The sequence below is a fragment of the Neltuma alba genome, unplaced genomic scaffold (genome assembly GCF_004799145.2).
Source record: "Neltuma alba isolate B1F8T4 unplaced genomic scaffold, ASM479914v2 tig00000413_pilon, whole genome shotgun sequence".
Taxonomy (NCBI): Eukaryota; Viridiplantae; Streptophyta; class Magnoliopsida; order Fabales; family Fabaceae; genus Neltuma; species Neltuma alba.
In genome coordinates, this window is record NW_021632040.1 from 2,331 (window position 1) to 74,419 (window position 72,089).

The following is a 72,089-nucleotide window of genomic DNA, read 5'->3' on the forward strand; positions in this document are numbered from 1 at the left end:
TCTTTACAAGAAAATCTAGAGCAGCCAAGGCATGGAGACACAACCGAGATCATCTCTGGATCAAGTCATCGGTAAAGTCAATGAAGGGGTCAAAACCGGAGACAAATTGTCAATGAAGTTCTTTTCTCTGCTTTCATTTCTCACATTGAGCCCTCTAATATTGACGAAGCACTATCAGATGAATTCTGGATAGCTGCGATGCAGGAAGAACTTAATCAATTTGAGAGAAATCAAGTTGGGAACTGGTACCCAGACCAGAAGACCATCCGGTCATTGGCACCAAATGGGTATTCAAAAACAAGCTCGATGAATCAGCTCAGATTGTCAGAAACAAAGCCAGATTAGTAGCAAAAGGCTATAATCAAGAAGAGGGAATCGATTATGAAGAAACGTATGCTCCTGTAGCTAGATTGGAAGCCATACGAGTTCTTTGGCTTTTGCTTGCATCAAAGATTTTCAAACTATTTCAAATGGATGTGTTAAAAGTGCATTTCTGAACGGTTATATATCCGAAGAGGTGTTTATCGAACAACCTCCCGGTTTTGAAAATTCAAATTTTCCAAATCATGTTTACAAACTTAAAAAGGCTTTGTATGGTTTGAAACAAGCGCCCAGAGCCTGGTATGAACGACTTAGCCACTTCCTTATAGAAAAAGGATTCGAAAGAGGTAAAGTGGATGCCACACTTTTCATTAAAAGAAATAGGAAAGATCTTTTGATTGTTCAAATATATGTAGATGATATTATTTTCGGTGCTACTAACGAAGATCTCTGTCAGAGAATTTGCTAAGTTATGCAGGGAGAATTCGAGATGTCTATGATGGGAGAATTAAACTTCTTTCTGGGATTACAAATCAAACAAAGAAGAACGGTATATTTATCTCCCAGACGAAATATGTAAAGGAGTTGCTGAAGAAAATTCGGAATGGAGAATGAAAAGTGTAAAGACTCCAATGAGCTCAACCTGTTCGCTTGATATAGACGAGGACGGGAAAGACATAAATCTAACAAGATATAGAGGGATGATCGGTTCCTTACTATACCTTACTGCAAGTAGACCAGATATCAGTTCAGTGTTGGAATGTGTGCGAGATATCAGTCAGCTCCAAAGGAGTCGCATGAAGAAGCCGTGAAACGGATACTCAGATATCTTGTAGGAACTCAAAATTTAGGAATCTGGTATCCAAAAAGAGGAACCGAATATTTAATGGGATACTCAGACGCCGATCACGGTGGATATAAAACAGACAGAAAAAGCACCAGTGGACAATGTCAATTCTTCGGAGGATGCCTTGTCTCATGGTCAAGCAAAAAGCAAAACACCGTGGCAATCTCCTCTACTGAATCAGAATATGTAGCCACTGCCTGCTGTTGTGCTCAGATCTTATGGCTAAAACAACAAATACAAGATCTAGGAATCAACTTACGTGAGATTCCAATCTTATGTGATAATACGAGCACGATAAGTCTGTCCAAGAATCCAGTTCATCATGCTCGAACCAAACACATTGATGTCCGACATCACTTTATTCGTGATCATGTTCAAAAGAAAGATGTAAAAGTTGAATTCATCCCCACTGAATATCAGATAGCCGACATCTTCACAAAACCACTAGACCAACAGAAGTTCAGCTACTTCAGAGGAGAATTGGGAATGGTAAATCCCAATGAATTGTAAGAAATTTCATACTATCTCTCAAGATTAAATGTTTAAATTTATTGTTTTGATGATAAAATAACTAACTTAAGCATCGGAGTATGTAGAAATTTGTTTTGCAGGAAGCTCTGTTTCGATGAAGAAAAACAGAGGTAAACAGAGTATGAGATTATCGATCAATTGATCGATAATCATGAAGGCAAGTGGGAGATAATTTATCGAACAACTGATCGATAAATTCACTTTGTAAAGAAAGGGAATTGCTCCAACACTACAATTATCGATAACGTGATCGATAAAATAAATATCGATCAGAACATCGATCAAGAGCCTCAAGGTTCCGACACTCATCCGTCAAATTTGGTAAGCATTGATCGATAAGCTGACCGATAATCTTAATTATCGAACAAATATTCGAAAAATTACATCAGGTACGCATTTCTTTTACTTATTTTATCGATAATATGTTCGATAAATGCATGATCGATAACGTAATCGATAAAACTGATCTTTGTTCAAGTGCGTTCTTCATAATTATCGAACACGTGATCGATCAAGTGTTGATCGATAACTTAATCGATAATTTCAAGAACTATAACGGTACTGTTCTGAAATCCATCCGTCAGTTTTTCGAACCCTAACTCGAAAATTTCCCGTCCCCTGCTCTTCGCAACGGTCGATTTTCACCACTATCTTAAATTCTTCCACCGTTACACCGATCGAATCCTTCTCTGCTGCATTCCCAACCTTCACCCACCTCAAACTCACCGATTAATCTGTCAAAAACTCGCTCAGCACCTCCGAAATGGCTCGGGTGAAGCAACCGAACGTGGAAAAGGGAGAAGCACCGGAGAATCAGCCTCAATCGAGCGACACCACTGCCTCAGGAACTCGAAAGCGCTACAGACCGAAGGTGAGGGAGGAATCAACGAAGAAGAGAGCTACTCTGAAAATCCGGGAAAGTCGGACCGAAGAACAACCGGCCTCTCTCAGAAAGTCTCCCCGGTCCAAATCAAAGCTACCGATTGTGACTGAGGAATCGGAGACCGAGTCAGATGATGGGGTCTCAGTTCAGAAAGCCGTGGAATCAGCCTTGAATATCTCTGTCCCCAAGCAACCGAGAAAGAAGAAACAGAGGGCAAGTGAAGGAGTCGCTCGGGAAATCCCTTCTGTAGGTATACCCACTGAATTTTCTGAGTTATTATCTGGCAATCTCGATAATGAAGTTAATATAGCAAAGTATAAGGCCGATTTTGCCAATAGAAAATTCTGTCCTGTGGTATCTGTTGATTTAGAGGGTCTGAGGAAAAGTAAACAGATTGAGCTTGATTTAAGTGACCCACTGCAGCATTATTCGAATTGGTTAATTATTGGTGGTGAATACTGTCCCGAAGTGGTTAAAAGATTCTACTGTAATATGGAATCAGTAGAAAAATATGATGATAAAGACAATCTCATAGAAAATTGTCTGAAAGTTACACTGAGAGGCAGAGCTTTTAAAATAACCAGTGCCAAAATAAATGAACTGCTAGGGACTCAAGATTTTGTGCGAGGTGGTGACATGAATGAAGTAAAGGCCTATAGAATCTTAATGCAGAACAGTGATTATCCCGGTGAGCTGAATTTCCCACCTAAGCAGATGTGTGACTTCTATAGGATCATCCATTACATCTATTCTAGGTGTATGGTAAACAAATCCGGTAGCTTCTCACATCTCACTCAGGATGATTATCTTCTACTAGCCCGGATTATTAGTGGGGAAAAGATTAACATTGGGGATCTTATTTACTCTGAGATGAAGGACTTTGTTCTTAACAAGTCCAGATCAACCCCAATTCCCTATCCTCAGCTGGCCACTTATTTCCTTCAGGCACATAACATTGCTCCTTTTGAGCCTGGGGAAATCAAGACTAAGGTTCCTAGTTTTGGCCTCACTCAACTCCACAAAATGAGGATTTCTGTTCCCTTTACACCATCACAGAAAGTATCTCAAAAGGATAAGGGAAAGCAACCTGCTGCTAGTACATCTCGGACCCAGGATGAAGCTGAATCCACTGCTGCCCCATCTCATACCCCTGGTCCATCTTTTATGGAGAGATCCCTCAGGGAAATGTTTCAGGCTGAGCTTCGGGCATTTGAGACCAGAGTCTACTCCACTGCCAGAGATTATGGGGAAGTTTCTGACCGGAAGTTTGATGGCATCTCTAAGATTCTGGATCTTCACCAACAAGCTATGGTGGTTTTGGAAAGAGAAGTCACCGAGAGGTTTAATTCAATGGACAAGGAACTCCAAGAGCTTAAAGGCTTAGTTACCTCTCTCTGCCAGCACTTCACTCCACCTAGCACAAGCTTCAGCTATGAGGATCTCCTCTTCCATCCTCCCTCTCCACCACACCCTGAGCCTGCACCTCCTTCCTCTCCTTTACCCACTTCTCCTATTTCCACCACTTCTCCTTCTGTTCCATCTACTTCTACTTCTGTCCCTACGACTCTTGCTCTTATCACTGTACCCCAACCTGTTCACTCCCTCCATTTTCCATCTATTTCTCCACTTTTTCCTCTTCCTCCTCTCCCTATTTCCCTAACCTTTCCCTCGGTTCCTACCCCTTCTGATGCTGACAAAAAGGGGGAGAAGAAAACTGATGATACTTCGTAGATTATATGGCTTTATGAGTTGCTTTTTGTTATCTGACTTTATATGGCTTTGGTTCTATGTCATGACTTTATATTATCTTTTTTTGTTATCTCCTTTATGTATCTGGATAGTGTTTTTATCGATAATGTGTTCTTAATATTTATCTGTCCCTTTTTCATGCTTTTTGAGAATATGAAACTGGTTGATGTTCTCTCTGATAAATAATTCATAACCTGTGTTTTGTCATCATCAAAAAGGGGGAGAATGTTAGGATTATAGTTTTGATGATAACAAGTCAGAATTTCAGGGTTAAGTATTTTGATCGATCACGTGATCGAGCAATCAGTTATCGCTAAGGTTTCAGATAAATGATCAAGTATAAATCGGGTCTATAGTAGTCTTTTTGATCCAAGAACTATTCGATGAATAATTTATCGATAAAATGATCGATAATCGCTAGCGTAAATATCACATAAGACTTTGGGAAATTATCGATAAGCTGATCGATAATATCAGGTAAACAATCGAGTTACTGATAAGAGACCCAAATCTGAAGTGTATTTATCGATCAAGTTATCGATAAATCAGTCATCAATAACGACTTCGATAAAAGGTAACACTCTCTACATGTTCTGCACATTAGTTCTGTTACAAGTTTATCGATCATATTTTCGATCATTTGTTTATCGATTACGTGCTCGAACTTTATGCTCTAACTCTCTGAATGCAGGTGATCAAATTCACTGATAGATCGATAACTTTATTGATCACAAAATTATCGATCACATGATCGATAATCAATGTCCTTATCTACTCTTACTCAGTTCTGCTACAGCTAAATTATCGATAACATTATCGATAACTTTAACTTATTTGCTTAACAAAAGTTTTCACATAACGTGATCGATAAAGAGTCTAAGAATTGACATATTCGCATTAAGTTATGGTGAACGAATGTTCGATCAAGTTATCGATCACTGGTTTTTCGATAATATGATCGATCATCCAATTCCATGAAAATCATGTTTTTCACAAAAGGTGATCGATAACCAGTTTCCTTGCCTTACAGGATTAATCTTCTCTTCATAATTTATTCGATCATTTGTTCGAATATTCATTGTTCGATTAAATGTTCGATCTTTTCAGATAGCCTGTGTTCTTCATTGAATATATATACCCATGGCTTATCGATAACATTATGCATTATATATTTATCGATAAGATGTTCGATCATCAATGACTGAAACTTCATTTCAATAACATTTAAATTATCGATAATCTGTTCGATCAATTATGTGATCGATCACTTTTTCGATCATGCAATGATTTCCTATTTCTATGATAATTCTTAAAGTCAATGATCCAACACTTGATCGATAATTTTAGTGATCTACTTCGAAAAGTCTTCATTCTGGTTATCGATAACTTGATCTATCATCAAGTAATCGATCACTTTTTCGATCAAACTAAACCAGAATGACATTTTGTTCTTCTTACTGATAAATGATTTCGGCACAAATCCTTGAATGATAGATTAGCTTTCTGTCTGTATTCAAGATTTAAGCACTCACCACAAAACTCTCATATGTTCTAAGTTTGAAATATGCAGATTAATGAAAAAACGAGTGCAACGGCTCTTCAACGGGATTACGTAGACTACGACCTACAGTGTCAGAAACTCAGACGCATTAATGGCGGAGCCGTTAAAACCAGTGAAACACGCAAACGAAGTCACAACGGCTAGAAGCCTTCCGTCTAACGGCTATTTAACGAGATCAACTATAAAAGGCGCGAAGAGGCATTAATGAAGAGATTGAATACCCGAACTACCACCTGCGATTATTTAGTTACGCATTCAATACTCTGTTCTTACGATACTATTGAGCATCAGTGATTATCATTGAATTCACTCTGTAAGAGAGCCATTCACTACTTTCTTTAAAAACTTGAGAGACACTCAAGAGTATGGACTCTTGAGAGGGGTTGTATCCTTACGGGAGTAAGGGGGAGTGATTGAGCGATTCAATTACTGTACCGAGGCACCAAGAGCCCTGTCGATCTTGGAAGATAGTGAAATACTCAGAGGTGTTCTGGGGACTGGAAGTAGGTCACGTGGATTAGACCGAACCAGTATAAATCTTGTGCCTCCTCTCTGCGGTTAAAATTCTCCTTACTCTGACTCTCTGTTTTTATTTAATACTTGCACGCTTTTAGTTTTAAGTTTTTGTAACTCACCCAATTCACCCCCCTCTTGGGTGAGATTGTTTCTAACAATTAAAAGTTTACATAATAGCAGTTACATGTGGTCAAAGGTGAAAAACCTCAAAAGTCTATTCTAGAAAAATTGTTTAACAAAAGCACGATGTCCTTCCACACTATTGATGAATGTGATGACCGTGCATAACTAGAGGACAGAAACTTGGCCCTCATGCTATACACACCAATGGGCAAATGTCTTTTATGCAGATTGGTGTGCACAATGCATATTAACCAAGCTCTTACACATGAAAGAAACAGTGCTGGTTTAGAACAATTTTTGATCCAGTAGAACTTCTGAATTGGCTGACCATTAAAAAGTATGACTTCTTTGCAAGTTACTCTTCTATTCCCTCGAGTCTTTGAAAAAAAAAAAAAGAATGTCCAACTATTGTGTAGATTGCAAAGATCCATTTCAAAATCTCTTGAAATCTGTGGCTTTGGAGGACTTTCGGTGCACTTGAAGAAGGCCATATCAAAATATTGAAGCTTATCTCTTAGTTCCTTAATGACAGCCTGTGGTGACTTGTCCTTCCTTCATGCAGAGCCATGTTTCTTCTATCCTATATTATATTCAGTAGAATAATGAATCCTTTTATGAGCTCAATTAAGCCACCCTCATTCAAATCTAGCAATGTTCGCTTTAGCCAAAGATAGAAGTCTGAAAAGGATGAATAATTAATTCAGATATCTCAGCCACCAAACCACAAAGTCCTACCATATGCACATAAGAAGAAAACATGCTCTAATCATTGCAAAAAAAAAAAAGAGAATAATTTGTAACGGTTAAAATGTGTGATTTGTAGCGGTTTTAGCCGCTACTAATGCCAATTGTAGCAGTTATACCAACCACTACAAAAACCACTGATGCAAACAGTTTTGTAGCGATTTATTGGAACCGTTACGCAAGATAATAAACCACTACAGATCTTTGTCGTGGTTATATGACCACTAGTAATGACGCGATGAATGAGATAACTTTGAGACAATTTGTAACGGTCAAAAAACTGCTACAAATGCATTTGCAAAGCTGGGAAATGAAATTTGAAAATTTGTCGTGGTTTAGAAAACTGCTACTAATAATGGGCACAAAATTTTTGTCTGGCAGGAAAAAAATTCAATTTGGCACTAAAATTTGTAACGATTAAAAAACCACCACAAATGGGAAAATTTTCAAAAAAATGGCGCTAGCCAGTTGAAATTTGTGGTGGTTAACAACCACTATAAATGAAAAAATATGAGGAAAGCAGTGGTAGTTTGTCCTTTGTAGTAGTTTAAGAACCTCTACAAATGTTACGTTGCAATTAAAAATAAATAAATTTGTTATTAGATTTGCAATTAAATTTTGAAGATAAAATATAATAAATTAAATATGATTTACATATATAATTGTGAATGACATTTTATTAAATTTTATGTTATAAAATAAAATTTACTAACATTTTAAATATTAAATAAAAATACTTATTAGAAGATCTACAATTTCATAATTATAAAAGTTAAAAAAGTTTTTGAAATGTTATTTATGAAGGTAAGAAATAAATTAGAAAGAGTAGAAGATAAAGGTAAATAAGGCCTGCATAAAAAAATAAAAAAATATTAACAAATAAAAATTAAATAATATGAGAAAATAAAAATAAATTGAAAACTGAAAAAACTTACAATTTGATAAAATTGTAACAGAGGAGAGAAGGAAAGGAGGAAGAGAAGTGAGAAAAAAAATGAGAGAGAGGGTGAGGGTATTTATAGAGGGCAGGTGAAATTTGTAGTGGTTTTAATTCAATTTGTAGCAGTTATTACCTTTGTTGTGGTTTTTGTATTGTAGCGGTTTTTAATATTGAAATTTTTTAAAAATGATTTGGAATGAACTGTTAGAAATTTAGTCTTTATCACCTTATCTAAGAGGAGATACTCCTCCGGTCCTTAATATAGGATTCAATTATTGAGTTGGTGTTGATCAATTTTCTTTAAATTATCCCTATGGATACTCCCTCAATTATAATCAAGTAGAAGAGGGAGAGGGGGTATTAAGAAAGATGGTTATGGTGTTTTAGGAAAAACGTGTCACATTTTTTATAATTAACTAACTTACCTAACTTTCTTAATCTAATCAAATTTGTTAAATGGGTCTTATATTATAGGTCAGAGGAGTATATAAAGTCAAATAATTAGAAATAATTATAACACATATGTATTAAAATTAAAATATCTATTGTTAATTAATGTAACAAAAATGAACCAAAATTATATGTAAAAAAGAAATGCCTAACAATTGGTAAATTGTTATTTCCTTTGGAGAAGTAATCTTCCTCACTAATCATGGGCCCTCATCCTCCTCTGGCTTCTCAGATGGCCCAAGCTGGTCAAGATACTGGGGGGTCTTGTAGGCTCAATAGGGTCTTTACCGTGTTGACGAGCCATATTATTTAAACGACAAATAATTAATTAAATAATACAAAATAAAAAATTATTTAAATATGACTTTAATAAATTCTAAACATTTTATCACTACTAATGTAATTAAAATAATTACAAAATGTAATTAAAATAATATCACTTCTAATGTCTAATAAAATTAATTACTAAATAAACAAATTTTATAAGTAAACAATTAAAAATAACATGCAAACTAAAAAACATTGAAGACAATAAGATATATAATCATCATAATTAACTAATTGAATAATCTAAATCACATATAACTAATTAAACAAAATTGAAAATACAAAATTGTTTAAATATGAATTTAATAAATTCTAAACATTTTATAATTATTTTCCAAACCATAATTAATAATTAAAAAAAACCACCAAATTCAAGTTTATCGAATTAAATAAAATACTAAAAATTGTAATTAAAATAATATCACTCCTAATGTCTAATAAAATTAATTACTAAATAAAAAAATTCTATCATTAAACAATTAAAAATAACATGCAAGCTAAAAAAATTAAAGACAATAAGATATATAATCATCACAATTAACTAATTGAACAATTTAAATCACATATAACTAATTAAACAAAATACAAAATACAAAATTATTTAAATATGAATTTAATAAATTCTAAACATTTTATAATTATTTTTCAAACCATAATTAATAATTAAAAAACCACCAAATTCAAGTCTCACGAATTAAATAAAATACAAAAAAATGTAATTAAAATAATATCATTCCTAATGTCTAATTAAATTAGTTACTAAATAAGTATATATTGTTATTAAATAATTAAAACTAACATGCAAGTTACAAAAATTAAAAACAATACAGTATATAATCATGAAGTCAAACAATATCAATGTCAATTAAATCAGCAAACCAAAATAATTTTTAAATTAATACAACACTAATTAAATATTTAAATGCTGCAACTATTAAATAAATTAACTAATAAATGAACTTACATTCGCACCTGAGCAACTAGAACTAGATCTGGAGCTGGATCTAGAGTTATAGTGGAATTTTGAAAAAATTTCAGCAGAACCTCCCTACATACACGCGCCAAAAGTGGAAAAATTTGTAGCGCCTTGTGACAAACCACGACAAAATGAAGACACATGTCATGTTTGCATTGAATAACGTAACACTTTCTTGCAGTTGTTTAATGAACCGCTACAAATTGTGTGACTGTTGTAGTGGTTCGTCGACAACCGTGACAAATTTACGCACTTTGTTACGGCTAAATATCAACCATTACAAACATTACAAACGGTCCACCTTCTACTTTTTGATGAACCACTACAAAGGAACTACTACAAATAATTTGTAGTGGTTATTATTGTCGAATTGCAACTACCAAACTGTTACAATTGTGGTGCCAATCTCCTACCAATTGGTGAGACCATGGTGCCAATTAATGTTAGTCAACCCCCTTAGACCAAAATGAAATTAAAATTTAAGGGCAAAGTTACAATATTACCCCTTCTTTTTATTTTTTTTAAAAATAAATATTAATGGTCATCAGAACTCTAGCCATTGGAGCTCAGAGGTCCAGCCACAGACACTTAGGTGGCTAGCGCCGGAGGTTGGAGCTTCAGTGGTAGGAGGATTGTTTTTTTTCCCCCAAAAAAAGGTAGCTAGGGGGGTTTGAACCCATGATCCCTTGGCATGCCAAAAATAATGTGATCACCAATCTAACCATGCCATTTAGTTATGTAATGCAAAGAAAAATATATATAACAAAACAAATGCAAGCATCCAAATGTCAATGAACAAGTGAAGTTTGCAAGTGAAATTTAACAATTCACAACAAAACTTTGATGATTTACAAGTAATATAATGAAATTCAGAACCCCAAATGTAAGTGTTTATACACAAATGAGCAAGTGAAATTCGAAGATTTACAACAAAAATTCATGGATTTATAACCCAAATTTCGCGATTCATGAGAAACATAAGGGAATTCATAACTCCAAATGTAAGTGTTTGAGTGTGAATGAACAAGTAAAATTCAGCGATTTGCAACTCAAATTCAAAGATTTACAGGAAACATAAATATTACAAAATTTATAAGAAAATTAACAACTTTAAAAGTTTTGCTAATTAAGACACCGAAGCTTATATTTAGGGAGGCTTCATTTGGGTTATGAATTTCATTATGCTCCTTAGACGCATTGTGCATTAATTTAAATTATGCTTCAAATATCTTGGTTTATTTCTTTTTAATTTGTGAATTTATTCATTATGATCTGTTAAATATATAGAAGTTATGAGCTAATTATCAAAGGCTTCGATATATGTGTGTGTGTTGAGCTAGAAGAAATGAAGACAGTACGTGAAGAATTGTATTATTAACAATATGTCGTCCACGTAACATTTATTTATATTGCAGACCATATTTTAATATCTTATTCGTTGTCGAAAATTATAATATAATTACATTACAATGTATCTGATGAACACAAAATAGGTAAAAGAGCTAGCTTGAGATTATTAGCATTATGAAGAAACAAAAATTAAATACTAGCAATATGTAGTTAATTCTAATACATTACATACACTTTTTTATTCGATCGAGCCTTAATTAGCAAAACGAAGAAGATGCCGATCTTCATTTAATGTCACATGAAGTAGTGAAGCCTCCCAGAACAGAAGCGCCGGCGCCTTAATTAGCAAAACTTTTGAAGTTGTAAATTCTCTTTTAAGTTTTGTAATGCTTATGTTTTCTGTGAATATCTGAATTTTGAGTTGTAAATCACTGAATTTTTGCTGTAAATTGCTAAATTTTACTTGTTCATTCACATTCAAATACTTACATTTGTGGTTGCTAATTTCCTTATGTTTCTCGTGAATCGTCAAATTTGGGTTGTAAATCTATAAATTTTTGTTATAAATCTTCGAATTTTACTTGCTTATTCACACCTAAACACTTACATTTAGGGTTGTGAATTCTATTATGTTACTTGTAAATCACCGAATTTTTGTTGTGAATGACTGAATTTCACTTGTTTATTTACATTTAGACACTTACATTTGTTTTATTATATATATATATATATTCTTTGCATTACATTACTAAATGGTTTGATTGGCTTGATGGTCATATTATTTTTGGTGTGCCAAGAAGTTATGGGTTCAAACCCCCCATTAGCCACCTTATTTAAAAAAAAAAAAACCCTTCTTGCCACCGGAGCTCCGACCTCGGTGGCCAGAACTCTGGTGACCATTAATATTTATGTTTTTTTAAAAAAAGAAGGGGTAGTATTGTAATTCTATCCTTAAATTTTAAATTCATTTTGGTCTAAGGGGATTGACTCTAATTTTTCGAATGTTTTGCGGGTTAATTAGCATTAATTGGCTACAGAGAGGTCCTTAAATAAAATTTTCCCAGCTAAATATGTAATATTTCTCTTCACAGATATAAATATAAATATATTATTTTTACATCATACAAACACGTACATTAATAAATATATATAATTTAATATATTATTAAATAATCCATTTAAAATTTTCATTTTATTAATATATTTATTTATGATTAATATTTCTTTCTTATAAAATAATATATTTGTTACAATAATATTTATATGATATATTTTATTTGCAATTATAATATTTGTATTTTTTATATATAATATATTGTGTTACAATTTCGATTATAAATAAGATATAATGATTTTACTATATTTATAAAAAAAATCTAATTATCAAAAAATTAATTATTATAAAATTTAATTATTCTATATATCAAAATCAAATGACTTGAAGAGATTATAATAAAATCGAATTTTTCTACATCCTTATTTATTTGCTTATGTTTATATAAGTTCATAACATGATCCAATTGATTGTTTCGAATCACACCGCAAAATTTCAGCGCAGTAGGACCACAACTTAATGTATGATTGTCTATTTGGTCAAGATTGCTCAAAATAAACTGTAGCAAACTTAAATAGTTTTGCGTGAAAATTCCGAGAGAATTTAAGAACTCCAATGGCTAATGAGACCGTCCAAAAATAAAGATAATTATTTCTATAACCTTCATGAAAGTTTTAGCAAGATCAAATAAGCAATTGCTTTCTGATCATTGCTTTGATCCAAGGATATGGTATTGCATCTCGAGGGAGGCAATCAAATTCAGGTTTCTATCTTGTATTGCATCTTTCATTAGATGGTATAGATAAATAAAATTATATCATTATTATATTAATTTTCATAGAAAATTTGTTAATATTCTTCTCTCATGTGTTTAACTGTTATTAAGCTACCACATCAATTGATTTTAAGAAAGCATAAATGAGTATTGTGAGAATTCATCTTTAATGAGTGTTTAATTTATGATGGCACCAACCTCGCAGATATATAAATTTATTTCACAATTGAATACATATATAAATAATTGTATTATTATATATTACATAAATTATTATAGGATTATAATCTAAATAATAAATTTAAAAAATTTGACATTAGCAACAGATTTACAATGGAATTTAGTGACAGAAAAAGTTTGTTACTAATATTTTTTTATGATAGAATTTAGAGATAAAAAAATTTCGTCTCCAAATTCCATCACTAATTTTTTTACAAAGGAATTAGTGACATAATATACTGATAGAAAAATTTTGTCAGAATTAGTGGCAAAATTTTTTTGTTGGTAATTCTTTTTGTGACAAAATTAGGACCAATTAGTGATGAAATTTTTTCATAACCAGAAGAATTAACGACAGAGTAGTGTTGAAAATTAGCGAGGAATGGCTACTTAACTACTCAAAAATTTGATAAAAAAATCCTAAGACTAATTCATAAGTTAATATACAAAGTAGCCTACTCCATATCAAAAGATCATATAAAAAGAAGGTGACCTTCATATATTATTTATAATATAAGTTCAAGTAAGCAAGATAATTCATATCTTGCTCCAAAAATTCAGCAAAATATTCCATGTCTAAAACAAAATGTTCACGAAAGGAATTCATCAAAATATCCAAGTACGATCGCACAAATATCAAAATATTCATCAACATATTCATAAAGATATTTGACAAATCACAACAGCTTCCCCCTCTTGAGGCATGGCATAAAGTCCTTTTTTTTTTTTTTAACCAGCAAGGCATGGCATAAAATCTAATCAATATGCTTTCATCAAAAATAATTTTGACATAAGCTGCAAGACATTCTTGGTGTGAAAATCCTTCGACCTTCATAAGATCACCACAGAGAGACTTTTTCATCCCATCCAAACGCTTCTCATGTTTAGCCATGTCTATATGCATTCCCAGATAGTCACCTGCCTCCTTTAATCCTTTAGATAATGAATGAGCAAGCGTCTCAGGACCTTTGTGTATGATGTCATCACATTCAGTTTTGTTTGCTTTCAGTTTTTTACCTTGAACTTGTATCAGATGGAAGATGCTCAATTTGAGTATTTTATAGTAGTGTTGTTAGGATGTGAAGTATTGACATGTGATATATTCATGCTAGCATCAGGGCTAGCCTTAAATACTGAGTTGTCCAAATCAGTTTGACCTTGAAGCTCTTCAAGAACATCTTACATGCTTGAGCATGCCGGTCTTCTTTACCAAAGATATCATAAAGCTCGTCGTGAAAAGGGAAAGGCTTAGAACTTAATAGCCTGCTTGTGTGCTTGCAAACATAAGTTACATGAATTTATGTATAGAGAAGTAGACAATGAAAAAAAAAAAAGAAGGAAAAGAACTCAGCCTATAGCCATCAAGCTTCAAATTCAAATAAAGAGACAAGTTAAACCACAACATTATGGATGTGAAGACGCAACTTTGACCCAGAAAGACCCACTTTCAAGATCATAGAACAAAATAGGTGTTTGCCATGACATTAAAATACAGGATGTAACAACAGAACTTCTAAACCTTTAGACTAAATAATAGTTTAAAAATCTTAACCACGGTAGAGAAGAAACTTTGTAAAAAATTTAAAAATGTTGCCATGATTATAAAATAACCTTGAATCGCAAGGAAAGTCAACCATGCATGATAAAAGAAAATTACACCCCCATGAAGATGTCTATCATAGTTAAAATAGATTTTCTAAATCTCCTGCATGCAAATCAAGATTCACAAATATTTCATAACAATTGGGCTTTAGGCATTTTGAAACCTAGAATGTTACATTTAATCATAAGCCTATAACACAACATTACTGAATAATACCTTTCATAACTTTCTAAAACCAAAAGTCATCAAGTATCTCAAAAGTCATGGTGGATCCACAATTCAGAATCACAATTGCAATCACATGTAAATACCTAGAGGTTCCTAACCTTCTACCAGCACATAATCTAGTAATAGTTATTCAAAAGTGCAAAGTCAATACAACTAGTCTCCAAACAAATCAGTGTACGCAGAATATGCCCTAGTATAGCAATGTACACCTATCCAACACAAATCAAAAGAGTGGAAGCACTACAATTTGTTATAGTAGCTCAAACTTTTGGAGCCTTTCCTGATAGATCCGTATAGAAATTATCACTTAGAAAAGTGTTAAATCAACGAGGTGAGATAAATGTCTCTGTAACTGTAATGTCTCTCCTTTTAACCATATAAGTTATCAAACAGAAGTAAAAGGAAACATATTTCATGGCTTCAAGAATAGAAAATTAAGTTTTTAAAAATTTTCTTCTCAGGTTACTGTTCACAAAGTAACTTAAAACTTGTGACCAATTTTGAAAATTCATAACTAATTTTTAAAAAAATCAAAATGAAGTGGTTCTAATTTCTATTTGAAGCTATTTCAATTCTACACAGAAAAAATATAAATCTAGACTTAAGTTGTCTCAACTAGCACAGTTAATTCACTAAAATTTACTGTTTATTTAGTCAAAACTATACTTTGTATATTTCTATTATAACTTCAAAAATTCATAACTTTTCGTACATAACTCTAAATTAGGTGATTTGCCACTCTATTTAAAGCTTAGGATGAGCACTCTTATCCTGTCAAATCTCAAGGCTAGATTGATTCACTTGCTAAAAAAGTTAGGCTCACCATATTATGGCATTTCAAGTTAATTGTACTATCCCTTTTAATACCGTTTCTTAGATATTTTGAGCCATAAGCAAATCATGTAACCTTATTCATCATATATTATCCATCCATATCATAATAGGGAAATAAGTTACATTTAGTAAGGTTACTACTTCATATATTCATCCATAATTATTTCAAACATACATAAACTAAGGCAAAGGTTCACAACTCTATAGCATAGCATAAATTTCTTCATGATATCTCAATTTCTTTGCCTTTGCTTCTTGGTGAGCCAACCCCTAAGTTGTGTCATTTTAAATATGGAAGGGGTGAGATTTCATAGAAATCTTAGTAGTAATGAACCACTACGAAAATACTAACAATGCAATATTATGTCATCCTATACATATATCAATCATCATTCTCATGCATATTCTTATCCATCATCATTTTCATCATTATGCCATGAAAGGGAGTATATTATCATATCATTTTATAATTCAACTATGCATATTGCCTAGGCATCAAATGCAAAAAGTTCAATGTATCACATCATATCTAGCTCAACCACCTCATAGCATACACACATATAGCAAACCAACAAACAATGCAAGTTAACATTAAAATTATAAGTTCTTGCTATCTCTTTCAAACTTGACTCTTGCTTCCTTTTCTTTGTCCTTGGGGTTTTTCTTACCAATGGACAATGCCTATCAAATATACAATAGGGGCATTCTAAGTTTTAGCACAAGTTTCCAACCTTTTTTTATCCTTTAATCCCTAAAGCACCCTTTAATCATTCATATCAAGTTACATGGCATTTTAAGCAGCAAGATATCATAGGGTTTTTAGCTATTTTTTTTCCATCCAAATTAAATTCAAATCAATCAGTAATCAAAGCAATTAAACCCTCAAAAGAGTTCTTAACTTATCTTATATGTTACCTTGAAGTTGGCTTGGTTTCCTTCAGAACAAGACCTTCCCTCCCTATGTCTCCTGATGTTGGCCAAATTATGCATGTGCGTGGGGTATCTATATGCAAATTTTTGCCCTTAATTTTTCTTGTTTTGCCCTAAGAAAATATTAGAATTCCAATGGTCATTTGTTCCCTTCATCAAGCCACCTTTTACATGATCATCCCAAGTGTTATGGGAGAATAAGATCACTAGCCATGTGTTCCTTTGCATCATCTTCCTTACATCATTTCTCTTATGTCATCAAGTTATGTGGCACAATCTTGGAAAAAGAAGGAAGAAGGGAAAACCAAATTGAAAAAGTGAACTCATGAATAACTTTTTTTCTTGCAAATATCTTTAGCATATTTAACATGTGATGGAAGAAAATTAACTTAATTCTTTTTCCAATTATCTCCCTTAGCAAATGGCACAATTTCATCTATGCCCCCCTTATTAGTTTTGGTGCCATATATAGCAAAACATTTGGGAGAAAAATTGTTCCACTAAACTTTAGGTTATTTCACTATGTAATCTCCTTGTATCGGTTAAATTTTTTCTGGATCTTGTCCAATCCAGTAGCTTTAAAAATTTAGTTCTCTGCACCAATAATTCCCTTTTATTGAGAAGAAGTTCACCAATTTTTCTCAGGTCAAAATTCGACTTGTAACTCCTTCTATTCAATTTTTTTCGAAATCAGCCTTTTACTAACATAATTCAACTTGAAATATTTTTAAAGCCAACCTTCTCACTTTCAAGAGTTGGAAATAATTTTACAATCTGTAACAAACTCCTAACTTACTTTTTTTCATTTTTGTCTGAAAAATTGAGGTCTCTATACATTCAAAATAATTCATTTTAGCTAATTTTTCTTGTATAGTCAAAAATACCCATAATTATGAAAAATTCTCTTATAAATAATTCTCATTTTTTCCCTACCTTTGAGGCCTCAAATACTTTTCTATACACTCTACTTTATTTTTCATGAATTTTTAGGAATTTTGAGCATAATTTTCAATACTGCATTTCCTTGATCAAAACTTTTCAAAATGACAATTCAGTTCCTGTTTGGATTTCACTTCAAAAGTTGTTCTATCTCTGTTTCTACTATTTTATCTGCCCCATAGTCAATTCTGAATTCCTGATCCCCTAGATTAAAATTTACAAGATGTGATAGTAACCAACAATCCTACTTATCAAGCATACAAGTAAGTGCTTGTGAACTATCAAGTGGAACAATTACAAATTCATAGTATTCAAACAATTTTCAAATTGTTAGAGCATATAACAAAGTATAATAGATAATCCTTTCAGCTCCCTTATATTTGCCCATCTTATATCCTCTGATTGAATCGATGGGCCAAATTCTAATCCGTGTGACTGGTGATTAACAAGCTCACCAATCAAATGATATGAACCAGGAAAAATTCATAAAGCACAAGATTTGACCATGGGTTTCTCCTCTAGTCTATTAATGGGGTGGCAATGCCCTAAATGAGTAATTGGGCCAAAGCACCAACTACTATATACTTAGTGGCCCTACCACCTTATATCCTCAAATCTACATGATTTATACCCTTATATTTTTTTAGTGTATTTTTCCTCATCAACTTTCACCACCCCTGTCATATCCATACTCAAAATATTATATTTATAATAAATCCTCAACATGCCAAAATCAATTCAAAAGTTGCAAAGATTAAACTTCCAATTCCAATCATCCATAAATCCCAATCATACAAATCATTCTTCAATAAAAACAAGTCCCCATGACAAATTCAATAACAACAAAGTTTAACAGTTCATATCATAGTCCAATAGCATTCCGTAAAGTTCACACAATTTAAAATCATTTACAAACAACATGTGTCACACTTTAATTATATAATACCCTAGCATTCCTTTAGAGCCATTTCAGACCACTTTGGATGGTCTAAAACTTAAAAATTTCAATTTGGACGTTAATTTTCAGAAAATTACTGTTCACTGTTCAGTTTTCAGATTACAGGTCCAACTTTGAAAAATTATAACTAATTCTAGAAAAATCGTATGGAGGTGTTCCAAAATTCTATGAAAAGCTATTTCAATAATCTTTAAGGAAAAAATATTCAATTGAACTCATCATCACTGAAAATGTACAGTTTATTGGATTAAGATTACTATTCATTTGGTAAAATCTGGACTTTCCAGATTCTGCGCCTTAACTTTGAAAATTCATATCTTTTCGTATACACATCTAAATGAGGTGATTTACCACTCATTTTAAACCTTGGGATGTGCATTTTAAGTATACCAAATTCCGTAGCTTAACTCATTCATATGATAGGTCAAACTGAAGCTCAAATCTAACTGCTCCATGACCTACGTTTTATCCCTTAACATCTCTTTACTTTAATTCTTTTTATTTCTTTACCATACCTAACATGGGCTTACTTTTTCCCATTCATGCTCATACATTCCTATGCATACCATAAGCTTTATAATTAAATACATGGCATTCACAATATAATTATAACATAGGAGAATTATACATTAAATATTAATATCAATCATTAGCATCAATAATTCTCCACTTCTTCTCCTTGCTTCTCATGCCATTAGTGCCCCTCATTGATTGACCTAAATGGTTGGTTAGGGAGGGGGTGAGATTCGGGGGAATCTCAATAGAAAATAATACCATATTAATCATGCTAAATGGATGCTCATGCACTACACGCAACTTGTTTATTCTCTTGTTAATTAGTGACATACTAGCATGCTTAAAGCTAACTTCTTGATGCATGGCCATGAAGACATAATCTACTCATCATGAATAGCAATTACAACAGTTAAAACATGTCACAACAACATGCAAATAACATGTACACGGCAACACACAAGCATACCACGTCAAGCAATGACAATAGGTAAGTTTACTACCTTGCACATCAAGCTTTCCTCTTACTTTTCCTTTGACTCCCTTGACTTTCCAACCATGTGGGCATTGGATGAACATCATCAATCATCCTCTTGGATGTTCCAAAGGTCCTAAATATAACCATAATGACCACACAATCCATTAGGACCACTAGATTACATAAAGTTCAAGACTAGCTTTCTTGAACCTCAACCCCTTCTCTTAGTCTTAGGGTTTTCTTTCTAACTTCTCTAACATAAATCTCATCATTTCCCATTCTTATGATCCATTTCCTATCAATTAAGACCACTTTAGATGGCTTTAGATTCAAGAATATCAAATCTGGAAATTTTGGTTCGCGGGTATTGTTCACATAGATTCTCCAGAATTTTTGCTCAACTTTGAAAATTCATAATTAAATCTAGAAAAATTGAAACTGAGTGATTTCAAGTCTCACTGAAAGATCCTTAAGTTAAATTTAAAGGAAAAATATTTTCAGGAACCAATTCTATGTTGAACAGAACCGGAATTGTACGGAACCCGACACTCTTCTAAAAGTTCAACACTGGTTCCAGATTTCAATCTCTAACTTTGAAAAATCACCATAAATCGTACACATATCCAAATGGAGTGTTCTACCCATGGATTTAAAGCTCACAGAGTGTACTTTAAGCATACCAAATTTCAAAATCAGATATGAAGAGTAAATAATTCGAAATAGGCATCAAATCAGCACGTAATTCTTTCAATTTCCACATAAATCCACTTGAAACAACCTCTAATCAATGTGTTCTAACTAGATCTAACATCAAAACTTCCTCCCCTTAACATCATACATTTTGGCCAGCACCAAACCCTAAGGGAACCCATACTTTTCAACCGTAAAACCAAAGATTCAAAGCAATAAACAAGAGGAAACAACTTACTAACTTCAGATCCAAACTCGGTTGATCAAAGTAGGTGTCTTCCTCTTGATTTAAGCTTCAAGAATCAAAATTGCAAGAGTTTCCCCTTATGTTCATCAGCCAAAATTGGGGGGGGGGGAGAGTGCCTATTTATAGCCAAAAGGTTAGCTTGAATGGACCAAAATGCCCTTGGTACTAGAAGAAGGGGTAAGGGCAATTTTGAAAGTTGAAGTGAACTTTTGTATCATCCTTACATCATTCTCTTGCATCATCCTTGCATCATCCTTCTAGAACATGCCACGTGTCACTAAAGAGGTGGAGGAGAAGGAAGATTAGATCACAACCGTCGGATCTAAACTTAGCCCTTAAGTTTCCTCCTATTTTACCTGGCCTAGATTTCTCTGACTTTCTTTATGGCCTTCTGGAGTTCAGAAAATTCTTCTGTCTACTCCATAAATTCTCCTTCATTCTAGAGAATATTTATGAATTTTCTCAGGTCATAACACTTCCTTTAAGCCTTATATAAAAATTGTTTACTAAAATACCCTTTTATTGGCATAATCGGCTCTTTAATTTATTAAAGCCATTCTACTGGCCTTTTGGTTGCAGGACTAACTTTATAAATTAGTGCTTTAATGCCCAAAATATTCCAACCACCATAATTAATGATATACCAAGTGTCACTTGTGTATTCCTTCTTATAACCTCTCTTTTAATTAACTTAATGTCAAATGAAATTAATTTCAAAAATCAAAATCCTCTCCATTTAAGGTGTGACACTTGGCAACTTTAAATCCTCTCCAACAGTGGCTTGACAAGTGGCAAATTGTGGGCTAAGTAAAGTGCAAGACTCTACTTCTTGCTTTATCGGTACACTTTTGCTCCGGGTTTAATTTCTTTTCTATAATTACAGTACTCTAGCCCCTGTAAATATTTTTGTCAGATCCTCAATTTATTCTCCTCATTTTTCTCTTTCTAAAATACCCTCTTTAACTCAACCTCTACTTTCCATTAATTAAATAAAAAGAAAAACTATTTTCCTTCTCTTTAATGGTTTTTCCACTTGTCAAAAGAATTAGGAAAAATCATGGATATTTAAGGGTCTCTTTTTAATCCCATAATCTCTTATAATTCCTTAGGACATCATAGAAATTTTTTTGAGATTTTATTCTCTTAAAAATATTTATTTGGAATTTTCCAAATAAAAGGCCTCAAATTACCCTAAATCACCCTTAAATTCCTTTGTAATTTTTCTAAGGGTAATTTGGTCATAAAACCAATTATACATCCTCATATAATTCTCAAGGAATATTATCCTTATTATTCCTTAATTTTTCAAGACATGAAAATATTTTTCCCTAATTATTTTTTTACCAATTTTCCTTAATTAGTCAAACTTTCATAATTGACTTGGAAAATCATAATAACTATTTTTTACCAAAATTCTTCTATTTCTCCTTACTATTTTTGGCCTTTAAATGTTTAGGAATATTCTTATTCATGACTGCCATATTACTAGATGTGACATTTCTCCCCCTAAATAAATTTCGTCCTTGAAATTTAAAGCGTACCTTAATGAAAAAGTTTAAGATACTTTTCCTTTATTTCAGTCTCCATCTCCCATGTAGCTTCTTCGAGTAAAAGACCTTTTCAGACTACTTTGACCAGTGAAATCTGCTTGTTCCTCAATTGTTTGACCTTTTGATCATTGATTCACTTTGGTCTGACCTCAAAAGATAGGTTGTCTCGGAGCACAATATCATCATAACTTATGACATGTGTTGGGTCTAGATGATACTTCTTCAATTGGGAGACATAGAAGACATCATGAATTTGACTCAAATTCAAGGAAGGGCCAACTTGTAAGCTACTAGTCCAGCCTTAGACAAAATTTGAAACAGTCTAACGTACTTCAGACTTAACTTTTTGGTCTTTAGGGATCGACTGGCTCCCGTCATTGGTGACACTTTGAGAAAAATGTGATCACCAACCTCAACTCTAACAGTCTCCTTCTAGTATCTGCATAGCTCTTTTATCTACTTTGCGCCGTTAGGAGTCTTTGCTCAATGGCCTTGATTTGCTGGGAGGTCTGATCCACCATATCAGGACTAAACATACTTCTTTCACTAAGCTTTGTCCATCATAAGGGACATCTACTTTTGCTTCCATAAAATGCTTTGTATGGTGCCATTCAGATACTTGAATGGAAACTATTATTGTAGCCGAATTCGGCTAACGTTAAGTACATATCCCAACTACCGCAAAAAACAAGCTCACAAGCACGTAGCATCTCCTCTAACATTTAAGTCATTCTTTTTGTCTGCCTATCTGTCTGTGGATGGTAGGTTGTACTGAATATGAGATTAGTGTCCATTTCTTTCTACAAGGACCTCCAAAACTTTAAAGTAAATCTCAGGTCTCGGTCCGAAACAATACTGCTTGGGACACCATATAGCCTAACAATTTTCTTAACTTTATTTTCCATTTTGCTAGACTTAGTGCATTGTTGCCAAAAATGGCTAACATTTCTGGCTTTTGCACACTCTTTACATTACTTCCCAGGGTCACCTATTATTGGGCTACTTTTGCTCGAGCACGCTTAACTGAACAATGCTGACAGGAATTTGAGGCACTGATTTTGATAAGTTTAAACCCTGGTACTTTACTGTCTTAGATCCTTCTTGTTCTATCTTTGGTTGAAACGTCCTTCCTTTAACCCCTCAGAGTATGCATTCATAAGCGTTATGGTTCAAGCAGACCATGACACAAGCCCGTGGATTTAAAATTTCAACATAATTACTCGGGTTACTATTTACTTTTTAAATTCCAAATTACAGGCCCAACTTCAAAAATTCATAAGTAATTCCTTAAAAGTCATATTGAGGTGTTCTAAAATTCTACAAAAAGCTCTTTCAATGATATTTAAGGAAAAAAAATATCAAACTGGACTTATCCATGACCAAGTCGTATAGTTTAATCAATAAAGATTACTATTCATTTGGTAAAATCTGGGACTTCCAAATTCTGCGCCTCAGCTTTCAAAATTCGTATCTCTTGAGGTGATATACCTCTCATTTTAAAGCTTCATATGTGTACTATAAGTCTGCCAAATCTTGTAGCTTAACTCATTTATTTGATTGGTCAAACTAGAGCTATAAAATCAGTGCCCTAGGACCTACGTTTTATCCCTTAACCACTTCTTACCTTAATTCCTTTTATTAATTTGGCATACATAACTTGGGTTTACTCTTTTTCATTCATTCTCATATATTTCCATACATGCCATAAGCATTATAATTAAATACATGGCATCTTTGGCATCCATACACATAATTTACAAAATAAGAGAATTACACATTAAGCATTAACCTTATTCATTAACATCAATAATTCTCCACTTTCTTCTCCTTCCTTCTTGTGCCATTATTGCCCATCATTGATTGACCTAAATGGTTGGTTAGGGAGGGGGTAAGATTCGGGAGACTCTCAGTAGCAAACATTTCCACATACATGCACAAGATGGATGCTAGTGTATAGTATGTAGTTTTCCATAAACTTAAGTTAACTAGTGACATGCTATCATGCTTTATGCTTGGTATAAAAAATACATGGCCATGGAAACATATTAAAAACAGAATTTCCAGCAACAATTATGATGTCACAACATCATACAATCAATAAATACAAACTAACACATAAGCATACCACATCAAGCACATAAAGAGTAAGTTCACTACCTTGTACTTCAAGTTTTCCTCTTACTTTTCCTTTGACTCCCTTGACTTCCCAGCCATTTGAACCTTTGGTCAACATCAATCAAACATCCTCTTAGATGTTCCAAGGTCCTAAACATAGCCATATTGATCATACAATCTATTAGGACCAACATATTACATAATGTTCAAGACTAGCTCTCTTGAACCTCAACTTTTTCTCTTAGTTTTAGGGTTTTCTTTTTAACTTTTCTAACATAAATCTCATCATTTCCCATCCTTAAAATCCATTTCTTGTCAATTAGGACTACTTTAGATGGCCTTAGATTCGAGAAGATCAAATCTGAAAATTTTGCTTCGTGGGTACTGTTCACACAGAAATTCCAGAATTTTTGCTTAACTTTGAGAATTCATAATTAATTCTAGAAAAATCAAAATTGAGTGGTTCTAGGTCCTACTAAAAGCTCCTTAAGTTCTTTTTAAAAGAAAAATAGTTTTAGGAACCCAATTCTACATGAAATAGTACCAAAATTGTACGGAATTCGCTATTCTTCCAAAGGTTAAACTCTATTTCCAGATTTCAAACCCTAATTTTGAAAAATCACCATAAATCATACACATATCCAAATAAAGTGTTCTTCCTAAGGATTTAAAGCTTATAGAGTGTATTTAATCATGCCAAATTTCAAAATCAGATACAAATAGTAACTTATTCGAAATAGGCATTAATGTAGATGCTATAATCATCATATACCTTGATCTTGAAACTTGAATCTTGTTCCTTCTTTTTGGTCCATTCAAGCCAAAGTTTTAGCTATAAATACCCCACCTTGGAAGAGCATTTTGGCAGCCATTTGTAGAGGGAAAACTCTGCTAAAAATTATTTTATAGCTACTTTTGAGATCTAAGCATGTTCTTAAGTGATTATTTTGATCTTTTTAATCATCATCCTATGGGATGCTTTTATGATAAGTGTCCTAATGCCTTGTGACTAATGTATATTGATTGAAACTTCTCATATGAGCAATTGAGATATGAAACCTTTGTTGGATGGATATTCTTGAGCCTTAATTCCTATATTGAGTGATTATTCATGTAATTTACATTCTCTAGAACTTGTTTTAGCTCCTGGTCAAAATTACGTGTTCATTTATGATTTTGAATAGGATAGAGGCATTCTTTTCTACACCTTTTTACCCAAACACAACCCACAAACATCTATCCATTGTTTAACCCTTTTGATCCTGTACTTCCTTCATTTCATCCATCATTTCGAGTGTTTGAACTATGATATTAATTGGGTTGATTTCATCTTGATAAATATGATTTTCTAACCTTCATGGGTTTTTATTAGGAATTTTAGTTTTGTTTTGAAAGAATGAAGAAAGAAAAGTTCTAAAAAAAAAAGAAGAAAAGAAAGAAGGCAAAAAGAACAGATAGAGTAAAGAAATACTTTTTATATACATAAACTATCACAACAAAATAAAGTTGAATAAAGTATTTCCTTGGTGGTAGAAGGTTAGGATCTGAACTTTCTTATTTAAGAATAGATGATATTTGACTCATATTTCTTTAATTCTTGACACTCGATTTTACCGTTTTCTGTTCCATCTAGCCTTTCCATCACTACAACCTTAAAAGTCCTCTTGATTCTTTTTATGAATGCTGAATAGTAGTGGAGATTTTAGAGTTATTGCAAGCATATGGTAGGATGTTTGCTGCTTGAATTTTTGAGAGAAAAGAACCCTAATGAGGAGAGATGAGCGAATCAAACACTTATACCCTGTGAACAAATCTCTGTTGTTTATGCATTTAGAGTCAATTACACTTTGTATCTAATTACTTGACATTACTCATGTTAGTAAACACACAAAACAAATAACCCTACAAAGGAAACTAAAGCCTACACTAGGCCCAGAAACCAAGCACTCCCTTATACTAAGCCTACAGTTACCCTTTGTCAGACTCACTTTAGCAAAATTTTAAAATTTGAATTGGGACATTTACAGTTTAAAACCATTGGAAAAATCATGAGAAAACCCAAACTTATAATTTTCAATAACCTAAAACCAATTTCTTGCAAAGCCTTAACAAGTGGAGTCAAAATCCTTTGAGAAATTTTAGTTTAGAAACAACAAGGTGAATCATATGTTTAGAGTCTCCTCTGTGAGCTCAGGTCACGACTTCAAAGACAGAGGGAAAATTTTGAGTTCAGAAAGGCTCGAGGTCATGACCTAAAAATAGCGAGGTTGCAACCTGGTTTCAGGAATTTCAAAAAACACAAAATGAACCAATTCATTCAGAAACCAAATCTTTTGCAGAAAATGTAATCCCAAGCAGTTCCAAAACCAATTAAACAGCATTTTAAACATCCAACCCAAATTCCACTTAATCGAAATCAAAAGTTTAGAAAGAAAAACCCTAGAAAGAAAACATAGAATCTAAACTAAAAACCAGAAAGAGCAAAAAGAAAATAGAGCAGACCTTGAAATAATGGCAGGACAAACGGATTGCACACAAGAGTGGGCTTGGTTTCGAACTGCAAGAGAGAAACTCAGAGGTAGTAGGGCAAAGCTCTGGCAAAAAGGGAGAGTTTGAGTTTAGGATATGAGGGAGTAGAGGAGAGGAAAGTTTTAAAGAGGAAAAGGGCAGTTTCACTTCAAGAGAAACTGAAAAAGGACGGTTACAGAGGAAGATAGGGAGTCACGACCTGAAGAGGAAGTTAAGACGTGGGGAGAAAGAGTAATCGTGTGTGAAAGGATGATCTGAAGGAGGGATTGTGTCGGGGTGTGATTTTACAAAAAAAATTAGGGTTTTAAGTCCTGGGAATGTATAAAGCTCGAATTCAGGGTAGGTTCAAAGGGAAAAATGGTAATTAGGGTGGAAATAAATAAGGGTAGAGGGGTAAACTCACAGGAAAAAACCTGACTTTTATGTCAGGTCGTGACCTGAGGGATTTCAGTTGGTGATTTCACTAGACAAGGGGGTTTAGGTTTCAAAAAGGCTCTAGGTCGTGACCTAAAAACAGCGAAGTCATGACCTCAACTCACAAAGAGCCTTTACCCAGTTTCTTCCCCAAGTCGTGACCTGAGACAGTGATGTCATGACTTCAGTACACTGAGAGCTCCCCTTCTCAGACTAACCTTTAGGTAATGACCTGAGAATATCGAGGTCATGACCTGGAGTCACAGAGAGCTGTTTGACTCTCTAGACCCTGAAAAACCTCAAAATAAAGACCCTATACCAAAAACCTCTCATAACAATCCAACTCAACAATCCATCACCAAATTCTCAAGAATTCAATAAAAACTCAAAAACAAGTGATGGAAGATTGGGAAAAACTTTCAAAAGTTTCAAAATTTTTGGAAAATTTTGGCAAGTTTCAGCAAAAACCACCTATAATAAGGAACAACCTAACAAACAAATTACAAAACTACTTTTAAACCTGCCTCCCCCACACACTTAAAGTAATGTTCTCATTGCAGCACGCAGTCACAAACCAAAACACAAAGGTCGAAAACCAAAACAATGAAGATGGAAGTTATGAGGTTCAATTTAGGATTGAAGCACAACACCCGCCTAGAGAGAAGAAAAGAGCTAAGTGCAAGGATGGGAAAACTCAAGAATGCAATTAAGTGTATGGTGGTGATAGAAAAGAAGCATAATCACAATCACATCAAACTCAATGCTAGGGGAGATTATTCAAAACAAACAAAACAACAAAATTTAAAACTACTTTTAATAAGAACATCCCTTTCACAATCTCAAACAGTCACAACAAGAATAATTTAAGCACAAGTAAATTCATATGAAAAGTAAGAGATAAAGGAAAGGGACGACCTGGCCTTAAAAAGGCGGCGAGGGCTCTTTATAGAGCTTGAGGAAATTATCGATATACTGGAACATTTTTCCTATGGCCTCCTCCTTTAGCTCTATCATCACAAAGTCGTGCACTTTCATGATAGTAGAGGGTCCCTCCCAGCTCGTCTGGAATTTCCCCTTCTTGAATTTGAATTGAACTTGGTATCTTAACACTTTGTCACCCTCCTTGAACTTCTTCCTTAAGATGTTGGCGTCATGGATAAGCTTGGTTTTTCTGCTTGTAGATGTCAGAGCTGTGGTAGGTGTCTAACTGTATTTCTTCCAGTTCCTGAATTTGAAGGAGTTAGTTCAAGCCAGCTTCCTCCAAATCAGCATTGCAGCTCTTAACTGCCCAGTATGATCTATGCTCCAGCTCCATCGAAATATGATAGGACTTCCTATAGATGATCTGATACGGAGACATTCCTATTGGCGTCTTGTAAGTGGTGTGGTAGGCCCATAGTGCATCATCTAGTCTCAAGCTCTAGTCTCTGTTGGAGGGCTTGACAATACGTTTTAGGATGTATTTAATCTCTCGATTTGACACCTCAGCTAAGCCATTGGTTTGAGGGTGGTATGGGGTGGACACTCTGTGGGAAATCCCATATTTAGCTAACAAGTTATTGAGCAACTTGTTGCAGAAGTGGGTTCCCTGATGACTGATTAACACCTTGGGTACTCCAAATCTACTGAAGATAGTAGACTTCATAAATTTGGGAACTATAGGTGCATCATCCTTTCGTGTGGGGATGGCTTCTACCCACCTAGAGAGGTAATCTACAGCTAGAAGGATGTAGCTGTAACCATGAAAAGGTAGAAAGGGGCCCATAAAATCTATTCCCTAAGCATTGAAGATCTCACAGAACAAGATAGGTTGCTATGGCATTTCATTCCTTCTACTAACCCCCCAAATTGAGTGAGTGTATCTCTAAACAGGAGTAAAAACCTGCATCTAATACCTTCCTAGTTGCTTTTCTAGCACTGAAGTGCCCCCCACATAAGGTATCATGGCAAGCTTCCAGAATGACTAGAGCCTCTACTTCAAGGATGTATCGTCTAATCACTTGGTCAGCACATAATCTCTATAGGTACGGTGGATCCCAAATATAGCAGGAGACTTCACTCTTAAGCTTTTGAGCCTAAAAAGTAGTTAGGTGAGAAGGAATTAGACTAGTAGCAAGATAGTTAACTAGGTGAGTAAACCATGGTTAAGAAACAGACAATGCACATAAAGACTGGTGATAGAACCCTATCTTTATATGGTTTTCTCAAGTATTTTCTGATGTTTTGCAACACTTTTACCCTCATTATGTATGCAATTATAGCTTTTTGATTACATTGATTTATGCATTGCATTTTGCTGTTTAAGGGGTAAAAAGGGTCAATTTTCCTTCCTTAATTGTAATTGCCTTGACGTGTAATTAGTTGGTCTCCACAAAGCTCTTTGTTGTGATTTTCAGGCTATTAGAGAAGGACCTAAGATCCAAGACAAAGCATTGATGGAGCCACAATATTACAAGGAACAAAATATAGGAGTTGGAGTGTTCTGACTCCCCAGGTCGCGACATGGATTGCTAAAGTCGCGACCTCGATGCCCTTTTAATGAAACTATGCATTTTAGAGCTAAGTTAAGACTGAATGCTCTGTCTTCCCAAGTCGTGACATGACACTTCTAAGGTCGCGACCTGGACCCCCAAGTAATGACCTGACACTCCTGAGGTTGCGACCTGAGTGTGTTAAGTGAAGCTGTGCATTATGGAATAGGTTTCTGAGCTTCTACACCTAAGGGGGGCAGCCATCACGAAGGCGGACTCTTCCATTCTGCAGATTTGCATAGGGTTGAGCCACCATCATCTCCTCTCAAGCCTCTATTGATTCCACACCCAAAGCCTTTATTTTTCTTCACTTATTCATCATTTTCTACAATTTTGAACTGATCAAACCACTCCAACCACCTTTTTCTCTATTTTTCCAATCCCATTTTTAGCTTCCCTCATAGCTGTTCATACCTGGAGCAATTACAGTCAGTTTTAAGACATGAGAGGCTAAATATTTAGCCTCTTGGTGATGGAGGACAAAGCTTGAGCTCAAGGACTTAATAAGGGAGTTATCAGTCTAAACCTGTGCTTAATTCTGTGTTAGAGATTTCTAGATTAGGGATTTCTGCATTTGTATCAGACATAGTTTATGATTGTAAATCTTGTGTTTAGACTACTAAATGTATTTGGATTGGATGTTGTTGATGTTGGATCATTTATATAAATATTTCAGTTGGGAATCTTGGTGCTCAATTAATGATCGGTGATTATTGATGATTAATCTGTGTGCTTGGTATTCTTTGATTGTTGATTGACATTCTGAGAGCATTGCATCATCCATTCATTTGCACTCCAAGTGGTTTTCTGTAACATCCAAAGTTTTGGGCCTAGAAGTACCAGTAATAGCTTGAATTAGATAGGTTATCAGACCCTTTTTTAGCAGAAGTCCCAAAGATGAGAAAGGAAGTCAAAATAGTTTCAGGGACTAAACTGCAAAGTAAAAGTTTTAAGGGGCTAAAGTGTAATAAAGTTAGAGGCTCCAGTAAAGTCTCGAAGGCCCAGAGAGAGAGAGAAAAGAGATTAGACACAGGCCAAAGGTTAAGTTAGAAACCTCAAAGAGAGGATTATATGAAGTTAAGTCCAAGCAGGGACTAAACTGTAAATTCCGAAAGTTATGACCAACAAGGGTAAAAATGGAAGAGGGTACAGAAAATTCTAAGAAAAATCCCAGAAAATGGGAAATAATATTCTAAGACTCTTCTGTGAAGAGAAATGACAAAAATACCCCTGAGGTAGCTTAAATGGAATTTATGAGGTTATGGCCAGTAAAAAGTATACAATTTGAGGTAATTATTTAAAATAGCAAGAGACCTCAAAAATATATACAAAAATAAGATTAAATGGTTAAAAGGTTGTACTAATTTATAAAATTAGTCCCGCAACCAAAAGGCCAGTGGAGTGGCTTTAATAAATTAAAGAGTCAGTTTTGCCGATAAAAGGGTATTTTAGTAAATGAATTCTATGCAAGGCTTAAAGGAAGTGTTATGGCCTAAGAAAATTCATAGATACTCTCTAAGATTAAAGAGAATTTATGGATCTAACAAAAAATAATTACAGAGGCCAGAGCACTGTAATTATAGAAAAGAAGTTAAACCCGGAGTAAAAGTGCACCGATAAAGTGTTAATCAGAGTCTTGCACTTTGCTTGGCCCACAAGTCGCCACTTGTCAAGCCTTTAATGGATGGTAATTAAAGCTTTCCAAGTGTCAAGCTACCAATGGAGAGGATCTTGACTTTGGAATGTAATTATATTATGAATTAAGTTAATTAAGAGAGAGGTTTCAAGAAGGCTTAGGCATTTGACACTTGGACTTTGATTAAATGTGGTAGATGAGATACTTTGAGAGCACTAAGGAGCTCATCCCTCCCCTAAATCAGATGGGAATTTCATCCAAGGCAAAGAGGAGAGGAAAAGAGAGGGTTTTGGAAGGAGAACCAAGGAAAGCTATCAACTTTGGTCATCAATCAAGGATTCAAGGTGAGATCTTGGTTCTAGATGTGTTCTTGTCTTGTTTTCCTTCTCTTTTAAGGTTGAAAAATCTATCTTCTCTCCCTTTTGATGGCTGGTCGAAATGGTTGATGAGTGGGGAAGGGAGTTTGGTTGTTAGATCTTGCTAGAACACTTCAAAGTATGGTAGATCCAAGTGGATCTATGTGGAAATTGGAAGAATTACGTTCTGATTTGATGCCTATTTCGAATTAGTTACTGTGTGTACCTGATTCTCAAATTTTGCATGCTTAAAGTAAACTCTATGAGCTTTAAATCCATGGGTAGAACACTCCATTTGGATATGTGTACGATTTATGGTGATTTTTCAAAGTTAGAGATTGAAATCTGGAAACAGTGTTGAACTTTTAGAAGAGTGTCGAGTTCCCTACAATACCGGTGCTGTTCAGCATAGATTGGTTCCTAAAATTATTTTTCCTTTAAATTTAACTTAAGGATCTTTCAGTGACACTTGGAAGCACTCAATTTGGATTTTTCTAGATTTAACTATGAATTTTGAAAGTTGAGCAAAAAATTCTGGAGATTCTACATGAACAGTACCCGCGAACCAAAATTTCCAGATTTGATCTTCTTGAATCTAAAGCCATCTAAAGTTGTCCTAATTGACAAGAAATGGATCTTAAGGATGGGAAATGATAAGATTTATATTAGAAAAGTTAGAAAGAAAACCCTAAGACTAAGAGAAAGGGTTGAGGTTCAAGAAAGCTAGTCTTGAACTTTATGTAATCTCTTGGTCCTAATGGGTTGTGTGACCAATGTGATTATGTTTAGGATCTTGGAACATCTAAGAGGATGTTTGATGATGTTGGGCGAAAGCTATCATGGTTGGAAAGTCAAGGGAGTCAAAGGAAAAGTGAAAGGAAAGCTTGAGGTGCAAAGTAGTGAACTTACCTATTGTCATTGCTTGATGTGGTATGCTTGTGTGTTGCCGTGTACATGTTATTTGCATGTTGTTGTGACATGTTTTAGCTACTGTAATTGCTATTCATGATGAGTAGATTATGTCTCCATGGCCATGCATCAAGAAGTTAGCTTTGAGCATGCTAGTATGTCACTAATTAACAAGAGAATAAACAAGTTGCGTGTAGTGCATGAGCATCCACTTAGCATGATTAATATGGTATTGTTTGCTACTGAGATTCCCCTGGATCTCACGCCCTCCCTAACCAACCATTTAGGTCAATCAATGGTGGGCACTAATGGCATGAGAAGCAAGGAGAAGAAGTGGAGAATTATTGATGCTAATGATTGATATTATTATTCAATGTATAATTCTCCTATGTTATGAATTATGTTGTGAATGCCATGTATTTAATTATAAAGCTTATGGTGTGTATAGGAATGTATGAGCATGAATGGGAAAAAGTAAGCCCATGTTAGGTATGCCAAAGAAATAAAAAGAATTAAAGTAAAGAGATGTTAAGGGATAAAACGTAGGTCATGGAGCAGTTAGTTTCAAGCTTCATTTTGACCAATCATATGAATGAGTTAAGCTATGAAATTTGGTATATTATAGTATACATCCCAAGCTTTAAAATTAGTGGTAAATCACCTCATTTGGATGTGTATACGAAGAGATATGAATTTTCAAAGTTAAGGCGCAGAATCTGGAAAGTCCAGATTTTACCAAATGAATAGTAATCTTAATCCAATAAACTGTACGTTTTCAATGAGGATGAGTTCAGTTGAATATTCTTCCCTTAAAGAGTATTGAAAGCGCTTTTCGTAAAATTTTGGAACACCTCCATACGATTTTTCTAGAATTAGTTATGATTTTTCAAAGTTGGACCTGTAATCTGAAAACTGGACAGTGAACAGTAATTTTCCGAAAATTAACGTCCAAATAGAAATTTTTAAGTGTAAGACCATCCAAAATGGTCTGGAATGGTTCTAAATGAATGCTAAGGTACTATATAAGTAAGGTGTGACATTTTCAACAATGTTTTAAAAGGTGTTAATTAATTTTGATTAAAGTGAGTTTTCATTAATTAAAACATTGGACTCAAGTGATTTCTTGGGGTTTCCCTTCATACTTAGAGATTTCTAAAATTCCCATTCATTTTAGAAGCAGTGATAGCTAAGTTTTTATCTTTAAAAGACTAGTTTACCATAATTTCCCTTTAATCCAAAATATTTTTTCATTCATTTAAAATCCCAAAAACATTTATTTCTCTATACTTTACATTTATTGCACCATTTTTAAAACACTTAAAACTCCCTTTTTCTTTACCCAAATCATTATGTTTTTGAATACCAATTTAGACTAGGTTGTTTTCTAATAAAGTGCTCCTCAAGAAGAAAGATTGGTTGCACCATATACTATATTATCTGGTGCAATCACAATTTTGATGACCCGGAAGGCGACATCCTGGTCTGATCAAGTGGTCAGGGAATGAATCACAGATAATATGAGAATCTAATACTCCCCTCATCTCTAGTGGTAGCCTGCTGAACTAATCAGCTATATGGTTGATATTGCTAGCTCTATCTTTCACTTCCACATCAAATTCTTAAAGCAGCAACATCCACCTTAAGAGCATCGACTTCGATTGAGGTTTGTGGAAAAGATATTTTACTACTATGTGATCTGTAAACACAACCACCTTGGAATTTATGAGATAGGGTCTAAACTTATCAAGCGCAAAAACAATTCCAAACAATTCCTTCTCAGTAGTGGTGTAGTTTCTGACCTGCATCTAAAGTTTTAGAAGCATAGGCAATTAATTTAGAAACAGAATTCTTCCTTTGACCTAATATTGCCCCCATTCTCAAGTTCAAAGCATCACATGAAATTTCAAAAGGCAAATCCCAGTTGGGAGAGGTCAAAATAGGAGGAATAACTAGCCTATTCCTCAATTCATCAAAAGCAAGCTCACATGCATGGTCGAATTGAAAATCAACATCTTTTTACAACAGTTTGGAAAGAGGTAAAGTAATTTTATTAAAATCCTTGGTGAACCTTCTATAGAACCCCACATGTCCTAAAAAGGACCTCAACTCTTTCAAGTTGGTAAGGTAAGGTAAAGAAGATATCACCTCTACCTTGACTTTATCTACTTCAATTCCTTTTTCAGAGATCAAATGACCTAGCACGATGCCTTGATTAACCATAAAATGGCATTTTTCATAATTTAAAACCAACTTTTTCTCAATGTATCATGTTAAGATTTTGTCAAGACTTTTCAAACATTCATTAAAAGAATTGCCATAAATAGTAAAATCATCTATGAACACATCCATTCATTTTTCAATAAATTCAGCAAAATGTATAGCTATAACATTGGAATGTGTCAGGGGCATTACAAAGACCAAAAGCATTCTCTTGTAAGCATAGGTTCCAAATGGACAGGTGAAGGTGGTCTTTTCTTGGTCTCTAGGGTCTATAGGAATTTGGAAATATCCTAAGTATCCATCTAAGAAACAGTAATGGCTCTTCCTCGCTAACTGTTCAAGCATTTGATTAATAAAGGGTAAGGGAAAGTGGTCTTTCCTAATTGACTCGTTCAGGTTCCTATAGTCAATGCAAACTCTCCATGAGTTACCCTAGTTGGGATGAGTTCATTGCTCTCATTTTTTACTATGGTGATCCCACTCTTTTTCGGCATGACTTGTACCAGTGATACCCACTTGTTATCAGATATAACGTATATAATTCCAGCCCTCAGAAGTTTATCTAATTCTTTCCTAACCACATCAGAGATTAGAGGATTTAACCTCCTCTAGCTTTATTTAATTATCTTAGAATCGTCAGTTAACAAAATCCTATGGGTACACAGTAAAGTCAACTCCCTTAATGTCAGCTAGTTGCCAACCCAAAGCCTACCTATTTCTTCTAAGGACTCGCATTAAACTAGCCTCTTCATGTTCAGTTAAAGAACTAGAAATAATGACAGGCAATTTATTCTCAGGCTTAAGATAAGCATACTTGAGGTTGTGAGGTAGGTCTTTTAGTTCTAGAGTTTGGGGTTGAACAATAGAGGGAATTAGAGTGGAAACATTAGTAGAGTTAGAGAAACTCTCATTTGTCAACTCTTGTTACATGCACTTGCTAGCTTTACTTGGATCCACTATGCTTGCCTCAGCCCTATTGGATGTTGCAACAAGCTCAAGTTGGTCTACAATATTAACAACCTTGGGTTGGTTCACCTCTATACCTACATCATTGTTAGAGATTCGATCATTCAAAAATCACAAGGTATGGGGTGTAATTTTAGAGTGTGTATGAGTAACAATTAAGTCAGAAAGTGTTTGGCCCTTTAACCAAAGTCTTTAAGACATGAGGTGGTGAAGTAATTAAAATCTGAAGTTCAGGAGTTGAAACAGGAGGCTCAGGTTGCGACCTCACATCTCCAGGTCGCAACCTCACTTCACAGAGGCCACCCTCTTGACAGGTTTGGTTTGAATTCACGACTTAAGAACCCTCAGGTCGCGACCTCATGTCACAGAGGCTCATATCCTTAGATTTTTCTCCACTCTCAACACCCACCACATCTTGAACACCTGCATCATTTGCTAACAAACCCTTTCCAAGGCCAACATCATTTGTGAACACAGAAATGGATCCAAACTTGATAGAAAAGAAAAATCTTGAGAAATAAAAAGCATGCTATCAATTTCTAAAGAATTAATGCATGGCACCTCATTTCCACAAGAACTAGAAAACGAATAAACAGAAGAGAGGGAATTGAAATATTCATCATACGCACTCAAAGATGAGTCAAGCTTATAAGATTCATGTGACGGTGCAGCAGAAGAACCAATCAATTTAGGTGAACACATGTCATAACTGTCACATCCAGTATTTTGTGACTGAGGTATAATTAATCTAAAGATGGTTAAGGGCTAGAATATTAGTGTTAATGTAGATTGCACAAATTTTGATGTGAAATCAGGATAAGGACCAAAATGGAATTTTCAGTATTTTGCGCAAGTCAATATAAATTAGAGAAATATGATAGAAAGCTCTGAAAATTCCTATAAAATCCCAGAAATTAGAGAAAATTCTCTGGGACAGGATGATGTCCTAGAAGTCAAAAATATGAGGGAAATTAATTAATATTAATTTTCTAGTAATATTTGACTAATTAAGGAAAATTAGTCAAATTTAATTATTTCTTATACTCCAAGGCCTCAAAAAAATTGGGAAAAATATGGATAAAATACCTTGGGATTTTTAGAACATTGTAGAGGTAATTTTATTCCCAAATTATCCTTAGATTAGCTTTAAAAATGTTTAAAGCTTATTTATGCCAATTAAGGCTTTTAGTCAGGAAATTCAAAAAGAAATATCTATAGGGGGAGTTAAATTCCAGAAAAATTCATGGAATTTCCTTGGAATTAAAGAGAGATTTAAAGTTGACAGAGGAATTTTTTGAGTCCTAAAACTCTAGAAAGCATTTTCAGAAGGAAAAGTAGTACTTTTAGCCACTACTTTTGACTAAGGAGTTCTATTCTTTTGAGAACCATTATGACGGTTGGTGACTCAAAAGTAAATAGGTGGTAACTCAAAAGTAAATGGTAAAAGATGAGGTTAGATGGTCAAAAATATCAGAGACAATTATGGGTTGTCAGTACAAAAGTTACTTGAGCCGGTAGAAAGTTATACAGGATATATTGTGAAAACTCTTCTTCCTTCTTGACTAAGCTACTCTTGGTGCCATTTACAAGGTGGAAGAAGCAAGGAAAAGTTTCAAGATCTGCATGACATAAGCCCTTAGGAATTATGATCTCATATATAACAATTATCAACCAAGCACATAATTTTAGCAATTTGAAAAAGTTTAAGGGCAAAATTGTCCAAAGACCTTTATAAAATCCCATCTTTCTCTCCTACCTCCTTCACATTTCAGTTTTCATAGGGGAAACTCTTGAGGATTGAAAACTTGAAGCTTAAAGAGGAGAACAAGGCAAGAAATCAACCAACCAAACTTGGATCCAAGGTTAGTAGTTAGTCCTAGTTGGTTTAATACTTAGAAACCTTGGGTTTTATGGTTGAAAATCCATGGTTTTCCCTTCCCCTCTTGCTGGCTGAAATTATATAGGGATAATGGAGGACGATTTTGATGATGGGAATTAGTTTAAGAAGTTGTTTATGACTTGAATCAAGTGGTATTTTGTGATTATGGTTGATATTGTTGTTGTTGGAAAACTGAGGGCACCCCACGGCAAGAGGAATTTTCACCTAGAATTGGTTTTTGCTTGTTTTGATGCTTCCAATATGTTTAGAATGAAAAATTATGTAAGATACACCTAAGGAATAAGTCTTGGAAGTATTGAAATCAAAATTAGAAATTTGGGTGAAAAAGAGGAAGTGTTTTGGCCTAAGGGGTTCAAGAGGAAGGAAGATGAATTTCATAATTTTGAGCTTATATTTGGATTCTACATGAAAAATTATGTAGGATTGGCCTAAGAGACTAAATTATAAATTGATGGAAACAAAGCTCAAAAATTAAAGAGAAAGGGATTAAGGGTTTTATTCAATTTAAACATTGAGTTTTGTTATGGAATATAATGGTTATGCCCCTTTGTTGGATAGGCTTTGATATTAGTGAAGGAAGGAGCCAAGAACAAGAAGAGAGAGTTAAGGCTTACTTCACTTAAGGTAGCAAGATTTAATTAACTTTGTTGTTAACATTGTATTGTTGTTATACTTATGTTATTGCCATTGGATGGTTGAGCTATATGAATGTTTATGCATGACTTGCATGTTAGAGTTTCACAATGTATGAGTTAGTTTTAATTCCCTAACAATGGCCTTTAGTAAAGTTGTGTGATAATGATGCTTGTTAATGCTTAGTTGATCTTATCTTGCTATTGGGATTTCTATGAAATCTCATTCCTTCCAATTTTACCATGATTCAAGTAGGGGCAGAGGCATTTTGAAGAGGGAAGAGCGTAATGGAGGCATAGCTTCATAGTTTTATCTTCCATGGCATGAATGTGACATGTGTATAATGATGCTGGAAATTGTTGTCTATGAAGCTGTAAACTTTGATAAATGTTTTGAAATAGTTGTTGTAATTGAATTTGGCCATGCGATTTTGTATGCTTAAAATACACATCTTAAGCTTTAATTCCATGGGTAATTCACTGAAATTGGAGATGTGTGTGAATTATGGTGATGTTTCAAAGTTAGTGCTTTAAATCTGGAAAACAGTTTTGACCATATGAACAAAGTAAATTCTGTACAATTCAGGCACTATTCCACAATGAGTTAGCCACTGAAAGTATTTTTCTCATGTAGATCTCTTTGAAAGCTTGTAGTAGGACTTGGAACTAACCTCATTTTGGTTTTTCTACAATTAGTTATGAATTTTTAAAGTTGGCAAAGATTTTAGTGAAATGTGAATAGTACGCAGAAGCACTCTATGACTTCAAGTCGCAACCTGAGAATTTGAGGTCACAACCTAGAGGCAAAAATGGCCTCTGTGATCGCAAGTCATGACCAAGAAGCACCAAGTTATGACCTGAACTAGGAAAATGAAAAAGTTTCAAATTTTTAAGTATTTCCTCATACTTAAGGGTCATATAATGATCCTAGAAGGTTTCAATTGTTATTTAATAAGGTAATAAAGGAGGTGTGACAATAACCATCATACATATGGAACTCATACTCATCCTTAGCTTGCTCAACAGCTAAATTAATGGCATTTAAACCCATGAATGCAGAATTATCAATGGGGCAACACATAGCTTCATTCATATTAAAAGTTACAACATGATCTCCTGCTTCCATTGTTATACAGCTGTGTTTCATGCTTATGATAGTTTTGGAAGTTTGCAGGAAAGGTCTTCCTAAAATCAAAGTACTCTCATTTGCAAGTTCATTTGACATGTCTAAAACATAGAAATCAGCAGGAAATACCAAGTCTTTGACTTGAACAAGAATGTCCTCTATGATTCCCTTGGGGTACCTGATAGACCTATCTGCTAGTTGGAGTACGACACTTATGTCTTTGATGCCATTTATCCTTAAAGCTAAATAAACTGACCAAGGCATGACATTTATAGTGGCTCCTAAATTTAACAACGCTCCCTTAATATGAACCTTTCCTATGGTACAGGAAATGGTGTAAGATCCAGGATCTTGGCACTTAACTGGTAGTTCAGCTTTGAATAAGAATGACATATTGGCACTCACCTGAATTCTTTCAAGAGACCTAAACCTTTACTTATCATTACACAGTTCTTTTAATACTTTAAAGTATTTAGGGTTTCCTCTTAAGAATTGAATTATGGGCACATTGATTTCCAGTTTGTTAAATAGAGTATAAGCATCAGTGGCAAACTCAGCATCAAAATTTTTCTTGCCAGAGAAATAGGCCTTAGGAAAAGGAAGATCTTTAGCACTTACCTCTTCACCTAAAGGCTTAAAGCTCCTTGCATGCTAGTCTTTGCCTTGTCCTCTTTTTGTTTGCCCTTGTAAGCTGAGCTCTCTATAGTGTTTTCATTTTCTGGCATAGCTTCTTGAGGTACTTGATCTTGTACTTGAGTTGACTCCTCTTCTAGATCAGTTTGTGCTATTGTTCTCTTTATGAGCTCCTCTTCTTTTGAGCTTTTAGGCTTGCCAAGCCTCATTAGGGGAAAGTGGAGGGCTTCCTACATCTTGATCACTTTCAGCCCTATCAGTTCTTTCACCTTTAAAATGAACCTTTCTACCACTTCATAGGGTTATGGCGTTGAGGCCCTTTGGGTTGATCACTATATTGGAGGGAATGCTTCCCCCACTATTGGCTTATATGTCATTGACCGCGTTAGACAGTTGGGTCAAATGACTACTGATATCAGTGTTCTTTAAAGTAAACTCCTCCAATTTCTTGTGCACATCTGAGTTATCTTTCTGCATCTCTTACAAGATGGTAGTTATGGAGACAAATTTGTCATCACTCTCCTTCATTTATCCTTTGATATTTGTCATATGTGCAGCCATACTCTTCAAGAGTTGAGAATTGTCATCCCTTCTTGGCAGTGGTTGAGATACCATAGCATTTTATGGAGTTATCACTACTGCTCTTGAAGGATCTTGAAGATTGCTTGAGGAAGCTCCAGCATGGTGAAATTGATTGCCTTAGAGCTGATTTAGTCTATTTGCTCCTCCTTCCCATTTAAAGTTTGGATAGTCTCTCTAATCGGGGAGTAGGGGTCCATTTTTTGATATTGCCTCTCTCTTCCTTGGTACATAGTATTAACTTCTTCAACCAGCCCGAGACAGTTTGGAGTTGCATGCATTGGAGAGTCATAAACCCCACAACTTGTACCAACGCAAGAGATTGTGGCTTGTTGGAGCGAAGACTTTCAATAGTGTTTGCAAGCTTAGACATATCTTGTGCTAGTTTGACCAACAGTGGATCCCTTTTAGTTTTGTGGTCCCTTGTATCCCTTGAGCGTACATGTTGTCGGTTAAGAGCAAAAGTTCTAATCAATTCCCATACAGCCAGTGGTTCCATATTCTCCACGGATCTATTCGCAATAGCATCTAGGACTTGGGCATCGTATGTTAACAATCCATTGTAGAAATACTGTACCAAGTACTCCTCTAGAATTTGATGGTTGGGGCACCAAGTAAGCATTTCTTGAAATCGGCTCTAGAATTCAAAGAATGACTCGAACGGCTCTTGCTTAGCTGCAGAAATTTCCTTGCGGGCAGTTGAAATCTTGGTGGAGGGGAAATACTTATCCAAAAATGCTTTCTTCAAGCTAGTCCAAGATTCATAAGCATTGTCCACATAGAGCAGAAGGTTAATGTACCATTCTTTAGCCTTTCCCTCCAAGGATAGGTGAAACACCTTCCACATCATCGATACTTGACCCCACTGGCTTCATGGTCAAGCACTGCATGTAGAGAGTCTGGAGATGAAGGTACGGGTTTTCTCCTACAAGACCATGAAATTTATGTAGTGAGTAGATCAATTGACCTTTAATTTCAAAATCTACATTAAAAGTAGGAAAAGCACCAGGCATAGGATCAAAATTCCCATCAGATTGAGTTAATTCCTTGATAATTCTACCCCTAGGTTGTCCAAGGATCCTATTCTGGCCATTATTCTCTCCCTGCCCCTCATTACTACCATTATTAGGTCAATTATGATTGCCATTTCCATTCCTACCATTAGGAGGTACTTCGGCCATGATTTCCTCTTCTACTTCCTCACTCTCACTGGATGAATGGGATTGGGCTTGTAAAAGAAGTGGGCTACGAGATGCTGTATGTCTACCTCTCCTACCTCTACATGCTCTGGGCATGCACAATTACTCAAAATCAAGCACAAATAGAGTAAAAAAGAAAACTTGTGTCAAAACTTTGGTATTTACGTACCCAATGTGTATTTCAAAATTGAGGCAAACTCAATGATTTCAAATAATGTTTAGTGAGTTTGAGGTGTATGAAATGCTATACACTCTCAAAGTATATGTAGAAAGCAAAGCTATGCAAAAAGAGTAAGTTTGGACACTCAGAAAATTTTCAGTGGAAAAACAACTCAAGTCGTGACTTGGGTAATCCAGGTCACGACTTGAGTGCATAGAGAGCAACCCTGAATGAAGAAGGAGCTGAGGTTATGCCCTAGAACAGTCCAACTTGTGACTTGAACAGACCAAGAGCAACACTGGAAAACAGAAGGTTGAGGTCGTGACAAGCCATAAGTCAGGTCGCGATTTAAGCACTGAGGTCGCAACTTCAAGACTATGAGGTTGTGACTTCAAGTCACAGAGAGCTACCTTCACAAAACCTTTGAAAAATTTACTAATTTCTTTAACCAGATGCTCAACAAACTATGCACAGAGTTCAAAACTTCAAGTAATTGGCCAAAACACTTAGGATCAAATCAGAACAAAATGTAAAATGCTATGCAAGGATGCAAATGCCAAAGTATAGAAAAGTAAGATATTTGTTTCTGTTTGCAAAAAATTTTGTGCTATGAAATGCAAAAGCTAAGTTCAAAAACTAAAACTCAACGAGAATCAACCCAAATCATAATGGTATAGAAAACCAATTACTAGGGAACCAATTTCTTGGCTCCCCAGCAACGGCGCCATTGATCGGACCAAGAAAAGTGAAGGAAGAAAGAAAAGTTCTAGGGAAAAAAAAGAAGAAAAGAAGGAAGAGAAAGAAAAGAAAGAAGGCAAAAAGAATAGAAAGAATAAAGAAATACTTTTTATATACATAAACTATAGCAACAAAATAAAGTTAAATAAAGTATTTCCTCGGTGGTAGAAGGTTGGGATTTGAACTTCCTTGTTTAAGAACAGATGATATTTGACTCACATTTCTTTAATTCTTGACACTCAATTTTGCTGTTTTCTGTTCCATCTAGCCTTTCCATCACTACAACCTTAAAAGTCCTCTTGATTCTTTACATGAATGCTAAATAGTAGTGGGGATTTTAGAGTTATTACAAGCTTATGGTAGGATGTTTGCTCTTGAATTTTTGAGAGAAAAGAACCCCAATGAGGAGAGATGAGCGAATCAAACACTTATACCCTATGAGCAAATCTCTACTGTTCATACATTTAGAGTCAATTCCACAATTGTATCTAATTACTTGGCATTATTCATGTTATCATTCTTGCCTCCCTAAAAGATATAGATCCATTAGCTCTTGACATCACTTTTAAACATGGTAGTTTCCTTAATTGTAGCTATATTTCTTTAGAATGATTCAAGTCTTTGTCCAAGAGTACAAAGGTTCAAGTGTGGGGGAGTGATAGAACCTTATCTTCATATGGTTTTCTCAAGTATTTTCTGATGTTTTGCTACACTTTTACCCTCGTTATACATGCACTTATAGCTTTTTTATTACATTGATTCATGTATTATATTTTGCTATTTAAGGGGTAAAAAGGGTCAATTTTCCTTCCTTAATTGTAATTGCCTTGACTTGTAATTAATTAGTTGTTACAAAGCTCTTTGTTGTGATTTTCAGGCAATTGGAGAAGGGCCTAAGACCCAAGATAGAGCATTGATGAAGCCACAATGTTACAAGGACCAAAACACAAGAGTTAGAGTGTTTTGCCTCCCTATGTCACGACATGAATTGCTGAAGTAGCAATTAGATGCCCTTTCAATGAAACTACGTGTTTTGGAGCTAAGTCAAGATTGAATGCTCTCTATCTTCCTAGTCACGACATGACACTTCTGAGGTCATGACCTGGACCCCCAAGTCATGACCTGACACTCCTGAGGTTGCGACCTGAGTGCGTTAAGTGAAGCTGTACGTTTTGAAATAGGTTTCTGAGCTTCTATACCTAAAGGGGGCAGCCACCACGAAGGGAGACTCTTCCATTCTGCAAATTTGCATAGGGTTGCGCCACCATCATCTCCTTTCAAACCTCCATTGATTCTACACCAAAAAACTTCATTTTTCTTCACTTATTCATTATTTTCTGCAATTATGAACTGATCAAATCACTCCAACCACCTTCTACTATATTTTTCCAACCCTACTTCTAGCTTCCCTCATGCTGTTCATACCTGGAGCAATTGCAGTCAGTTTAAAGACATGAGAGGCTAAATCTTTAGCCTCTTGGTGATGGAAGACAAAGCTTGAACTCAAGGACTTAATAGGGGATTTATCAGTCTAAACATGTGCTTAATTCTGTGTTAGAGATTTCTAGATATAGGGAATTCTGCATTTGTATCAGACTTAGTTTATGATTCTAAATCTTATGTTTAGACTACTAAATGTATTTGGATTGGATGTTGTTGATGTTGGATCATTTATATAAATATTTCAATTAGGAATCCTAGTGTTCAATTAATGATCAATGATTATTGATGATTAATCTGTGTGCTTGGTATTCTTTGATTGTCGTTTGACATTCTGAGGGCATTGTATCATCCATTCATTTGCACTTTAAGTGGTTTTTAACAATGTTTTAAAAGGTGTTAATTAACTTTGATTAAAGTGAGTTTTCATTAATTGAGACATTGGACTCAAGTTATTACTTGGGGTTTTCCCTTCAGACTTAGAGATTTCTAAAACTCCTATTCATTTTAAGAGCAGTGATAATTGAGTTTTCATCATCAAGAGACTAGTTTACCATAGTTTCCCTTTAATCCAAAACATTTCTTCATTCATTTAATTCCAAAAACATTTGTTTCTCTATACTTTACATTTATTGCACCATCTTTAAAACAATTAAAACCCCCTTTTTCTTTACTCAAATCATCATGTTTTTGTTACCAATTTAGACTAGGTTGTTTTCCAATGAAGTGCTCCTCAAGAAGAATGACTGGTTGCACCCTATACTACATTATCTGGTGTAACCACAATTTTGATGACCCGGAAGGCGACATCCCGGTCCAATCACCAGGCTACCCGAAAATCTCTCTGATGTCATGGTACATCTTAGTCATTCCTGGATAAAGAATATACTTGCTCTTATGGGCCTCTGCTAGTATCCTTTCCCTAAGGTTGACTACTTGAGCAACATAAGTTTTTTTTTCTAAACTTTTAATAACCCCTCTTCAGAAATTTCAAAGTTTCTAGTCTCTCCCCTAGACAACTTCTCTTTGAAAATTTCTGCTAGCTGACCCTACGACTGCGCTTTCCTAATCTGATCCTCGAGCGAAGCTATAAACTATGTTCTACCTTTACTTTCCTCTACCAGCTACATCTGATATAGAGGACCCTAATCTTTGAAATCCTCTACCAGCTTTTGCTCCTTGATCATTAGTGATGCTACCTGCACTGTCTTCCTACTCAAGGCATCTGCAACCACATTCGTTTGCCTAGATGGTACTTAATCTGAAAACCATAATCCTTAAGCAAATCCATCCATCTATGTTGCCTCATATTCAACTCTTTTTGATCATGGAGGTATTTGAGGCTCTTGTGGTCGCAGAAAAACTATATCATTGCTCCGTACAGGTAATGTCTCCATATCTTCAATGCATAAACTGTCACTGCCAATTCCAGGTCATGGTTTCTCCTCATGAGATTTTAACTAGCATGAGGCATAGGCTACTACCCGCCCTTGCTGCATAAGCACACATCCCAGTCCCTGCTTACTAACATCTGTGTAAACCACGTAGGCTTGTGAAGGATCAGGGAGAACAAGTACGGGAGTAGAGGTGAGCTTCCTCTTTAGCTCTTGAAAACTAGCCTCACTCTTCTTATCCAACAAGAATGGCTGGTTCTTCCTGGTTAACTTGGTCAGCGGAAGAGCAATCCGAGAGAAGTCTCTGTAATACCCTGCTAGTCTAAGGAAACTTTTGATCTCAGTTACTGATTTGGCTCTCTCCTAGTTGAGTACTACCTTAATCTCGCTGGGATCGACAGCCACTCCTTCTGGGGAAATCACATGGCTAAGAAAACAAACTTTTTGTAGCCAAAACTCACACTTACTAAGTTTGGAAATAAACTGCTTCTCTTTCAAGGTATTTAGGACAATTCTCAAGTGTGTCTTATGCTCTTCAGGAGACTTAGAATACTCCAAATATTGTCAATGAAGACTACTACGAATTGATCTAGATAAGGGTAAAAGATCCTATTCATGTAGTCCATGAATATCGTAGGTACATTCGTCAATCCAAATGGCATCACTAAGAACTCATGGTGCCCATAGCGCGTTCTAAATGCAATCTTAGGGATACCATCAGGCTTAATCCTGAGTTGGTGGTAACCAGATCTCAGATCAATCTAAGAGAACATACTAGCACTAACTGGCTGGTCTAGCAAATCATGTATCCTAGGGAGCAGATATTTGTTATTAACTGTGACTTTGTCCAACTCCCTGTAGTCTATGCATAATCTTAGACTACCACCCTTCTTCTTGACGAATAATACTGGAGCACCCCATGGCAAAATGCTTGGTCTAATGAAACCTTTTACCAATAATTGCTCTATCTACCTCTTTAGTTCAGCTATTTTATTAAGAGCTGTTCTGTAAGGGGCTTTGAAAATCGATCCTGCTCTAGGTATGATGTCAATCGCAAATGCTATTTCTTTGTCTAGAGGTAGTCCTGTGATCTTTATCCGGAGTACTTTCTAGAATTCCTTAACAACTGAGATTTCTCCTATCTCCTCCTCAACTTCTGGTTGTAATGAGAAGAAGACGAGGAATCCTTGACAACCTTTTCGTAAGCATTTACCCACTTAGGCTTCTGTTATGAAGTTCAACTTAACTTTCAGATTCAACTTTATTTCTCTTAAGGGTAGGATTAGGATTTTCTTCTTACAGTCTAGTAAGATGTCATGGGACGACAACTAATTCAATCCAATTACCACATCAATTTCATGGAAGGGCATGAAAGGCAGTGCAACAGTGCTCATAACAAGATGTACAGTTTAAGCACACATCAGATGTAACTACCCTAGAGTGTGTTGGTGTGGACACAAGGATATCATAAGGTAGCATGCTGATAACTAAGCCAAGTCTTTTAACACAAGCATATTGTAACATCCTAAATTTTGGCTCTTAGATACAAGTAATAGCACAAGGAAAGGAGGATTATTAAGTCCAATGCAATGAAAGTCTTGGAGATCCCTTGGAAGGAAAAAGAGATTTTCCAAGGGCAAATGTGAAAAACAATAGTGTTCGGGGATTAAAGAATGAGGAACTAGAAACAACTAAGGGCCAGAAGTTATGCTAGACTTGCAAGAGATGGTTCCGAAGGTTAGGCTTAAAGAGGGACCAAATTGCAAAGAAAAGATTCCTAGGCCAAGTAGGGACCTAATTGTAAATAATAAAAGTTTGGGTCAACCAATGTTCAAAGTTACCGAAAATGGCCCAAATGTTTTAGAAAAATTCCAAAAACATGGGAATAGGATCCCGGAGTCGATATAAGGCTAGAAATGACAAAAATGCCCTGAAGTCATTCCAGGGTTTTGAGTAATTTGAGATAGTAACTTAAATTGAATTATTTAAGGTATGAGACGGCCCTAAATAATCAGGAAAATATGGGGAAAAGCAGCTGAGGAATTATCATAGATTTTAAAATTAATTCTGTCCCTCGAAAGTAACGAGGTTAGCTTTAATTAAATTTAAAGTCTATTTATACCCTATCTGAGGAAAGTCAAAATAGCTGTCCAAAGTTTGAATTTTGACCCGAGAAAAATTAGAGGAATTTTCCGTCATGAAAAGGAAAGAATGAAACTCAGAGACAGATCAATAGAGTTACGAGCCAATACAAAGAATTCAGAGAAGGTAACCCTAATTAAATATTATTTAATAATATTCCTGGAAAAAGGAGAAAGGAATATCCTTCCCCTATAAATGCTATTAGAGGAGTATAGGAATGTATTTCAAAGGTAAAGAATGTATTATGTCCCAAGGGTATCGGGTAGGTCAAGACCTGAAAAAGTACCTGTTACGATGTAAACCGGCAAGATAGATGAAGGAATATTTGAAGCAATTTTCTACACGAATTTTATATAATTTTTCCTCCCTATCACGTTGCCATATGGACAAGACGATATGCATGGAATTACACAAATTTGAAGGGCATAATTGGATTGAAAGAAAGGATTTTTAGGAGGATGATTAAGAAGCTTAATCAATGTAATTAAGCTAATTAATCTTGGATTAAGTTAATTAATCTTGATGACCTAATCAAGATGACATAAGCAAGATGAAATCACCCTAGACAAGTGTCACATTTCTTGGAGAGAAAGCATACTTATTCAAGAAGAAAGAATGGACGGCCGAGATCGAATCGGAACCGACGGCCAGATTTGTTCTAACTTTCTATAAATATCATCCCTCCCCTTTTTGTGTAATGTTCGGCCACACCAAGGAGAAAGAGGGGAGAAGCCAAAATGGATAAGAGAAGAAGGAGAAGAGAGAAAGCAAAGGAAACCATGCAAGTTGGAGCTCGAAATCAAGGTATGTTCATGAATTTTGATATAGTTTCTACCTCCGTTATTATTTGTGAGCCTGGTGGTTAGTTTGATTGGATTTTTGATTATTGAAATCCTATGGGGAGGTGCTTCATGAAATTTATTAGAATAGGAGAAGATGATATGGATGTTAGAAACATGTTTAAAGGCTTGGAAACAACAAGAATCAAGTGGTTCTGTGTTGATTTTTCAAGAAATCCAACTTTCCCTTACTTTGTGATTTTGTTCAGCCTTGACTATTCTAAATGGTTAGGATTGGCTTTTGATTTTTTTGACCTTGGAAATGGATTCTACATGCAAAATTATATGGGAATTGCATGTGGAAATAATTTTAGGAAGGTTGGAATTGAAACTCAAAAGTTAGAGTTTAATATGTTCAAGAAAGAACCAAGTAAGAAATAGGTTGGTGTCTTGGTTCTAAAGAAATAGAGTTTAATCATTGTGCATTGATGTGTTTAGGACCTTGAAACATCCAAGAGGATGTTTAATGGTGTTGACCAAAAATCCATAGGGTTGGAAAGACAAGGGAATCAAAGGTAAAGCAAGAGGAAAGCCATGTTACAAGGTAGTGAACAAACTTATATTGTGTGCTTGATATGTATGCTTGCGTGATGTGGTTGTGTTGCCATGATGTGACTAAACTATGATGAAATGTTTGCAAAGTTATGTTTGCAAGTTTATGTTATGTTTTTCCTTGGTAATATGTTATGAAAGCATGAAATGCTTTAGCTTGCTTTCTATGGCATTCATGTGTTAATGTTATAACATGTCATGCATGTGCATTATGTCTTGTATGCTTATAGGTAGTGTTTGCTACTAAGATTCTCCTGAATCTCAGCCTCCCTTAACAACCCCTAATAGGTGCTATAAGCTTGAAGGAAAAATCAAGAAGTGGAAGTGCAAGATAAAGGGAAGAAACCAAGCATGTCTTATGTTTCCATAACATGCTATGTTATGTAACTATTATGTTAGTTGATGACATAATCATGTCATGTATATTTGATGATGTTTAAAATGTTTATGGTATGTAAGATGGCATGAGATTATGTATGGAAATAGTATATGCAATGACAACATGGGAAATGCAAGAAATGAATTTATTTGAAAATGTTGAATTAAGTCAGGGAGTTAGAGAGTCCCTAAATGAGTCACGAATTGGTGCCAATGATGAGATAGAGCAAATGGACGAATTTTGCCATGAAATTTGATGAGTATTTAGAGCACATCCTGAGCTTTAAAACAAGTGATAGATCACATGAAATGGATGTGTATGCTAAGAGTTATGGCTGTTCAAAGTTGGCCTCAAATTCTGGAATGTGCAGTGAACTGTGACCGTACATGTTAAACATTAAAACTTGATTTTCTAACCTTAAGGCCATCAAACGTGGTGCCGAATGCTTTCGTATGATGCGCTAAAGTGCATAAAAGTGAGGTGTGACATTTTTGGTATCAGAGCAAAGGTTTTGGCATTAGATAAAATGCTCTGATTTAGCACAAAAGTCTACAGGGAAAAATTTTCTAGACCCTAATGGTACAGGGAATAATTGGGGAAGAAGTTGATATTCTTCCCTGGAGTATTGTTGGATTAGTTAGTGAGTTGAGCAGGGTTGCTCCCCAATAGGATCCTATGAGATAGAAGAGTAGATATGGATCCTCAAAGTAACAAAAGTACTCTAGTATCCCTAGATCATTGGTGGTACATAGGTTCCAGTAAGAGTTAGAGAATGATGGCTGGACTGTTAAGGTATACCATTGGGGGTGTGATTGGTTGATTGTGCTACTAGTTTATGCTGCTTTGATCTACAGGGGTATGTGCCCCATATAAGCTGTGACTCTATTCCTTTAATAGTTAAGTAATGTAATGAGATGCCGAGAACCAAAACAGAGGATCTGACAGAAAGTAACCTAAGAGATAGGTAGTCACTGTTAAGAGACTCTCCCTCGGGAAATGAATGGTTAAGCTGAGGAAGTTTAACTAGGGTATGAGTTAAAGTCAAAAGACTCCTCCAGAGGGTAGTGGCTAAGAGTGCAATAGGCCAGTTAGGGGTATGAGTCAGTGCCCAGTAGGAGAACCAAGTGGCAACCTAAACCCTAAGTAATCGATGTAACCTCAATAGAGGCAAGGTAACAGGACAAGCTGTTGAGGTTTGTTTAAATCCCTGAATAGAGGTAAAAATATCTAAGGGATAGTAAACTAAGAGGGACAGAGATTAGATGATAATGAATGAAGAGTCAATGATGACCTTGGTGCCTGACCTAGATACCATACAATAAGGTGACCAAATGTTTGTTGTGTGATGTGATGAGGGTATGGTGATCAATACCTAACCATAAGAATAATTGGTCAGGAGGTAAATAAAGTTAGAAAGAGTAAAGTCGGGCACAATCCCTCTTGAGTATAGATTTGAACGGAAATAGATGAGAATGTGAAAATTGATGGTTGTACTAGGAACTGATTTATAGAGAGAGATGAGTAAGTTCCCGAAGATGCTTAGAGCCTAATGATGTGTAGATACTTGATAACGTTGGGGACTAAATAGTATTCTTTTGTGTCCCTAAGGCATCTATGAGAAGTGCGACCATAGCACTCAGGCCAGTAGGGAATCTGAGAGATGAGATCCCTACAGACAAATGCCATTGCCAGAATGATTGAACGGGTCAGGTTGAGAGGCTCCCTTAATAGGGATTTGGCATGCAAGAATGTGCCAGGACGGAGATTAAATAACCGGCAGGTTTTGGCCATAGGATGTCTCTCGAATTGGGAGGTGGTTTTCTGACGCAAAGTTGACATTGCTCTGCCAAGAGCAAACTGTCCTCTGAAGAGAAGGAAGAGGAACTGTTATGATGGGGTTGACAACATTATGAAGGTAACAGTGCGTCCTCCCAGAGCGGTAGAGTTGATGCTGTACCTGTGAGAGTGTTAGGTCCTCCATCAAGGCTGGGAAAGTAGTTGAGGTGACGTGCTTTAGTGTGAGCAATACGTCCTCCCATAGGAAAGAATAATAACGGTCAAGCCAAGGCTCGCAGAGTTAACTTTACCCCAATGAGAGTGAAGTTGGCCAAGAGTGATGAAAGGATAGAATATCCAAGGATATGATGAAAATGATTTCACAAGACCTCTCCCTGCAAGATGAGAAAGGGAATCATAAGGCGTGGCAGACTGTCATGGATATAATGATAAGCCCAGAAGGCCATAGAGGTGAACAAATAGCCTAGAAAATTACAGAGGCAAAATGACAGGGAAATGGCCTGAGGTAGCTAAAAGTTAAGGAAAATGGAAACGCAAAAAGGATGAATGATTCCAGAGTTGACAGAAAGGATTGAGTAAGGCCTAAGAAGGCAATACAGGTGTCTATGATCAGTTCTGGGGAATAATCGGTCAAGTTACCGGCTGAGGATAGGTGACTTATTCCCTAACTCAGCTCACTGGTCTAAAGGCTCCTAAAGAGTAGAACGTGACTTGAGTAGAATATGAAAGAATCCAGGGTCACAATGGATCCTGAAGAGGCTTATGGTAGAGCACAGTAGCTTCCAAGGTTGCAATAGACCAAGCCTAAGGGAATGTTGCTGAGCCATAAGGGCAGTATCTCTTTGGGACACGAGAATGAGATGACTAGAGATGAGTCGAAGATAGGGAAACCTCCTCAGTTTGGTTGCCTAGTACAGAGAGAGTACCCTTGACTTTTTCCACATATACTATTATTGTTAATTAGAATGAGCTCAATTCTGTTCTAGTCAATAAAGGAAAGTGAGGAAAGTAAGAGTTAAAGGCACCCTAGGCTGTAAGCCCTGAAGGATACGTATTCAGGCAAGCTAAATGTGAAATGAGAATTTGAAAGAAAGGAGGCATGCCCTTAAGGTAAAGATGAGAATTATAGAATATGCCGAAAAGACTTGAAAAGGGTAGTGTTTGAGGAACCTGAAATGTCATAGTACAGTGAAAGACCATGAAAGCAGGTACACTGCTACGACATTACTATGAAAGAGTGGGCCTAAAGTATGAAAGGGTCTAAAATATGAAGATACGGGATGTACCTAGAGAAGATATGATAAGGGAAACCCAGAAAGCCATGATATGATGAGACACCTTAAGAAAAGGTATGATGTTAAGGCACAACGTTGAATATGTGTGCCCAAGGAATGAAAGACATAAGTAAGAACATGAAAAGCATTCGTGTAAATGCCCAAGGGCATAAGAACTTATGAGATTAAGTGAAAGTTTATGAGATTGAAGTATGAAACCAAAGGCTAAAGCTTGGCCAAGAAAGCAAAAAGCAGAATTTGCAAGTCGAAAGTGAGAGCCAAAGAACATTCTCCCTAACAAACCTTCCCGGAAAAGCAAAGGTTGAGGTTTAATCTTGAAATTTCGAGGATGAAATTTTTATAAGAGGGGGAGAAATATAACATCTCAAATTTTGGCTCATAGATACAAGTAATAGCACAAGAAAAGGAGGATTACTAAGTTCAATGAAACGAAAGTCCCAGAGATCCCTCGGAAGGAAAAAGAGAATTTCTAAGGGTAAATGTGTAAAACAATAGTGTTTGGGGATTAAAGAATGAGGAACTAGAAACAACTAAGGGCCAGAGGTTATGCCAGAAACTTGCAAGAGATGGTTCCAAAGGTTAGGCCTAAAGAGGGACCAAATTGCAAAAAGATTCCTAGGCCAAGTAGGGGCCTAGTTGTAAATAATAAAAGTTCGGGTCAACCAATGTTCAAAGTTACCAAAAATGGCCCATGATGAAAGGGAAAAAATGAAACTCAGAGACAAATCAACAGAGTTACGAGTCGATACAAAGAATTCGGAGAAGGTAACCCCGATTAAATATTATTTAATAATATTTCTGGGAAAAAGAAAAAGGAATATCCTTCCCCTATAAATGCTATCAGAGGAGTATAGGAATGTATTTCAAAGGTAAAGAATGTATTAAAACATGTCCCAAAGGTATCGGGTAGGTCAAGACCGAAAAAGTACCTGTTATGGTGTAAACTGGCAAGATAGGTGGAGGAATATTTGAGGCAATTTTCTATACAAATTTTATATAATTTTTCCTCCCTATCACGTTGCCATATGGACAAGACGATATGCATGGAATTATACAAAAATTTGAAGGGCCCAATTGGATTGAAAGAAAGGATTTTTAGGAGGATGATTAAGAAGCTTAATCAATGTAATTAAGCTAATTAATCTTGGATTAAGTTAATTAATCTTGATGACCTAATCAAGATGACATAAGCAAGATGAAATCACCCTAGACAAGTGTCACATATCTTGGAGAGAAAGCATGCTTATTCAAGAAGAAAGAATGGACGGCCGAGATCGAATCGGAACTGACGGCCAGGATTTGTTCTAACTTTCTATAAATATCATCCCTCCACCTTTTTGTGTAATGTTCGGCCACACCAAGGAAAAAGAAGGGAGAAGCCGAAATGGAGTGGAGAAGAAGGAGAAGAGAGAAAGCAAAGGAAACCATGCAAGTTGGAGCTCGAAATCAAGGTATGTTCATGAATTTTGATGTAGTTTCTACCTCCCTTGTTATTTTTGAGCCTAGTGGTTGGTTTGATTGGATTTTTGACGACTAAAATCCTATGGGGAGGTGCTGCACGAAATTGATTAGAATAGGAGAAGATGATATGGATGTTAGAAACATGTTTAAAGGCTTGGAAACAACAAGAATCAAGTGGTTCTGTGTTGATTTTGCAAGAAATCCAACTTTCCCTTAATTTGTGATTTTGTTTGGCCTTGACTGTTCTGAATGGTTAGGATTGGATTTTGATTTTTTTGATTTTGGAAATGGATTCTACATGCAAAATTATGTGGGAATTGCATGTGGAAATAATTTTAGGAAGGTTGGAATTGAAACTCAAAAGTTAGAATTCAACTATGTTCAAGAAAGAACCAAGTAAGAAAGAGGTTGGTGTCTTGGTTCTAATGAATGTTTGGCATTGTGCATTGATGTGTTTAGGACCTTGAAACATCCAAGAAGATTTTTAATGGTGTTGACCGAAAATCCATAAGGTTGGAAAGACAAGGGAATCAAAGGAAAAGCAAGAGGAAAGCCATGTTACAAGGTAGTGAACTTACTTATATTGTGTGCTTGATATGTATGCTTGCGTGATGTTGTTGTGTTGCCGTGATGTGACTAAGCTATGATGAAATGTTTGCAATTTTATGTTATGTTTTGCCTTGGCAATATGTGACTTAGCTTACTTTCCATGGCATTTATGTGTTAGTTTTATAACATGTTATACATGTGCATTATGTCTTACATGCTTATGGGTAGTGTTTGCTACTGAGATTCTCCCGAATCTCAGCCTCCCTTAACAACCCCTAATAGGTGCTATAAGCTTGAAGGAAAAATCAAGAAGTGGAAGTGCAAGATAAAGGGAAGAAACCAAGCATGTCTTATGTTTCCATAACATGCTATGTTATGTAACTATTATGTTAGTTGATGACATAATCATGTCATGTATATTTGATGATGTTTAAAATGTTTATGGTATGTAAGATGGCATGAGATTATGTATGGAAATAGTATATGCAATGACAACATGGGAAATGCAAGAAATGAATTTATTTGAAAATGTTGAATTAAGTCAGGGAGTTAGAGAGTCCCTAAATGAGTCACGAATTGGTGCCAATGATGAGACAGAGCAAATGGACGAATTTTGCCATGAAATTTGATGAGTATTTAGAGCACATCCTGAGCTTTAAAACAAGTGATAGATCACATGAAATGGATGTGTATGCTAAGAGTTATGACTGTTCAAAGTTGGCCCCAAATTTTGGAATGTGCAGTGAACCGTGACTGTACAAGTCAAATTTTAAAACTTGATTTTCTAACCTTAAGGCCATCGAATGTGGTGTCGAACGCTTCCGTACGATGCGCTAAAGTGTATAAAGTGAGGTGTGACACATATGAGATAAAAGAATGACTTGCACTAGAGTCAGACATGGCAATCACCAGGGAGTTATTAATAATGATTGTACCTCGGATCATTTTCGACGACTTCCAGGCTTCTTGCCCTATAAGGGCAAACACTTGTCCTTGGGTGCATAGCCTTGACTTTTCTGCGTTCTTTGGGCATTCCCTTGAGCAGTGTTCAAGCTTGTTGCAAGAATAGCAAACATTTTGTCTGGCCATACACGGTCTGTCACTATGACTCTTGCTGTAGGTTGGGCATTCCTTGCCCTTTGGTGGCTTGCCTTTCTTCTTATTCTTTCAGTTGTCCCATGGCGTTTTTCTCTTCTTGTTGGCATTAGAAGAGGTGTCACTCTGATCTCCCTTCTTCGACTTGGGAGTAGACTTAACCATCAGATGATGGTTCAGGCTGTTCTCTGTGATTCTACAAGCCTCAACTACCTTGCTGAAATGCTCGAACTGCCTGGGGGCAATAATCTCCTTTAAGGATTGCTTCAGTCCTCTAACCATTTTCTTGATCGTCCACCTCTTATCATCTCAATAATGAAGGTAGCTGGAGTTTTGAGAGAGACGGATGAACTTAGACAGGTATTCATCAAATGACTTGTTATCTTTCTGTCGAAGGGTCAAGAATTCTGCTTCCTGTTCGTCTCTGATTGACCTTAGGAAGTACGTCTCATAAAACTGCTCCAAGAACACTTCCTGTGTCACTCTCATGGCCTGAGAGTCAAGAATGAGTTCAATGTTCTTCCACCAGTGGTCAGTGTCTTTTTCTAACTTGTAGATTGCCATCTGGGCTTTTCGCTCGGTTAGACAGTTTAATACTTTAAAGATTTTCTCCAAGCAGTTAATCCAATCTTTCGCCGCTTGGACATTTAACACTCTGTCAAAGGATGATGGATTATGCTTGCGAAAATGAGTCATCCACTGCTGTATGCTGTCAGGGTCTACTGTTGGTGCTACTTGTAACATCCCAAATTTTGGCTCAGAGATACAAGTAATAGCACAAGGAAAGGATGATTACAAGTCCAATGCAATGAAAGTCTCGGAGATCCCTTGAAAGGAAAAAGAGATTTTCTAAGGGCAAATGTGTAAAACAATAGTGTTCAAGAACTAAAGAATGAGGACCTGGAAACAACTAAGGGCCAGAGGTTATGCCAGAAACTTGTAAGAGATGGTTCCGAAGGTTAGGTTTAAGGAGGGACCAAATTGCAAAGAAAAGATTCTTAGGCCAAGTAGGGACCTAATTGTAAATAATAAAAGTTATGGTCAGCCAATGCTTAGAGTTAGCAAAAAGGGCCCAAATGACTTAGAAAAATTCAAGAAAAATGGGAATAGGATCCCGGAGCCAATATAAGGGTAGAAATGACGAAAATGCCCTGAAGTCATTCTAGGGTTTTGGACAATTTGAGATAGTAACTTAAATTGAGTTATTTGAGCTATGAGACAGCCTCAAATAATCAAGGAAATCTAGAAAAAAGTAGCTAAGGAATTATCACATATTTTAAAATTAATTCCGTCCCCAGAAAATAACGAGGTTAGCTTTAATTAAATTTAAAGCTTATTTATACCCTATCCAGGGAAAGTCAAAACAACCATCTAAGGTTTGACTTTTGACTTAAGAAAAATTAGAGGAATTCCCTATGATGAAAGGGAAAGAATGAAGCCCAGAGACAGATCGACGAAGTTATGAGCCAGTAGAAAAGAATTCGGCAAAATTGACTTTGATTAAATATTATTTAATTAATTACGTCACTGCGGAGAGAGGGATGAGATATTTCTTTTTCTATAAGTATACCATGAGAAGATTAAGTTAAGAGTCAATGGAAGGTACATTGGCAATGCTAAGAAACCTGGAAGGGAGCCAGACCGACAATGTCGGGTCCCTTAAAGGTCAAAATGGGAAATTTATGAAAAATTCTCAAAAATTCCCTAAAACTAGAAAAAGAGTAAATTAGGGGTTTTTGAGCTATATATGATGTTTTGGGAGTGAAAATAGCCCAAAATAAATTATTGTGAAATTTTCCAAAAATAGTTATTTTTGAGGAAAATAGTAGAAATTGAGGAGATATAATTATTTTAATTATATAAGGGCCTCAATAATTCAAGAAAAAATATGAATAAATTACTTGGAAATATATGTGATTTTCTAAAATTATTTCCAAGCATTGAAAATGAAGGAAATAATTTATGGGGAATTTACTTTCGAAATTCTATCGGTAAAAGCCAAATTTCAGAGAAAATGTGAAATAAATAGTTAGAGGTTATGAAAAATCCCCAAACTTTCCAGATCTTACTTTTAGATTAAATGTGGATTTTTCATGAAAAGAAATGAATTTTTAGAGGGCTCGAGCTATTTTTCCTAATGGAGGCCTAAAGGAGTAAATCAGGTAAAGGATTGTGGTTGGGATTGAACCCAATTAATTCCATTACTTCCCAACTAAAGTTGGACATTTAGTTAGCCCATTTTAGTCAGCAAAACCATGCTCCCCAAGGTCAGATCACATGCTTAATGTGGTGGAACAATTTTGGCCACAAAACCATAAAAATATCTGAAATGGCTTGCAAAAGAAGCTTGAAATGCGTGGCCATTTGTCCTTGCCATTTTGACCGAAACTCTTGAGCTATTATGGGCAGGAAAATGCTGATTAAGAGGAGAGATAGAAGGCAGCACATGTGGTGAATTTCTTGGAGAAGAAACAAAGATCAATGGCTAGGATTAACTTGGAATCAAAGGCTAGGATTTGTCCAAATCCTTTATAAATATCCATACCCCTTATGCTTGCAATGTTTCGGCCATTCATGGGGGAAAGGGAGAGAAAACTGAACAGCAAGGGAGGAGAAGGAGAAGGGAGAAAGCAAAGGATCCCATGCCAATCCAAGTCTCAAATCAAGGTACGTTTATAGATTTTGATCTAGTTTCCACTTCCCTTGCTCTTTGTAAGCTTGGTGGTTGGTTTGATTGGTTTTTTGGATGGTTAAACCCTAAGCCAAAGGTGCTGCACAAAATTAATAAGGTTAGGGAAAGATGAAATAGATGTTAGAAACATGTTTAAAGGCTTGGAAACAACAAGAATTAAGTGGCTCTGTGTTGATTTTGCAAGAAATCTAACTTTCCCTTAATTTGTGATTTTGTTTGGCCTTGACTGTTCTGAATGGTTAGGATTGGATTTTGATTTTTTTGAGTTTGGAAATGGATTCTACATGCAAAATTATGTGGGAATTGCATGTGGAAATAATTTTAGGAAGGTTGGAATTGAAACTCAAAAGTTAGAATTCAAGTATGTTCAAGAAAGAATCAAGTAGAGATAAGTTGATGACTTGATTCTAATAATTATTTTGCATAATGTATTGATGTGTTTAGGACCTTAGAACATCCAAGAGGATGTTCAATGGTGTTGACCGAAAATTCATAGGGTTGGAAAGACAAGGAAATCAAAAGAAAAGGAAGAGGAAAGCTATGTTACAAGGTAGTAAACTTACCTATATTGTGTGCTTGATATGTATGCTTGCATGATGTGGATGTGTTGCCATGATGTGACTAAGCTATGATGAAATGTTTGCAAAGTTATGTTTGCAAGTTTATGTTATGCTTTGCCTTGGCTATATATTATGAAAGCATGAGATGCTTTAGCTTACTTTCCATGGTATTCATATGTTAATGTTTGGGACATTATAACATGTCATGCATTTGCATTATGTCTTGCATGCTTATGGATAGTGTTTGCTACTGAGATTCTCCCGAATATCACCCTCCCTTAACAACCCCTATTAGGTGCAATAAGCATGGAGAAGAATTCAAGAAGTAGAGGTAGAAGATTGATGGAAAGAATCAAGAATCATTGTGTGATCATAACATGTTATGTTGTGTAATCCATTATGTTAATTGATGTTCAATTATGCTATGTATCTTGTATGATGTTTATAAATTCTTACAGCATGTAATATGAAGTGAGAAGATGAATGATAATGTTATGTGCAAAAATGGCATAGCAAATCATGAGGAAAGAGTTTATTAGAAAATGTTGAATTGAGTTAGGGGGATAGAATGTCCCTATATGAGCTATGAAATAGTGCCAGTGACGTGAAAGAGCAAATTAACGAATTTTGTTGTGAAATTTGGTGAGTATTTAGAGCACATCCTGAGGTTTAAAACAAGTGGTATAACACATGAAATAGATATGTGTGCTAAGAGATATGGCTGTTCAAAGTCAAGACAGGATTTCTGGAAAACACTGACTTTACCAATTGAGCAGTAAAATTCAACGAATAAAATGTACTAATTGGAAAATTTTAATCCTAGAACAATATTTTTTATTTCTTGAAAATTGAAAGAGCTTTAAGTGAAAATTCGAATCACTCCATTTCAATTTTTCTAGAATTAGTTATGATTTTTCAAAGTTGGTCACAATTTCTAGAATGTGCTGTGAATAGTAACCGTACAAGCAGATTTTTGCAAATGTGATTTTCTAACCTTAAGGCCATCAAACGTGGTTCTGAATGCTTCTGTATGATGTGCTAAAGTGTATAAAAGTGAGGTGTGACACTCTATTACCCTAGGCAGCTGTTCTGATGCTTAGGTTGCGGATGTTTCTTCTTTTGGCTGCCTCCTATTGAGGTTAGCCACTACCACTGCAACTATTGCGGCGTCCCTTTCTTGTTCCTGGCGAGCCTGTGCCGCCCTTATATCCTCAATGGCCTTTTGTTGGTGCTCTAAGTGATATAAAATTAACTATAGAAGATTGGGAGAGACCCTTGTATCATGTCTTGAGGGTCTCTCCGGCGAGGCGTTTCTTCATGTTCTAACCATTATGATAACTAAGCGAAATCCATAATAAAGGAACAAGAGGTAAACAACATGCTTGGATTTCATTTAACCAAATGCATACATGAACAACATCCATACATCAAGCAAAAGCAGTAAGTTTGATTGAGCTCAAGTTTTTATTATCTTTTCATTGCATTATCCATGATTTTGTGGTATTTTCTGGCCCTTTTTAATGATAATTGTGCTTAATTTAGATTAAGAGTCCTTACTTTAAGTTAGTGTCTTTTTTAGGATAAAATTATCATAATTGGTTATTAATTGTATTCAATTGATTTCTAGGACAATTGATACTTCAATTTGTTGCTTTTTATTGTAGGACACTAGAGATTGGGGCCAGAATTGAAGAACTCAAGGCACAAGAAGCAAGAGAGGAGCCTCTGCCTTAGTTTTCCGCGGCACACTTTTGCTTTCACTGCGACGAACGTCATCCGTCAAGAAGCAAAGCTCTCTGCCATGGTTCACCGCGGCGAACCCCTCGTATTAACAAATTTCAGAGCCGACCATTTTAGGAAAATCTGACCTACCCACCTCCAGGAACCAACCCATACATGTCATTTTCGGGTTAGAAACCCTATTTTGGGTATGGTGAGGTCAGACCCTTATTATTCAGCCACCACCTACGTTTTCTATCATCATCTCTTCTCATCTTTCCCACAGAACCTTGATCCTCCATCTCCATCTCTTTCACCTTCCATTTTCCTGCACTTCTTCTTCATCCATTTTCATTTCCTTCATCTCCTACTATTATGGCTGAAGATCTACCTCTAGTTGGAGCTGATTCCAAGGCTATGATGAGCTAAGCTTTCCCAACTCTTGAACATGGTGGAGTAGCATGAGTTTCCAAGCTTCAAAGGGGAGTTTTAGTTTTAATCTTTAGTTTCTAGCTATGTGTTTATAATTTCCTAGGTATAGGAGTTGTAAAGCCTTAGTTAGACTCTTAGGTTAATTCTGTAATCTTTAGCATTTGTAATTTGGATTGATTGATGTTGAACTTTGTGCTTAAATATATGTGGTTGCATATATGCTTATTGTAACTCTCATGATTCTCTCCTATCTTGCATGGTTATGTTTCGGTACAGAGTTGATTGTGTGTTACATTGAGCCAATTGCATGATCATTCCAAATTTACACATTAGGGAAGCTAAACAAAGTTTTCATTAATGAGTAAGCTTTGGACTCATTGAGTTAATGAGGTTCTTTATTAAGAAAACCTAATGGATTTTGAAACTCCCAATATTTAAGTGAACTATGATTGCCATCAAAACCATTTTCAAGAGATTTCCTATCATTCATTTCCATTCCATCATTATTATCTTAAAACACCAAAAATATACTATCTTAGGTTTGTTTTCATTGCATTTAGTTTAGGCACCATTCATTTAAATCTTAAAAACCCAAAAACCCCTTTTCATTACTCCCTCCGTTCCTTATTATAAGAGACAAATAACCAAATTACGTTGATAAAAAAAACAGTTAAAATTAGTTGAGGACAATTAATGTGTAAAAAGTATAATGTTTTTTCCAACAATGCCCCTATTAATAAGGAGAGAGAGTATGAGAGAGAACAATTAAATTATTAAAAGAAAGAGAAGTGGGAGGGAGAGAGAATATGAGTTGGAGACAAAATAAATAGGGGTAAAATAGGAAATCAATACAAAAAACTAGAAACAACTTTTAAGTCTCTTATATATAGGAACATGCTATAAGCATCAAATGTCTCTTATAATAAGGAACGGAGGGAGTACTTTGCATGGCATTTAGTCTAACTTAGGTAATTAATTAAGGCTCCCAAGCGAGAAACGACCCGAGTTTGCATTATACTGCATAGCTTGGATTTATTTTTGAGTGAGAACCCCAAAGCGAATGACGAAAGGCTCTCTTCAAAGTTCAACACATAAATGCTAATTCAAACATACATATAACCAAGCATGCCAGACTAACCTACTATGATTAGATGCACCAAAATACATCCTACTTCAGTGATAATAGGATCCTAGCTGTCTAAAGGAAATGAACAATAACAAAGCCTTTAAGCCTCTAGATCTAATCCTCTATGTCATCTCTAAGTATATGGTATAGGCAAACAATCTCACGTAACCAGAAAGGTGTGTTGGGTAGTGTAACATCCTGATTTTTAGGCCTAGAAGTATCAGAAATAGCCTAAATGAGATAGGCTACCAGACCCCTTTTTAGTAGAGGTCTTAAAGATGAGAAAGGAAGTTAAAGCAGTTTTAGGGACTAAACTGCAAAGTGAATGTTTTAAGGGGCTAAAGGGTAATCAAAGTTAGAGGCTCCAGTAGAGTCTCAAAGGCCCAGAAAGAGAAAAGAGGCTAGATACAGACCAAAGGTTAAGTTAGAAGCCTCAAAAAGATTGTTTTATGAGGTTGAGCCTAAGCAGGGGTAAAACCGTAAATTCAGAAAGTTACAGCCATCAGGGGTAAAAATGGAAAGTACTTAGAAAATTCTGAGAAAATCCCAGAAAATGGGAAATAATATTCTAAGGCTCTTTTGTGAAGAGAGATGGTGAAAATACCCCTGAAGTAACTTAAAAGGAATTTATAAGTTTATGGCTCGTTTTGAGGTATAAAGCTAGATTTAATTATTTGAGCCATCAGGAGGCCTCAGAAATGTAAGTAAAAATGGGATTCACGAGTTAAGAGACTATAGAAAATTATAAAATTAGTCTCGTCCCCAAAAGGCCAGCAGAATGGTTTTAAGAATTCTTGAAAGCCAGTTATGCCGAAAAAGGGCATTTTAAAGAATGATTTTTAAGTGGGGCTACAGGTTGAGTTATGACCTGAGAAAATTCACAAATTTTCTCTAGAATATGAGGAATTTTATGATATTTTTGGATAATTTTTGGAGCTCTGGATTGAATAAAATGCTCCAGTCAAATATTAAATAATTTTGTCCCCTAAATAGGAGACAAAACCAAAGAAAATATCTAAAAGCCATCATGACGATGCTGAGTCAGCATGCTGAGTCATCAAGCGTAATCATGACACCGACGAGTCATCATGCTGAGTCATCAAGCATAATCATGACACCTACGAGTCATCATGCTGAGTCACCAGAAGATATTTATGGACAGCATAAAAATCAGAACGCAGTATGGGAATATTTTAGACAATCTTTTGTCTACCCATTATAGCGAAATCTCTACTGCATGACTCAGTAAGGTTAAGTAGCCTGTCAGTAGAGCTAATTATTTTCATCTATGCTCCTCTAAGGTGGCACCATATATGTACTTAATTAAGATGAGAAAATAGTGTCAGAACATGTCCTGGTGGTACAGGGTAAGTCAGGACCCGAAAAGTATCTGATATGGTGCAAGATTGGCTTGATAGGTGGAGAAATAATTAAGGAGATATTTTTGCACGAATTTCCATTTATTTTCTCCCTATTTTAATGCCATAAATGATGAAAGGACATAAAAGTGACAAGTGTACGGTTAGATGAGAAAAAGAAAATATTACGTGTACGGCTAGATGGAATACACGTGTACGGTCGGATGCAAGACACGTGTGCGGTCGGATTAAAGACATGTGGCTTGATGATGTAAGCATGATGTCATCATGATGAGGTAAGCATGATGTCATAGGACACTTGTCACCGTAAGATCAAAAGAGAAAATGGACGGTCCAGATCGAGCCACGTATTTTTAAGATCAACGGTCCAGATTCAGTCTGTTTTTCTATAAATACCCCCTCCTCTCCCTACCATTTCGTCCAAGCATAAGGAATCCATGGGGAAGCTCTTGTAAAATGGTTTCTAGAGAGAGAAAGAAGAGGGAGAAAGAAAGGCCAAGTGGTTCCAAGCCAGATCAAACTCTAAAACAAGGACCTTTGGAACATCCAAGAGGATGTTTGGTGATGTTGACGGAATGTCCACATGGTTGGAAAGACAAGGAAACCAAAGGAAAAGCAAGGAGAAAGCCATGTTACAAGGTAGTGAACTTACCTATACTGTGTGCTTGATATGTATGCTTGCATGATGTGATTGTGTTGCCATGATGTGACTAAGCTATGATGAAATGTTTGCAAAGTTACGTTTGCAAGTTTATGTTATGTTTTGCCTTGGCAATATGTTATGGAAGCATGAAATGCTTTAGCTTACTTTCCATGGCATTCATGTGTTAATGTTATAACATGTCTTGCATGCTTATGGGTAGTGTTTGCTACTGAGATTCCCCCGAATCTCACCCCTCCCTAACCAACCATTTAGGTCAGTCAATGATGGGCAATAATGGCATGAGAAGCAAGGAGAAGTAAGCGGAGAATTATTCTTGTTAATGGATGAGACTGTTGATATATGTATAATTCTACTATTTTGTGAACTATGTTATGGATGCCAATGATACCATGTATTTAATTATAATATTTATGGCATAAATGAAAGTGTATGAGCATGAACGGGAAAGAGTAAGGCCATGTTATGTAAGCCAAAGAAATAAAAAGAATTAAAGAGATGTTAAGGGATAAAACGTAAGTCCTGGAGCAGTGAATTTGTAACTCAGTTTGACCTATCAAACGAGTGAGTTAGGTCATAAGATTTGGCAAGCAAAGAGATCTGATGTTTCTATTTAAAATGAGGGGTAGTTTGCCCGATTCCGATAACCGAGCAGAAAGTTATGCCTTTCCAAAGTTAGGCAAAAATACAGTAAAATCCGAAAATGACCAAATGAACAGTAACTTTTTCAAAGGAAATTGAGCTCGAATTTCAAGGCAATCAGTTCAGAAACTATTTTTCGTCAAAATTTTATCCAAAGAGCTTTCTATAAAACTTGGAATCACTCAATTTCAATTTTTCTACAATTAGTTATGAATTTTTGAAGTTTGTCACATTTTAAGGTGACAATGAATAGTAACCCGTAAATGAAAATTTTCAAACTTGATTTTTCATCAATTGTAGCCTTCAAAAGTGATTCCAAATGCTTCCGCAAGGAAAGTTAATTGATTTAAACATGAGGCGTTGCAGGTAGTACGTCTACCATCTCTTGTAGCCAATCAAAAGGTTCCAGATAAGGGTTGCCCGGTCCGTGGGCATTATACAGCTCTATCACAGCTTGGAGGTAATCTAGGTGCACTCTCAGGTCTGTGTCCACATTTCTTCTAATATGATGCCCTAGAAACCTCAGTCTATCACTCAGTTGACCCATACTGTGGATCTTAGGCTCAGGTGGAACTGGGACAGGTACCACCGGTACTAGGGGTGCTAAGGGTACCATCGGTCCGGTACTAGGTCCAATAAAATTAGTCCGATGTATGGCTATGTTTACGAGGGCAAGCTTTCTATGGTCAGGAATCCTAAAGTCTCTGGTTGGTTGAATCAAACCGGTTCTAGGGTCCACTATATCTCCGGGTCCAGGAAGGTTCAATAACTCCTCTAAAGAAATCCCTGATAGCTCAGTCTAGTGCCCAGGGTGGTTACTAGAGCTTACTGGTGAATGGCCTGGGCTAGCATTTCCCATGACCCATTCCATTGGATCCTCCTCATCAATCACCTCTATACAGTCAACATCTCCTTGGTTGACTGATCGCTTAGACATTGCATCCTAATATAAGGTATTCTCCATCTTGAATCTTACAAAAATTGTCAGCTCCGCCTCAAACAACCATTATCTAATAGCTAAACTTAAGCAAAGTGTTCTATCCTATGCCAGAACCTCTGCTCTTATACAAAAAATATTACACCTTACTTCTTGTTACACCTTACTCTCATATCGTCTTAGGGTTCAATTAAAATCATTTTAGACCACATTGGATGGTCTTGGGCTCAATTTTATCCCAAAAACGCTGATTTTCAGATTTTCACTGTTCATGAGGTAAAAATCCAGTTTTCTGGCCTAACTTCAAAAATTCATAACTTAATCTAGAAAAATCTAAATGGAGTGGTTCAAAATTCTATAAAAATATCTTTGAATGATGTTTCAAGGAAAAATAATCTTGTGAACCAATTCAATTTCAAAAAGTGTCAGGTTTTCGTGAAAGTCACCTTTGTCGATTTGGCAAAAACCCTTTTTCCAGATTCTAAATCTTAGCTTTGAAAAATCATTAAAAATCATGTGGTTGTCCATTTTTAACATGTTCAATATCAAAATAAAGCTCAGAACGTGATCTACATTCATGCCAATTTTCCTCAATTAGTCAAACTTTCATAATTGGCTTGGAAAATCATAATAATCATTTTCCACCAAAATTCTTCTATTTCTCCTGATCATTTTTTACCCTTAATTATTTAGGAATATTCCTTATTCCTAATCACCCTATTGCTGGATGTGACATTTCTCCCCCCAAATAAATTTCGTCCTCAAAATTTAAGGCATATCTTATTGGAAAAGTTTAGGATCCTTTTCCTTTATCTCAGTTTCCGTCTCCCACGTAACTTCTTCTGGTGTAAATCTGCTTGCTTCTTAGCTGCTTGACCTTTTGATCCATGATTCGCTCTGGTTTGACCTCGAAAGACAAGTTGTCTCAGAGTACAATGTCATCATAGCTTATGACATGTGTCGGGTCTAGATGGTATTTCTGTAATTGGGAGTCATGGAAGACATCATGAATCTAACTCAAATTCGAGGGAAGGGCCAACTTGTAAGCTACTGGTCCAGCTTTGGTCAAAATCTGAAATGGTTCAACATACTTCGGACCTAGCTTCTTAGTCTTCAGGGATCGACCGACTTCCATTGTCAGTTACACTTTGATCACCAACCTCAAACTCTAACGGTCTTCTTTAGTGTCTGGATAGCTCTTCTGTCTACTTTGAGCCGTTAGAAGTCTTTACTGAATAACTTTAATCTATTGGGAAGTCTGATCCCCTATATCAGGACCATACTTACTTCTTTCATTAAGCTTTATCCAGCACAAAGGAGATATACACTTCCTCCTAAAGAGTGTTTCGTAGGGCACCATTCGGATACTTGCATGGAAACTGTCATCTTAAGCAAATTCAGCTAACGGTAAGTACGTATTCGAGTTACCACCGAAATCAAGCGTATATGCGTGTAGTATATCTCTAACATCTATATCGTTATGTGTCTGCCCATCCGTCTGAGGATGGTAGGTTGTATTGAATCTGAGAGTAGTGTTTATTTCTTTCTATAAGGACTTCCAAACTTCAAGTAAATCTTGGGTCTTAGTCCGAAACCATACTACTTAGGATACTCGGTAGCCTAACAGCTTCCTTAACTTTTATCTTCCATTATCTGCTAGACTTAGTGCATTCTTGCCAAAATGGCTAACATTTCTGGCTTTTGCACCCTCTTACATTACTTCCCAGAGGTCACGTATCATTGGGTTACTTTGCCCAAGCATGCTTAATTAAAAAGTGTTGACAGGAATCTGAGGTACTATTCTGATAGGCTTAACCCTGGTACTTTGCTGTCTTAAACCCTTTCTTGATCTATCTTTAGTCAGGTCTTTTCAGCTTACATTCTTGTCTCTCGCCTCATCTTAAGGATCTGCCCGTTAATACTCAGTCTGTCTTCGTATCACATGGAATTCTTCCTATATCTAGAACTAGCCTGAATGTCTCTTGTTCAGGTCTTATGGCTCTAATTCTTCTAACTTTGGCTTTTCTCTATTAATCGAAAGAAAATTGAGCCCAACCTAACTAATGATAAGGTTATCTAGAAGGAAGTTGTGGGTACTCTCTCAGTATTTGTTTAAAAAACCGAAGGAGGTTTCTATAACTCCAACTCATCCTTCGTCCTTATCTTCCTAAAGAGATATCAATCCTTGGGACACTTAGACTATAGGACTAAGTAAAGTTACCTCCACTCAGTTGGTCACCTAACTGATAATTCTCCAAAACTGTTCCAAGAACCAATACCATTCTCTTAGGCCTTTTGTCAATTCCCCAGGCCAACTATTTGTCTTTTTAGGTGCCTAAGCCAATCTATCTTAGGAATTCTCTTATTCCTCCAGCTGCTCTCACTGTCTCTTATTATTTTAGAATGGTACAAAGAGAGGACTTATGCAACTTCTCTTTCCTCTACTTTACTTTTCAGTACAAGCATACTCTAACATGCATAATGCCTGGCATTTCAATGCAAGGAGTGCAAGCTCTTACTGGTTGCTATATCTGTAGCGTGCCATCCAGACATCTTATCCCTACTAAAGGGAGCCTCTCTTTCTGCTCGCAGCTACTTCTAGAAGTCATAGGGAGAGGACTTTTGAGGTTCTTCTTCTTTCTGCTTGCTCTAGTACTCTACTAAGCTTAGGTACATTCAAGCCTAGCTTCGTTCTTGGCTAGTCATACTTCCATTGGGTAAGGTCAACTCCGCTTGCCTTGCCTCAGGTGCTTTCCTTTCCTGCTCAGATAGGGTATCTTGCTCCATCTTGAGCAACGTAAATTCTAATTTGGAGGACTAATTCCCACCTTCTCTAGGAAAACTCCTAGCCAAGACCTTATCCCCTGAAAAAGGTGCCTCTCAACCTAAATCCTAAGTGACTAAGTATCTCTTAACATTAAGAGGAACACGCCAACCTTTAAGCTAGTTCCCTGCATAACTATTTGTCTCGTCCTCTTCTTCTTGATCCTTAAGACATTTCACTCGGGCTCTCCATCTTGACTTCACTATCTCCAAGTTCCTATTCATCTATTCCAAGACTTGAGATAGCTACTCTATCATGGTGCGCTAGCCTTAACGAGGCTGTAAGAGTTTGTCCAGCTTAGGTGGCCTTTAACACCTTCTTAGTGGTGTATAGACTCAACCCCTAATTGTTTTTTATAACTTCTTATCATTTCTTTTCCTTTGAGGGGAAATCTGATAACTCTAATTAGTGGCTACCTCTCTCTTTCTGACTTCTACTTATTTTATTCTCTGCGACCTCTAAAAGTCGTTGTGTCTCGTTGAGATACCATCTCAATATTTGAGAGTTATTGTGTTTGTTCGTCGTGACCAGAATCCTTGTTTACAGTGATGGAAGTTACCACCTCCTTTGGTAATCACTTTGTATTCGTCCATTGCCACTAATTCTCTTGGTTCATCATGACGAAACACACCTTTCTCTTAACCTTTGCTAGTCTTACATAGCTTCATTCATCGTACCATTGCCCGTCTGGGCTTCCGTTATGAAGTTTAACTTAACTTCCGGATTTTACTCCATTTCTCTTAGGGGTAGGATTAGGGTTTTGTCCTTGCCATTATGGGACAACAACTAATCCAATCCAATCGCCTCATCAATTTCATGGAAGGCATACATATCAAGTTTAAGGCAGTACAATAGTGCTCATAACAAACTATACAGTTTAAGCACACATCAGATGTAATTATCCTATTATATGTTGGTGTGGACACATGTATATTATACGGCAACATATTCATAATTAAGCCAAGTCTTTTAATACAGGCATACAAGATAAAAGAATTGCTAGCACTCGAATCAAACATTACAATCACTGGGGAGTTGTTAATAATGATCGTACCTTAGATCATTTCCCGTGACTTTTGGGTTTCTTCCCCTGTGATGGCAAATACTCGTCTTTGGGTGCACAGACTTACCTTCTCTGTATTTTGCGGGCATTCTCTTGAGAAGTGTCTGGGTTTGCTGTAAGTGTAGTAAACGTTCTGCCCGGCCATACACGGTCTGTCACCGTGACTCTTACCATAGGTTGGGCATTCCTTGCCATTTGAGGGCTTACCTCCCTTCTTACTCTTTCGGTTGTCCCACTACCAGAAAAAAGGCTTTTCACGGCGGTTAAAAGTGGCTTTTAATGGCGGTTTTGAAGGCGAAGTTGTTAAAGGCAACGTTGAAAGGTAAGGAAAACACGGCGGTTTTGAACCGCCGTGAAAAGTTGATTTTCCACGGCGGTTTTTTATTTAACCGCCGTGGAAGATTTTCCACGGCGGTTAAATATAAAACCGCCGTGGAAAGTTTACTTTCAACGGCGGTTTATAAATAAAACGCCGTGGAAAATAATTTTAACGGTGGTTATATGTATAATCGCCGTTAAAAATACATTTTTTTTAAAATTCTGCTTGATTTTCATTTTTACCACCCTGCAGTTTACAGTTCCAAACAAATGTAGGCAGTGCAGATCACGCAGAACAAGATCAATTAGCTAGTTAATAAATATACAGCAATGAAATTTTTTTTTACACAATTCGAAAATAGGGAAACCAGCCAATATAATAGAACTAAGTAGTTACCAAGGAACACGTATTGGCTAGGTCCAACAATTCTGAAATAGAAGTAACTACTTCTCTGTACAATGGAAATCATGAACATGTACATATAAGAGGGAACCGAGAGAAAACATCTAACAATGAATTTTTTGAGAAATAACCTATCTATTTGAAAGTTAAATTTCAATTTTTTCTACCAATGTTGTTGACAAAGTGTCCCTCATCAAGTTGATGTCATCCATGGGATATGGCGCAGTATTTTGAAATATCTGTTAATCAAAAATAACATAGTAAACTTAGTCAAAAATGTGAAATAAATTGAAGAACGTCATGCAACGTAACTCATCTTTACCTCGTCTAATTTCTCAGTCGTTCCTGTCTCAATTATGTCATTCATGTAGCGGATGACATAATATCCACACTCAACATGTCCTTGTTGACAACGGTACTAAAAAAATAAGATATAAAATTGAATATTAGACATTATTGATTATAAACATTAACTTTAATTCATCCAAAAATGTTTAAAAGTTAGTTCAAAAACAACATATACCTGTGGAAGAATCCATGTTGGTGCTTGTCTATTTTGTTTAATCGCCATGACATTAAATGTATGAAAAGCCCTATCAACATTATAAGAGAAAATGATATTAGAGCATGCTTGTATAAACTTCACAAGTAATAAATATATAAATAAAAACTAATGTGTCGAGGACATCTTTGGTTTCTTCGGATGGACTTCCACAGAGTGAATCGAACCAGTAAACTTTGTTGTCAAAAGGGGCACAAACAATTAGAGTCCAATGATAATTGCAAAAGGCAAACCATGTTAATTATAACCTGACACATACAACTTGTATATCTCAAATACAATAATACACTTACCCTTCCACATAAGGTGCAAAATATATTAGCTTTCTGGTCTGAGTCATTGCGGTCATAATGTAGATTGACCTTGCTTCCATAGTATTAAATTCTTTCTGCACCCTTTGAGGACATATAAAGCCATATGTTCTTTCAAGTCCTCCGTTTCGACAAATTTGATTAAAATGCCTGTTGTTCAAGTAAAAAACATTAGGATATGCATGGAGTATAATATGTAATAAGAAAATGATATTGTAACTTACAAAATAGCGAGCTGCATGAAGGCTATATCAAGCTCCTCAAAGTTGAGGAACTGAACGAGGTCCCTCTTGTCAATGGTGAAGTCGTATGTTATATCTGAACCCACAACCCCCAACGACATCTTGAAAGTCACATGCTTATCCATGTTTGGCACCATGGAATGAAAAACCTCCAAACTGGAATACATAAGCGCAACATCACCAGGAAGAGGCAAGAGTACAGGATCAGATGATGTGCTCGTTGTGGCCTTCTTTGCTGCCGCCTTCTTCACCATTGGCTTTGCAATAAGTCTCTTTGGCCACAAAATGAAATGTCC